Source organism: Anabrus simplex, chromosome 13 (assembly GCF_040414725.1).
Source record: "Anabrus simplex isolate iqAnaSimp1 chromosome 13, ASM4041472v1, whole genome shotgun sequence".
Classification (NCBI taxonomy): domain Eukaryota; kingdom Metazoa; phylum Arthropoda; class Insecta; order Orthoptera; family Tettigoniidae; genus Anabrus; species Anabrus simplex.
The window spans coordinates 28,101,252-28,173,340 of record NC_090277.1 but is presented as its reverse complement, the minus strand read 5'-3'; the positions used below and the strand labels follow the sequence as shown (position 1 = coordinate 28,173,340).

The following is a 72,089-nucleotide window of genomic DNA, read 5'->3' as shown; positions in this document are numbered from 1 at the left end:
GGTATCACATCAATATCCAAGTACCATTTGAAAATATAAATAACAGAATTAAATGCACTGACACATGAAATATATAGAAATACATCATTATAGAGTCATTTCACTTCCAGCCCTGAGGTGTGCTCAAACAGGAAATACAGGATTTGAGGACTGACAAATAATGATACAAACAAAACAAGAAGACAAAAGTGACCAGCAATATAGAATAAAATATTAACTTGAAGTATCACATTCACAATTTTAACATTAAGCACAGGAAAAATTCCACAACAAGTGTAGAAGACAGTGAAATAGAAGCCTATCTGTAACTGCAGTTCCATTCAGTAGGTATGTTTATAAGCATATTTAGGTGAATTTTGTGATAAGTTGTGAACAATGTCTTGAATATCGTACATCCGTACGCATCTTCAGCACAACAGTTAGTGCACAATACATGACAATTTGCAGGGCAAGTAAAATTTTAACCTTTGATATCAATGTGAACATTTTTTGAAAATATCAGAAAGACAATTTCACACATCACCGACATATCACATGGCAATTTTGACACTTAAAATGATAAGTTTGATTAATGCACGATAATCCTGCACAAAATTCACACAGGTGGGAAATAATAATATTCATAGGACCACTTCTATAGGTCATTTGTGTTTTAAAAACACTTCACACAGGGTTCTTACAGCCAAATCATATGAATGAGACGAAGGTGACAACTGTAACTGTGTTCAATGAATTTGTGATTTACTTACACTTACAATGACAAGTTTGATTAATGCACGATAATCCTGCACAAAATTCACACGGGTGGGAAATAATAATATTCATAGGACCACTTCTATAGGTCATTTATGTTTTAAAAACACTTCACACAGGGTTGTTACAGCCAAATCACATGACTGAGACGAAGGTGACAACTGTAACTGAGTTCAATGTACATGTGATTTACTTACAGGGAAAGTCATGTTACTCGGGTTTGGATACCAAGATGAACTCGAGGTCTCAAGGGTGTGATCATATCACCAGCCACATAAAAGTATAAAGCTGCTGGCTTCTTTTGTGTTTTGAATACATCTGTAGCCATGAAGGAATTGTAAGAACAGTATCAAAGAGAAGAAAATATCACTTCAATGTATTACTTCACTTTAATGGTTCATTATAATTAAATTACTTCCCTGAAAAAGTAATCACTACCACAACCGCCACTCATTTAACCACTAAAAGAGGTTGTGGAACTGCAAGGGAAGTGTATTTCTCTGAAATTGAACGTTCCAAAATATGAATTCCTACTATAAACAATCTTCGGGAGCATCCCACGGTGAAATACATATACAGCAGAGTCTCGTTAATCCAAACTAATTGGGACCGGAGTCTGTTCGAAATTTTCGGATTAACTGGAAAATATTTTCTAATAATAATCTTATTATTTTTACATCCCGCTAACTACTTTTACGGTTTTCGGAGACGCCTAGGTGCCAGGATTTTCTCCCGCAGGAGTTCTTTTAAGTGCCAGTAAATCTACTTACACGAGGCTGACGTATTTCAGCACCTTCAAATACCACCGGACTGAGCTAGGATCGGACATGCCAAGTTTGGGTCAGAAGGTCAGCGCCTCAACCATCTGAGGAAAATAGTGTCTACAATACAGTAGAATACATACTGTAATTTGGAATGTCCATTCTTTAGCGTTTACTGATGTGATGTTTATGAGACGCTGGTTTAACACTGCATCTTCGAGTAGGTTTCAATCACTACGGTAAAAGAATTAACACACTTTGTAAAGATAAACGACCAGTGATTGATGGTTTATGATGATTAATTATGTTTCCATTAAGTTATTCTTGTAAAATATAACTAACTAGCTGATGTACCCGTGCTTCGCTACGGAATTTTAAATTTTATACAGAATTCTAGGTGAGGTAGTGTAAACCTTGTGAGCAAGATTGTATTAAGTTGCATAGCTGTTAATGTTGCCCTAGATGCACGACGGTCAAGTCATCAACGTCTTTTCTCATATCAAGACTGGGTTAGGGAATTTTCATTGTAATGGTAGGCCAGCTTGCCTACCGTCAGTCAGAATCAGGTTGAGGAGTTTTCATTATAATGGCAGACACTCATTCTCCGCCTGCCTTTACAGATTCTCAGAAAGACTCTCTTAGTGGTTTTCCCAACTGAAATGAACATGGGTCATTACAATGACGTCGGTAGGAATGGCACGATTAAAAGCAATGCCTTCATATGAAATACTTGATCAAATGAAAAACCACACATGTTTTCACTTTTAACGAACAGTAATATGCTGCCGAACTAACAGTCCAAAGCTACAGAGCTGGAATGACCAAGACGCAGATATCCGTGATCCGTGAACAATTGTCGTCCTTTTTTTCGGCGGGAGGAGGGGGCCGGTGTGTGTTCAAATAGTGGATAATCCCAGGGCAAAAACTATGCCCGTTTACTTATCTGCTTCCTGGGAGTACCCGATGAGTCGGAATATCTCAATTCACTACAATGGCGGGGGAAAGAACTATCTGACGTGGAGGCAATTTTTCCTCCAAGCCAGAGAAGAAACCACATCTTCGCTGCTAATTTGGAATAAAATTAATGTATATTTAATGAAAGTGAAGAGGAAGAAGCTTTTCCTAAGAAAAGTCTCTTTTGAAGGTTGAATTTTGAGTTATTTAGAGAATTCCGGTACTATAATTTGGAATAGGGCTAAATTGTAATTCCAGACCAGTTCATACTACTACTAACTGAGCCTCTGACTTAAGTGCGCACACTGTTCATTCAAAACAGCGCGTCAGAGTAGGTATCGAATTGCTGGCATAGTATGATGAACCAGTGTGTTACGTACCAGCAGTATCAGAAAATGTATGAACCAGAGGATTGCCATGCTAAAGAAGAAAGTTTTCTAACTCCTCAGCTATTTCCCGCCAATATTCAGTTAGGCTGTTATACTCGGTACGCAACAGTAATCCCATCTATCGGAGTTGAATGTCAGCATAAGAGACAAAGAACATTACAACAAACAACGGTCAGTGTAATGTTATTGTTGATCTATGTTACGCGCTTTCGATATTGTAGGCCGTCACATTATTGTCTTCTGGTTCTGAAATACCACTCTTATCATAGTCGGTACGGTAAAACTGAATAATAAATGATCGGAAATTATATTCTCTATAACTTTTGTTATGTAGTAATTTTCCATAGGATCAAGAACATAGGTATTTAAAAATTAAATTTTAGGTGCCTTCCCCTAAACTACCATATCACCCAGGGTGAATAACATTGTTTATAGCTTAAACTGTAGTTTCTTATTCCCCGACTATATACACCGATTTTCATTAAATTCTGTTTACCCATTTTGTCGGGGCTCGGCGTTGATATGGACCTGGCAACAAAAATTCAAATTCATGAATATCTCTGTTATCATAGCCGGTACGGTAAAAATGCATAAGACGTAAATGATCAGAAATTTAATTCTACATAACTTTAGTTATGTAGTATTTATCGATATGACCACTAATAATATAAATATTTGAGAATTGAATTTTAGGCCTTCCCCTAAACTACCATTTCATTCAGCGTGAATAAAATAATTTATAGCCTAGATTGTAGCGGCTTACCTCCCGACTCTACATACCGATTTTTATTAAATTCTCTTCAGCCGTTTTCTCGTGATGCATGTACATACATACATACATACATACATACATACATACATACATACATACATACATACATACAGACAGACAGACAGACAGACAGACAGAAATTACGGAAAAGTAAAAACTGCATTTTCTTGTTACTGTGGACATGATCGATAGAGAAATGCCATTCTTTTAAAATTCTGAGCAATGTACAGACAAAACTCTTATTTTATATATATATAGATAAAATGCAAGTGAATCTTCATTCTATAATGTGTTCCTTCATTTCAACAAGGGTGTTAAAAAATGAATATTTCAGTTTGGATTAACCAGACTTTCGGATTAACGGGACTCTAGTGCATTATAAAAAACGTAGAACTTCTAGTATCAGACCAAGACAGATAGTCTACTTAGAAGATACGGAACCACTGAAGCTTATAATACGTTGAGTTTTTTTTTAATTTACGCTGAAGTTAAGCAGATTCTATGACTTCCCTATTATACTTGGTGCACCACCAAGTTACACAGATGAAGCAAAGAACTCTGAGAAACTTCTGCAGTAAAATATTACCATGGCCACAACCAACATTGTGAAGCCAAGAAAATTCAATCTCCCTTTCCAAATTCCCTGCTAGAGTTATAATCAAATCTGCCATCTTTCGATCTGCATCAAGTATTTTCTCAACGAGAGTCACGCCCCAAGCAACAGCAGAAATAAGACTTACCGAGGGATATGTCAAGCGTTTTCGATTGGGGTCCTTCTCTCGAGAGTCAATGACTTTGCACCCGCTCATGCAGCGGTCAGTGCCAAGTAATCCCGGTAGCTCTTGATTTCTTCTCAGGGTATTCCATTTTCCGCTCATAAAATCTGTGATTTTATATATAATTATTTTACGTGGTTTCGAATGAGAATTTGTCCGCTGGAATACGCATCACAGGAGTTTCTGCACGCACAAGTACGAACCAGTGACCAATAACTTCAAAGGGATCTCTTTTCGCTTGTAAAACTAATCGATTGCTTATTTCATATGAAACTTATTAACTAACTTACAACTAGACGTTACCCGAACAGAATTAAAACACAGTCACTTACTAAAAAAAAATATAAGATTATTTATTGACTAAAATAATGTTCGATATTAAATGAAGTGAAATCTGGGTAGTATTAATTGATTAATATTTTATCATTGAAAGACTAGAGTCAGCGCTGGCTCAAATTAAATAAAATAATTAAAGCTTAAAATGTTTACATTTTCTCATAACTAATGTTCAAATTCATATTAATACATATCTCAATATTCGTAGCCATGTTCCGAAAAGTATTTCATTTTCACTAATTATATTCGAGATCACTGAGCAATCATGGAATCAAATAAAAATACACATTGCGAATACTGTCCCGTTAATTATTAAAATTATCCTCACAACATATAAGTCGCCATGCAGAGATAAAATGAATAATTCGTTAACTTGAAAACGTAATAAAATTACATGGGAAAGACTTAGATTGTAAGCGCAAATCTGCTCATATTTTCACGTAATTATTTCCCAAATATACTCTTGTGTGAGTATTAAATTGTAAAAGTGTTCACCAACTTTCCATTCATAAATTATAATCATTCATAGAGCTGAACTCCGATTATTTGGTCACATATTTCGAGTACGCACAAGTAACAAACTCACGGGCTAAGACAATACCCCCCTAAAGCCTACGACATATGGCTCCTAACTAACCATTATTATATTCTTCATATTTAAAATACACGAATAGAAATCATTATTGCATGAAAAGAAATAAACATCTAACTAAATTTTTCAAGTAGTTTCAAATCCACACACTCCTCTATTAATGGCTCAATGTGCTCTAGCATTCTGCTCTATCTCAATATTTCATATGTATACGAGCTACTCAACTTGTATGGATAGTATAGAATGAAATTATTGCGTATTATCCTGTAACGTCACCGCACCACGAAATATTAGATGTATACTAAGTCATGAGTCTAGTGAACTGTACATTAGAGCACTCTCTTATTCATAGTACCTGTTATTTACCAATGTCAGACATAAATATAACTGTCACGATACACTATTCTACCATAATGTATGTCTATCTTACCTTAAAATGGTCATCTGCGCGATGTTCTCTCCTTGTCATATTCTTTCAAATATGGCACAGAAACTCACCTTATGATTCTAATATAACGTTATCTCGTCGAATGGCAATTCTTACACTTCCCGTAGAACATAAACAAACCTCTATACTTTTACTATTCATCAATATACTTCAATAAATAATCACATTTCAACACTATTCCAAAGACAATTTAACATAACACCGGCTTTCATATAGCCGTATGCATATAGCCATTACTCCCAAAACTATATGCTAAATATACCAGAATTGCCTTGTAAAAAATATGTAGTCAATAACCTTAATCTTAACACCAGTAGTACGAGTTCAATGCCCTCTTTCTATGAAGAAAGGAATACTTAATTTGACAATAATCAATGTATCGCGCAGGTACTTCGTGACGTAATCTATATTCAGGTAAGCGAGATTAATCGAAATTTCACTAGTAAATTAGACTCATTGCTACTAGGTCTTCACAAGTAACACTTCCATCTTTTATCCAAACTAGTTTCCACTGTAAGTATGCAAGTGCGGTAACCAGTATATGTCATATTAGCATTCTAATTCTACACTTCCATCTTATCTTAAAACCTTAGATATCTCACACTTCACTTTATATTATACACGCGTTCTTAATTACTCCAAAAATATCACCAAATATTCAGCACATGCCAAGTTAGATTGAGGGTGCAGATTACAAGAAACTACTCTACTAAATAAATGTATGGACTTAGCTCGTCAGTTGCTACATTTGGTCTGGTTGTTGCTCCATCCTTCGGTTGCAGCTAGACCCTCAGATCGGATCTGGATCTCTGGTTGGATTGCACGTTCATGGTCATCAGCTGGTCACATGGCTCGCCGGTCCACTCCTTGTCGTCCGGTCTTTTGGCTGGCCGGTCCTCATCCACGTCATCATGTCCACTGGTTGGCCGGTCCAATCATCTACAGTTGGTCCTCTGGCTCGACGGTGCATATCCCCAGTTCAGTCCATCTTGTTAATTTAGCAGACAGTCATCATTTTGAATCTGTAGACCACGAAAAGAATTCCATTTGCGCAGTAATTAGTCATGTTATATTCCATATTTCAATTATTTATAGATATCGTCGAAGTTTTTCTTTGCTCTGAAAATTTCTCCGTAAAATAGTTATTAGGTTTACTGCTACGGTAGTTATTATCCTCTCGTACGAAGTTATCAATTTTGTAGAATGGTGAATTTCTATTCCTTCGATCGTAGAGTGGCTCCTCACTAATCCAAGTCAATCATATATCACCCAAAATTATTTATTTATATATATTTTTTTCGGCTCTTTTCTTAGCATACACCGGTGAATAATTTATTCGTACGCTATCGCCGATTATAAATAATCAATATTCTCCACAGTAGCCGAGAATATTCTTCAAATGTGTAGCTCCGCTCGTTTCTGCGTCTTGTTTCTACGAATGTTGTTTCTTGAGTATATCCTTAAACAATCCTTCCGCTGCTATATTTTTTAAAAACAATTCAAAATGAGCCTCTACTGTTCTGCTGTGTCTTCGAAAATTAATTCCTTCCGTGACGTACATAGCCTCCTATACGCTGCATTAATATGAAGTTCACTGCCTTAGTAGATCGCATGGGCCATACCTTCCTACGCCGCCATTTTGTAGTTGGTCTTCGAGATGCGAACGGGCACATTTAATCCCCCGACACGAAGAAAATATATTGGTCACGATATATTTTCTCATTGTTAACTTTAAACTCAAATGTGACTTTGCATCTCGTATATTCTTTGCCATTTCAATATTATCTATTCGATTATCGAACATCAGCAGATGGATATCGATTCTATCTTAGTTGCATTAGTTTGTTTACATGACCCGTAACCATGTATTTTACAGCTGATTTTCTTCATTTCATCAGTCCTAATAAAGATATTTAATCCTTCCTCATGGCGTATTTCACGATGGTAGGTCGTTTATTGGCTTTAGACTTTCTTGTTTCTTAAGTTCTTATTACATATGCTGATTTTCTTGAAAGTACAACTTGATATTGCCTGCATTATGTATGTTACGATATTTGCCATTTAAACTTGCTATTTCATAAGCATTATTCCCAAGTACGCGCTCGATTCTGTAGGGACCATTGTATAACGGCAGAAATTTAGCACATATTTTTGCTGGTGCATTTGATATTGGTGCAGTTTTGACTAGAACTAGATCTCCTTGCTTGAAAGGTGCATGGTACTTCTTATTCCGTACTCTTCTTAATCGTTTTTGGGATTGATCCTTAAGTCTCTGTTGGATCTTTAGATTTATTTCTTGGGGATCTGGCTTTTTCTCTAGCTGCATGGTAAAAATGCTGTCCCATGTTCTCTGTGGGTGAACATTTTTATGGGCTACGCTAGGAATCTGGGCAATTGATTGATTAACGGTGTTCTTTAAACTTTCAGATATGATGTCTAGCATATCTATCCATTTCCAATGTTGTTGACTACAATATATTCTCCCGAATTTAGCGATCTCCTTCATATACCTCTCTACGGGATTAGCTGCTGGATGACGAACTGAGCATAACGTATGCTTGATGCCCTCATTTCTCATTCGATCGCGGAACATAACTGAGGTAAATTGTGTTCCCCTATCCGTAAGGATCCTCTCAGGTTTTCCCATTTCAGGAAATGTCTTATTAATGAGGCCATGTAAAACTTGTTTAGTATTGGCTCTCTGAATGGCTTGCAATGAAATATATTTAGAGAATATGTCGATAACCACTAGTATATATTTCTTTCCCTTTCTAGCAGTGGGCAACTTTCCAAAAATATCTATTGCATAAATTTCCTGAGCTCTAGATGGTATAATTGGGATTGGTTTATGTCCGCATACGTAATTGTTATGCTTTACTCTCTGACACACATCGCATGTTTTTGATATGTTTCTTACTGATCTTCGTAATCCATTCCACGTGAATTTTTCCATTATCGTTCCAATGATCTTGTCTATGCCAGCATGTCCGGTCATCTTGTGAGAATGCCAGATTAATTCTCTTTGTAGCTCTTCTGGTATTACAATTCTTTTGCTGTTACTGATCTTGTCCACTACTTTCAATAGTATCCCATCTACGATTTCATAGTTCCTTGTGACTTCTGGCGCTGATTCCCTGTTCTCCAAGTTATCAATGATGATCTTCAATTTCTGGTCAGATTCCTGAAATTCTCTCAAATTTTCCAACTTTCTTAACAGTTGTTCGTCTTGAGTATCCAATTCGATTGCTAGCACATCTTCTTCACATTCATGTGGATTTCTACCTAGCGCATCAGCCAAGATGTTTTGCTTTCCACTGCAATGTTCGATCTTTAGGTCAAACTGTTGAGTGAATAACATCCAACGCGTTATCCTTTCGCTGATCATGACGGCTTTTAAACCAAAAGTCAACGCCTTGTGGTCTGTCGGTATCGTTACTGGGTACCCATAAATTATACGTCTCCATTGTTGTAATGCGTGCACAATCGCTAGTAGTTCAAGCTCAGTAGTGGTATAGTGTTGCTCATGTTTTCTAAGTTTCCTACTGGTAAATGCCAAATAAGTTCGTTTTTTGGTCTCGATATCTTCTTGATATAGGCAGGCTCCTACACCAACGTGCGATGCATCAGCTTGAATTATGAATCTCTGTTGATAATCAGGATATCCCAGTTTGATACTTTTCTTCATCAGCTCTTTCATGTTGATGAAAGCTTGTTCTGCCTCATCATTCCACTTCCATTTATTGTTAACCTTTAGCAGGTTCTGTAATGGTGCAGCCGTCTCTGTGTAACCTTCACAATGGTCTGAGAAGAATCCAGTCATCCCAAGAAATTGCCTTATATGCTTTACCTTAGTCGGCCTCGGGAAATCGCATATAGCCTTTATCTTTACGGGATTTGGTCTTATCGCTTCTCCATCGATCACGTGGCCTACAAAAAGTACTTGGCTTTGGCAAAATTTAGATTTCGATAGATTTATTTTGAAGCCAGTTCTTTGTAAATTACTTAATAGCTTTTCCAATTTGATACAGTGTTCTTCGAAAGTAGAGCTCGCAAAGACCAGATCATCAACATAACAATTTACGAAGTCCTTTACTTCACTCGTTAGGCTTCTGTCTAGTGCCCTTATCAATACTACCGAACTGACATTTAAGCCGAAGGGTAGGCGACAATAGGCATATGTTTGGTTATTAAACATAAAACCCGTTAACAACCGTGACTTCTCTTCAAGGACAATATGGTGAAATGAAGCTGTGCAGTCCATACTCGTAAAGTATTTCTGACCTCTAAATCTCTTTACAATGTCCTTAATCTTTGGAGCCTGACTATACTCTGGAATTAGTCTGGAGTTTAGGACACGAGCATCTAAGCACAAGCGCAGTTTTCCGTTGTTTTTCTTTACAATTACTATGGGATTCAGGAATGGAGTGGTAGTCTTCACGATCAATCCATCAACTAACATTTCCTCGATGATTTGTTTAACTTCAGTGAAATACTTCTCTGGCACATCATATATTTTTCCCTTGTATGGCGTCCAGTCAGTAACTATCAGTTTGTACTTGTAGTTAGGAATCTGTCCAGGTTTATCACTGAAAACTTCAATATATTTATTTATGATGTTGTACAATATTCGTTTTTCTTCTGCTGAGATTGCAGCTTGAGTAATAGCCTCCCAAATTTCAGATTTTTCGCAGCTTTCCTCTTCAATTGCAACGATTTCTTCAATTCTCATGATCAATTCCGGCTCTATTTCTGTGCTAACATCTTTTTCTTCTAGTTCATGGCTCTCTCCATCCAATAGATCCACTTCTTTTCCCTCGATCTTCAACCACTCGTTCTCTTCAAGTGTGTTACTAATTTGGATTCTTTCTACAGTTCTATTTCCATCATCTTCTACTACCGGGAATCGAATTTCACCCTTTTCCATATCAATTGTCATCCTAGAACTTATCATGAAGTCTATTCCAAAGATGACGTTGTATTTTATTTTCTTCACAACCATGAATGGGTGCTCGAATTCATATTTTCCGATCTTTATACTTAAATAGGCTTGTATCTTGCACTCCACTGACTTGTCTGGAATTATACCTCGGATTTTTACACCAGATACAGGTATGATCGGTATTTCTATTTTCTGGCTTAGCTCTTGGAATAAGGTATGTGACATTACACTTATGCTAGCTCCAGAGTCCACTAAACAGTACAACCAGGTGTCGAACACTCTCACAACTATTACTGGTAACTTGAATTTAGGTTGGGTTTCGTGACCGGTATCCTCTCTAATTAAATCCTCGGGTTGAATGTCCCAGTGATCTATTTGTGCTACTACCCAACTGCGAATTTTGACAACATTCTCAAACGGTTTAATATTTACAATTTCGTGTCTAGTTAGTTCGTCATCGGCGTTTTTTTCGCTCAGATGACTGGGAATTGTCTATGTTCCCATGGCTCTCATGCTCTTTCCAGCCTTCTTCCTGTCTCCTTCGTTTATAATTCTGAAGTTCGAGACTTTCTGCGCCTTCGAGGTCGCCGTTTATATCCTTATTTTTGATGGCTTCCTCCCATCGGCTTCTATTTTGTCTCTGTTCCCTTAGCTCTTGGAGATATCGCCTGTTCTCTTCATTTTGACTATATTGGGCAGGTCTTCTCCTCTCATCGTATCGCCTCCTGTTCCTCTGATATGGTCGACTTCTATTGTTCCCATATCGAGTATTATTCCTATACTGGAAACTGTTTCTATTTCCAACTTGCCCGCATCTTCCGTGCTGTTGTCCACTGTACTGGCAATAACATTTCCTCGGTTCTTTGTTTTGGGCTCTGATACAATCTTCTGCCCTAATCTCATCACCCTTATCTAGTCCGTGATTGGTGATTTCAGGACTAATTGTATTAACTGCTTCTATTTGTCTAAGATTTCTGGGGTTCCTCTCTATTAAGCACGATGACGTTAGGTCGAACTGTCTTAATCATCTCTCCATGTCAATAGCAGTTTGTATGTCAGAGGCTGCTAGTAATCTTTGTATTTCAAGTGGTAATTGCCTCTGAATAGTTTTAATCGCCTCCAGTTCGCTAGGTGGAGAATCTAAGTCCTGAAAACGATGAAACTGGAAAGAGAAGAAATCGCTGTAGCGAGTTTGGCCTGCAGTCGAAAATTTCCTCGAGTACAGCTCTAATCTTAGCTGTTGCTGGATCTCAGGATCCCAGAACTTCCTCAGGAAAGCTACCTTAAACTCATCATAGTTGTGGAATGTGTACTTAAAAGCCTGGAACCAAATGTTTGGATTCCCGTCCAGATGTTTTTCAATAATTCGCAATTTCTTTTCCTCCTGAATCTTTCCTTCCTTGAAATATTCCTCTATGTCCCTAAGGAATTGCTTCGGTGAGGTCTTAGCCGAACCGTCGAAATGTTTCGGGCGGTCGTCGTAATTTTTAATAATATTAATTATCGTGCTTCCCTCACTCTGGTTACTACCGTTTAATATTTCTATATCTCTTCTAGTTGGGTCGCTTATCCCTGAAGGTGTGTTCTCTCTCTCATTAATCTGTACTTCTATTGCTCTTTGCCTATCGCTAGAGCTTGAGGCCATAGATTTCACCGTCTGTGATTCCACCTTCATATCCTGTATTTCTCTTCTAATCTGTTTCATCTCCTCTTCTGTCTTCTCGATTTTTCGTTCCGATTCCAGCTTGTTATCTTCTATCTTCTGTTTCAATTCATCTATTTTCTGTGCTACTTTGCTCGCAGCTTGGTCATATTTCTCATCTAAGTCTTGTTGCCTTAGATTTAATCCTTGCATGCCCGTCGTTATATCATTTATTTTCTCTTCTTCCAATTTTCGGATCGTTTCCTGGCTCTCTGTTACCATTTCATTTATTTTATTTATTTCCTCATGCATCTCTCTGTTTCTATTTTCCATGGTTTCTGTTAACCTCGTCTGCATGTTTCGATTTTCATTCTTAACTTCATATACTTCCGACCGTGTTTTCGCTGTTTCTTCAGTCGCTTCTTCTTGTTTCTTGCGTAGCTCATCGATCATCCCTTTGTGTTCATCTTCTATTTTTCTAACGAATTCTTCTAAAGATTCCTTCTGTTTTAACTGATCCTCTCTTCTTTCCTCTCTCATCTCAATGATGCATCTCTGGAATCTTGATTCCCGTTCTTGTTCTTTCTCTTCTTGTTTCTGTTGCTATTCTTCTTGTTTCTTGTGCAATTCTTGCATCAACTCATAATGTTCTTTCTTTCTTTCTTTGCGTTGTTCTTGTTGCCATTCTTCTTGTTTCTTTTCTTGTTCCTTTTGAAATTCTCTAAACAATTCTTGTTGTTTTCGTTCCTTTTCCGTCCGTCTTCTTCCCTTCTCTTCTTCCAGCTTCCTCTCTTTCTCTTCACGCTCCTGTTTCTCCTTCCGTCTTTCTTCTTCCAGCTTCCTCTCTTTTTCTTCTTGCTTTTTCTCTTTTTCTTCACGTTCCTTCTTTTCTTTCTGTTTTTCTTCTTCCAGCTTCCTCTCTTTTTCTTCTTGTTGTTTCAAATATTCGAGAAACCATAATGGAGCTCCTTCTTGTTTCTCTTGTGCTCTTCTCATTTCCTCTTCCTGTTCTCTTCTTGTCTGTACTCTACCCTGTGTTACCATTTTTATGTCGAGTCCAATATATTCGTTATAATCTCCCAAAATTTCTAATAATTTCTCTATTTTGTTAAAAATTTCACTAATTTGCCTATCAATCCTCTAAGTTCATAGAGTATCAAATATATCACACACACCACAATAACTTAGTCTACAAGGTTTAAAATAGTTCCAAGTTTGCACTATATGCACTAGTGTCAAGTTTTCTATTCACTGAATAATAATATAGATGGACCTTCCTGGAGATCGGCACCATCCCACCAGATAGACCATCAACAACCAGACCATGAGTTCAGATCTATGATTTCGATCTCATTTCGGAACATGTTACGAAATAAAGAAATTAAAATTCCGCTATGCGGCATCCAATATTTATATGTATGGCCATCAGCCTTTACCATAGTTCAAATAAACTAAGTTTCATTTCATATTAACTTAAAATCACCTAATCCATCCTTACTGTTGTTAAAAAAAGCAATCATCTAATAAACAACAATAATTACATATCAATATTCTTCACAGGTGCTACAATGTGGTAATAATTAAATAAATTACTCAATACATTAGTGACTCTTTTTCTATGCCCGATACCTACATTTCAAGCTTCAACACTGGACTGCCGATTAAGTAGTGTGAGTTATCGGACAATTTCTTACTCTCCCGCGATGTCTTTCTCTTCATTGCTTCACGATTGGGCAGCTATTTTAACTCTCCCGCGGTGTCTTTCTCTTAAATCGTCCCACATTCGTGCGACATTTTCAACTTCTATTGGCGACTAATTCCAGTACCTTTCTCATTAATTGCTCCACGATTGGTGCGCCATTTATTAATTGCACCCGCTCATGCAGCGGTCAGTGCCAAGTAATCCCGGTAGCTCTTGATTTCTTCTCAGGGTATTCCATTTTCCGCTCATAAAATCTGTGATTTTATATATAATTATTTTACGTGGTTTCGAATGAGAATTTGTCCGCTGGAATACGCATCACAGGAGTTTCTGCACGCACAAGTACGAACCAGTGACCAATAACTTCAAAGGGATCTCTTTTCGCTTGTAAAACTAATCGATTGCTTATTTCATATGAAACTTATTAACTAACTTACAACTAGACGTTACCCGAACAGAAATTAAAATACAGTCACTTACTAAAAAAATATATAAGATTATTTATTGACTAAAATAATGTTCGATATTAAATGAAGTGAAATCTGGGTAGTATTAATTGATTAATATTTTATCATTGAAAGACTAGAGTCAGCGCTGGCTCAAATAAAATAAAATAATTAAAGCTTAAAATGTTTACATTTTCTCATAACTAATGTTCAAATTCATATTAATACATATCTCATATTCGTAGCCATGTTCCGAAAAGTATTTCATTTTCACTAATTATATTCGAGATCACTGAGCAATCATGGAATCAAATAAAAATACACATTGCGAATACTGTCCCGTTAATTATTAAAATTATCCTCACAACATATAAGTCGTCATGCAGAGATAAAATGAATAATTCGTTAACTTGAAAACGTAATAAAATTGCATGGGAAAGACTTAGATTGTAAGCGCAAATCTGCTCATATTTTCACGTAATTATTTCCCAAATATACTCTTGTGTGAGTATTAAATTGTAAAAGTGTTCACCAACTTTCCATTCATAAATTATAATCATTCATAGATCTGAACTCGGATTATTTGGTCACATATTTCGAGTACGCACAAGTAACAAACTCACGGGCTAAGACAATACCCCCCTAAAGCCTACGACATATGGCTCCTAACTAACCATTATTATATTCTTCATATTTAAAATACACGAATAGAAATCATTATTGCATGAAAAGAAATAAACATCTAACTAAATTTTTCAAGTAGTTTCAAATCCACACACTCCTCTATTAATGGCTCAATGTGCTCTAGCATTCTGCTCTATCTCAATATTTCATATGTATACGAGCTACTCAACTTGTATGGATAGTATAGAATGAAATTATTGCGTATTATCCTGTAACGTCACCGCACCACGAAATATTAGATGTATACTAAGTCATGAGTCTAGTGAACTGTACATTAGAGCACTCTCTTATTCATAGTACCTGTTATTTACCAATGTCAGACATAAATATAACTGTCACGATACACTATTCTACCATAATGTATGTCTATCTTACCTTAAAATGGTCATCTGCGCGATGTTCTCTCCTTGTCATATTCTTTCAAATATGGCACAGAAACTCACCTTATGATTCTAATATAACGTTATCTCGTCGAATGGCAATTCTTACACTTCCCGTAGAACATAAACAAACCTCTATACTTTTACTATTCATCAATATACTTCAATAAATAATCACATTTCAACACTATTCCAAAGGCACTTTAACATAACACCGGCTTTCATATAGCCGTATGCATATAGCCATTACTCCCAAAACTATATGCTAAATATACCAGAATTGCCTTGTAAAAAATACGTAGTCAATAACCTTAATCTTAACACCAGTAGTACGAATTCAATGCCCTCTTTCTATGAAGAAAGGAATACTTAATTTGACAATAATCAATGTATCGCGCAGGTACTTCGTGACGTAATCTATATTCAGGTAAGCGAGATTAATCGAAATTTCACTAGTAAATTAGACTCATTGCTACTAGGTCTTCACAAGTAACACTTCCATCTTTTATCCAAACTAGTTTCCACTGTAAGTATGCAAGTGCGGTAACCAGTATATGTCATATTAGCATTCTAATTCTACACTTCCATTTTATCTTAAAACCTTAGATATCTCACACTTCACTTTATATTATACACGCGTTCTTAATTACTCCAAAAATATCACCAAATATTCAGCACATGCCAAGTTAGATTGAGGGTGCAGATTACAAGAAACTACTCTACTAAATAAATGTATGGACTTAGCTCGTCAGTTGCTACATTTGGTCTGGTTGTTGCTCCATCCTTCGGTTGCAGCTAGACCCTCAGATCGGATCTGGATCTCTGGTTGGATTGCACGTTCATGGTCATCAGCTGGTCACATGGCTCGCCGGTCCACTCCTTGTCGTCCGGTCTTTTGGCTGGCCGGTCCTCATCCACGTCATCATGTCCACTGGTTGGCCGGTCCAATCATCTACAGTTGGTCCTCTGGCTCGACGGTGCATATCCCCAGTTCAGTCCATCTTGTTAATTTAGCAGACAGTCATCATTTTGAATCTGTAGACCACGAAAAGAATTCCATTTGCGCAGTAATTAGTCATGTTATATTCCATATTTCAATTATTTATAGATATCGTCGAAGTTTTCCTTTGCTCTGAAAATTTCTCCGTAAAATAGTTATTAGGTTTACTGCTACGGTAGTTATTATCCTCTCGTACGAAGTTATCAATATTGTAGAATGGTGAATTCCTATTCCTTCGATCGTAGAGTGGCTCCTCACTAATCCAAGTCAATCATATATCACCAAAAATTATTTATTTATATATTTTTTTCGGCTCTTTTCTTAGCATACACCGGTGAATAATTTATTCGTATGCTATCGCCGATTATAAATAATCAATATTCTCCACAGTAGCCAAGAATATTCTTCAAATGTGTAGCTCCGCTCGTTTCTGCGTCTTGTTTCTACGAATGTTGTTTCTTGAGTATATCTTTAAACAATCCTTCCGCTGCTATATTTTTTTAAAACAATTCAAAATGAGCCTCTACTGTTCTGCTGTGTCTTCGAAAATGAATTCCTTCCGTGACGTACATAGCCTCCTATACGCTGCATTAATATGAAGTTCATTGCCTTAGTAAATCGCATGGGCCATACCTTCCTACGCCGCCATTTTGTAGTTGGTCTTCGAGATGCGAACGGGCACAACTTCATGCAGAAAAAGATCTGTGTCAGCAACACAAAACAGACCTGCAACTCTCACAGGGACCAAGGTCCCAGAGCCTCTTTGCAATATAGCCACTAACATAGGCTGTAGAGCGCATAACGCTGTCACATGGATATCTGGCCTCATCAGAATCAACAGTGACAGGCATTATGTCATCCACTGGCTTGGAAGTAGGTATATTGTTATCTTCAGGCACATTAGGTTCATGACCACCACAAAGGAACTGTTGTAAATTGGACAGAAGCTCTGCATCATCGTTCATGCAATTGGAACCTCGCAGGATGTCTCCAAATGCCAAACCATTGATGATGTAGGTCTTCAGTGCATCTACAAACTGCCACATTGTGGGATGATCATTGCAACCACAATGTGATCGAATTAACCCAAACACATTTTCAAGAGCATCCTGATTAAGATACCTCAGCTGCAAATTGCGAACCTCAGCAGCCAGGTTCCCACAGGTGCGGTTGAAATACTTGATATTTGTCCATAAAAGCTTCATAGCCTTAATGGATGTAATCCAAGCATGCTGGAAGGGCATTTTCTTCTCTTTTGGAGACTGATCTACAACCCAGGAAGGTACTATGAAAATCAAAGAGTCCAAGCATTTTACGGCCTCTTCCCACATCTTCCAATGTGGACTGTTAACTTCCAATCGCACTTTGAGTGGAGCTCCGTCTGTAAAAAAGTACGAGTTCAACCAAGTCAGTGATATGTGACAATTATTAGTAACATTCAGTTACCTAGGTATACTTGCTCTTTCCTATTATAAGAAATATGCTACAATTGTACTCACTCATAGGATACGGCAAACATCCATTGAAGGAGTCCATTAAGTCTTCAAACAGTTTGCAGTATTGCGCAGTCGCAAGGCCAGCCGATGGCAAAAAGCCTGATATAAATAATGTGAATGAATGAAACTGGACATTAAATATTGATCGTTAGGAGTAATTTTCTACAGCCCTTACATTTAAAATTCCATGAGAAATAGATGCTCACCATTTCGAACTCCATTTTTCAAGACACAAACAACAGTGTTACTGAGAACTTGGGCAGCAATGCTGACATTCATCTTCGCACGGGAATCGGGTGCTATGTGTGTATCGGTCAGTTTCTTGAGTGCATGTCATCCTCATATGCTGCCTCAATGTGCTTCCAGCTTGCTACACCTTCAAACTGCAAGCTCGTAGTCGTGACAACAATTTTCGCATCATATTTCAAGAGACTGTTCCGAGCACACTTAAGGAGATGGGGAGGATCAAAAATGGTGACAATGCTCTTACCTCGGAAGGAGAAAACCGGATCATCAGTTGATAACAAGTTCTTTCCCGTGAGCTCATTCAGTGCTGCTCTGTTGCTGGGACCAAGATCACACACCGTAGCCATGACATTGGCTCCAGCATCAAAACAAGCACCGAGCACCTCCAGGATGAGCTTGCTTAGGTACACACATGACATCCCACTGTTCCTGAAGTAAAAAGCAACGGGCTGCTTCCACTTCCGTACCAGTCCACGAAGCATGAACACCAGAACATACTTCGTCGTAAGGTTAGTCCTACCCAGGTGTCCACGATCCTCCAAACCATCAATGCAATCAAATTTCGAATTGTAACGCAGGCCCTCTCTCAGTGACATCTCGTCAAAGATGAGATAGCATAGTCTGTCACGATCCGACATTTCCTTCAGTGAATGCTTGAGTGTGGTGAAGATGGCATCATTGATCCCAGCAATGTAGGGCATAGAATTAATCAAGGATTGCAGTGTCCTTTTACAAGGGAGCACAAAAAGTTTACTCAGGACTGGGTAACATCTTGGGCTCCTCTTATAAACAGACAGTGCTAAGATCTTCTCTTCTATAGTCCAGCGCCTTCCCCGTGGTCTCTTCTTCGAGCAACGTAATTGTGATCTGAAATAGTAGCTGTAGAAGTTGACATTTGCTTCTGTAAACACTGCTTGCTTTTACAAAAGGAAATATCTCTCAGCTCCTTTTTCTTAGCCCAATACTTCTTTTGCAACCGAAAGAAGGCCTTGTCTCTCATCTGACCGTAATTCAAAAGTTTTTCCTTTAAAGGAGTTAACTCTGCCTTAGTACGCATCTTCAGATGAGACAAGGTCAACCTCTTCCTTTTCTCTTCCCTGAGCCAGTTGATAATGAGGTACTTCCTGCATCAGTATCATTAATAACTGAATCAGCAACAGAAGAGGCTACAAATGAAGGCTCGGAAGATTCCTCAAGTGGTAGGCATCCTAGACTTGTATCGGAGACATCTGGGATTGGTGGACAAAAGTAAAGGCGAGATACACAGCGTGGTGTAGGAGTTGAGGTGCTGGGCAAAGAAGCATGGATCTCAAGATTGCTTAAGGACAGAAATGGAGTTGGGTTACAAGGTTCTACAGGAATCGGAGAGACAGGAGGAGTAGGCTGGACAGGTGGAGATACATGGGGAACATGACTGAGGGGATGAGAAGGTGCACGAAGTGAAGGTACAGAATTCCTATTAAGCCTCACCAGTAACTCGTTCTGATAGCATGTGTTAGTGAAGTGGGCACTGCAGACGTATAACTGCGTACAGTCCTTCGGCATCAGCCCCGACAACCGTTCGTTAAATCTGCAACAAATGATACAAGTGCAATTAGAAACGCTGAATCTATATCATTTAATAGAATGAGTAAAATGTTTACAGTAAACGTTAGTGATTAGACACAGAATAGTTATGTATAAGATAATTCAAAATCGGCAATTTGTACGTGATGTTATGCCGTAAAATATGATCTCACAGGTTTTTGAAATATATATAAATATAACCTATTACCTTCCTTGGGATTTCGGGAGGAGATGAAATTTTACGTCAGAATTCCGTGAGATATTCCCACACCCGGAAACTAAACAGTTTTTCTTTTATCCATTGTTCTCCTGGTTTTGTTTGTTGGATTTCTATTTCTAACAACGCAGGAACATGGATAGAATAGAACGCCAAATAACAACACAATCAAAGCCGAGATCAAAGCAATAGCAGCATGGGAACTATCGCTTAAAATCGATACAAGTTCGAACAAGGTTAATCGATTGGGTAAAGTCAATTTCGATGCAATCCAGCAATCTTATTTTCACAATGCTCGACGTTATATGACTAATTAATTTGTTAGAAGGGCCCACTGAATGAGTTGAGACTTGAAATACTTCACCTCGAAACAAGCTGCCTTTAATTATTAACATCGCTCATTTCATGTTTACCTGTGTGCCATCTACTGAACCTGTACATAACTATCTACACGTTACGAATTACCTCCAGCGCCATCAAAAAAAGGGACTGAAACTACCTGAAGCTAGCTACAGATTGGAACCAAAAGCCCTATTAGACTTTCACCCCCCTGGTCCAGATGGCAGATATGTTGATTTCCCAACATTTGGAATTTGGAAATGTATTGAAGATCTCCTTTTAATCAATGAAATCATACATAACAGAAAAAGAACAAAAGGCGATAATTGTACATCTCTAGAAATAGATAAAAAAGGTAATTACAGACAGTCAGGAAATATGTGAATCATTAAATTTATATTTTACAAATATTGCTAAAACCCTGGCTTCAGCAATCCCTCCCCAGAGCATTGAAACACTTGAGGTTCCTAGTTACTTGAACTCATTTTACCTATATCCAACTGATGAAACAGAAGTAAGATCTATAATATGAAATCTAAAAAACAAGAGTAGCTGTGGGCAGGATGGTATAACTGAATATTTTCTAAAAGAATTCCAGGATTCTTTAAGTGGGATGCTAACAGATATCATTAACGAATCCTTGGCTTCTGGTACATTACCTAGTGAGCTAAAAATCGCTAAAGTAATTCCTGTCTTCAAGGGTGGGGACGGGAGGAATCCTAGTAACTATAGGCCTATCTGTATTCTTTCCATAATCTCCAAAATATTAGAAACTATTGTTAAAAAGGGACTTCTCACTTTTTTAAACAAAAAAAATTTCTTTTACAATGCACAATATGGCTTTCGTGAGAACTCTAACACTGACATAGCAACCGTAGATCTCATAAATATGCTGCTAGAGTCAATAGATTTTAATAGTTTTGATGGTGGGTTGTTTATAGATCTAAAGAAGGCCTTTGATACAGTGGACCATGAAAGACTGTTAGCTAAATTAGACAGAGCAGGAGATCGTGGTGTTGCTTTGGAGTGGTTTGATAAATATCTGTCTGATAGAAAGCAGTATGTAGTGCTGAATAACTGTAGGAGCTCAGCAATTTGGGTAACCCATGGCGTTCCACAGGGGTCAGTATTAGGGCCGATTCTCTTCTTAGTCTACATCAGTGACATTGCAACTTACCGCTTGAAAGGACGTATCACACTGTATGCCGACGACACAAACTTGTTCTATACTGGTTGCAATATAGACTCCATTGTTAAAGATATGCAGGAAGACCTCAATACTCTGTGCTTTTGGTTTCAAGCAAATAAATGAACTATTAATGTACAAAAGACTAATTATATGATAATGACAAAACAAGTTCAGAATGAAATCCCACACAGTAAAATATATATGCAGAATACTGAACTAAAACTGGTTAGTACTGTCAAATATCTTTGGGTTGGTGATTGATAGGAACTTGAACTGGACAGACCTTGTTGAATACATTACTAAAAAGATCACACCTGTTGCAGGAATTTTAATGAAACTTAGTTATCTTATCCCACATCTTCTAAAACAGATCTATAATTCATAGTCACCTACAATATTTGAATGTAATCTGGATGCGCTGTAAGAAGTCTGACTTGAATGAGCTAATGGTAGTACAAAACAGAGCTGTTAGAAATATACTTAATCTTCCCTACTTCACGTCAATATTTTTTATTTTATTTATTTAGTCTGATCCAGGACACCCTAGATTTGCCATAAGACACAGAATAATACACAATAACAATTTTGAGGGAAGATAAAAAGATTAATGTTTAAAAAAAATGATAGGTTACAATTAACCATGTTAAATGGCATGAACTCCATATAAATGGTGCTAAAATACCACCCCTAAGCATGAGTGCAGAATTCAATACAGCTGTACTCATGTATAAAATAAAACATAAATTTATACAACACAACACTACATATACTCTGAATTCTGACAACCATCCATATAATACTAGGCATGCAAATGACTTTGCCTTACACAATGTTCGCTCTTATAAATATGGCATAAACAGCTTGAAGTTCTCTGCGATCCAGTTATTTAATAACATCCCTGTGGAGATAAAAACGGCACCAACTTTGGCAAAATTCAAACAAAGAGTCAAGCATTATTTTTGGGAAAGGTACAGTGCTGTTTAAATCAAAATATCAGTTGTCATTTAAGACATTCTCCCAAACAATCTTGCAAACTGTCCGGAACAATTCTTGTACCTCTGCAACTTTTATGTTATGCAAATATAAATACTCTGTAATGTGTTCTTCTACCTCTGCAACTCTGTGTTATGTATATATACTGTGAATACTCTGTAATCAATTCCTGTACGTCTGCAAATTTTATGTTATGTAATTGTAAATAATCTGAAATCTATTCTTGTACATCTGCAACTCTTATGTTATGTAAATGTAAATACTCCGTAATCCATTCTTGTACCTTTGCAACTTTCATGTAATGTAAATGTAAATACAGTCAGAAATAATTCTCTGTAATCCTCATATTGATGATGTACATATTTCATATATTCAATTTATTAAGTTAATTTCTTTTTTATTTTATGAACTATTTATGGGTGTCACTCACCTTTTTTAAATATTTTTAAATATTAAATTTTCATGTGGTAAAATGATTTAGTATTTAATGGTATTACACATGAATTGCTGTATCCTATTCCACTGGATCCACTCTCTGTTGGGGTTCCTTTTAACCTTTGGTTCTGCTTAGATTCCATCGCTTCCAAGTAATGTGTCTTGTAATTTGATCGAGGCCTACCCTACTTTGTGGCAGTACTGGCAATCGAAGCGAGTTTTTGCGGTCTTGTGCAGTCAGCTGTTTTGTCATCCTTGTGTTCGATTTTCGGTACGTTACATGTTCTAACGGCGTGAAGCATACTGGACTTGGCTTCATACTGGAATGGACTTAGATGTTTAGTGGATAATACTTGACTTAAAAGAGCGGAGGAGAAGAAATGTAACTTTTGTGGAACCTGGTCTTTTTGTGTTTGTTAAGTATGGTAATAACCTACAATTGTGGAGCGCTTAGGCAATTTGTATTTTACCACTTGTAGCGGCTTAGTATTATATGCTGGTGAGAGCTATGGAGTGCTGCATTTCAGACTTTCCGTAATTTATGTTCCGGAACAGCAAGCGCGTGTTGCTAGAGTGATGTATCTTTAGACCAAGTGTTAGAGTCAGTGAACACAGTATTTTAAAGGTACAGTATCTGGGTGATATAACAAGTGCCAATAACGAGATTATGCAAGTTGTGTGGATACACAGAGGCAGTGAAGGGTACTTATCTACATATATGCCCATTGTTCCCCGGACTGACTGCTAATGGTCGCTTGGTCCTCTCTTTTGGTTTCTCAGAGCTTTTCTCGTCTATTTTTGTGTAAATATGGAATCTATCAGCGATATTTCGTGAGTGTCTTTTATGTATATTTTGGTGTGTTGATTAGGTGCCCATGAACGAATATTCTTCAGAATACAGTTAATTATTTTAGAATCAGTGGAGTTATTGATGAACCTAAGTGCCGGCCCTACCTATTTAGCCATATTCAGGTAAGGTAAGGCCTGAAGATGTACCAGTACGCAGCCTTATGTACACACCATGGGAAAGAAAGAAGTACCATGCTCTATCAAAATTCGAGGGATCCATTCTGGTGAACACCGGAGCAACTACTACGGACATTTCGGAACATTATTTCATTTCTATTATATTAGCATTTTATTCAGATAGACCTCATTTGATGCGATTAATTTTTTCATATTTAGTTTAATTTTCAACATATTCATGTAGTTAATTATTAATATTATATTATAAATGGTGACCAGCATGGGGCTATTAAATATTTTATTTTATTCGTATTTCATTATTTTAATTTTATGTTATTAATGATTTAAATTGTTTTTCACATGTATATATTTACATATATTACAGTGTACATTGTATATAAGTTCACACTCTAAAAGCAACTTCTTACCACATCCATTACAACAATATAGGCGCTCTTCAATAATCTGAAAACTGCGTTGTCGAATATTTCATTTGGTTGAAATATTACCACACTGAACGCATTAATGCGGGGGTGTCCATCCAGCGATGTCATTTTTTCACGCTAATACGATATACACAACCAAGTGCATATTCAACTCAGACTTTTGAACAAAACTGTTACACACATCATTCTCAACAATTTCGGCGAGCCTCAATATATCTTATCGAGATGTTTTCGAAGACTCCACTTGACAAAATACTAATTATCGCATTGATGGCCGCAGACGCGATCCAGTATGGGTAAGCATATGTTGACGAAAAACTTCTCTATCAGAAAACTTCTACCATCAGGCATCACAAGAATGTGAACGTTCTAAGTGGGTGAAAGATATTATTACCGGAGATCTGACTTCCAATAAAGCTCATTACCGCATTATTTACAGGAGGAAAGACGCTCCTTCGTATACGTACACCTGTGTCGCGGAATATATGATTTGCGCGGAAATGCAGCACCACACTGAAAACATCGGTATGGGCGCTCACTGGTATGCTTAATCAGGTGTTGCCGAAGATTATACTTGCCAGCAAACTTTTTACCACATATATCACAAGAATATGGATGCTCACCAGAATGTACAAGAATGTGTTGCTTGAGATTCGATATCTGAGTAAACCTTTTACCACACAGCTTACAAACATACGGACGCTCACCAGTATGTGTCAGCATATGACGTCGAAGACGTGACTTGTAAGTAAACTTCTTATTACATTGATCACAGGAATGAAGAATGGGACGCTCATCGATATGCGTAAGCAGGTGTTGGCGAAGATTGGACTTCTCACAAAACTCCTTATGACATTCTTTGCCGGAATATGGACGCTGATCAGCGTGTGAAAGCAAGTGATGCCGAAGATGTGCCTTGTGAGTAAACTTCTTACCGCATTGATCACATGAATGTTTATAGGGACGCTCACCGGTATGTGTAAGCAGGTGTTGGTACAGATGGGACTTCTGAAAAAACTTCATACCACATTGATCACAGGAAAATGGACGCTCACCAGTATGTGTAAGCTGGTGCCGCTGGAGAGACGACTTGCGACTAAACATCTTATCACATTGATTACAGGAATACCGACACTCACCAGTATCTCTAAGCTGGTGTTGCCCGAATTGCGACTTGTGGTTGAAAGCATTACGAACGTGGGCACACAACTGTGCACGCTCACAAGTATGTGTAGTAAGGTGTTGCTGAAGATCCGCCTTCCGTGAAAACTTTGAACCACATTCATTACAACAGAATGCCCATTGTCTAATGGGATGGATAAAGCTTCCTTCAGAGTCGGAGAACACGTGTAGGTTGCATTCATTATGAGTGGGCAAACTGCACCCTACGTCACTTCCTTTTTTCAATATGTTGCAGGAACTGTTACATGAACCCTCTGGACCTCCGGTCAATAATGCAACGTTCTCGAATCTAGAAAACAAAAAAACAAAAGTTAATACATTTTGCGAGTAAGATTAGAAAAACCAAATACAATTGCAAATGCAATATATGTACCAAAATTGCTTCCTATCACATTACATAGGACTCCAAATCAAAATAATTTCAGATAAAGGCCCTAACAGATAAGCCCACATAATTTCCAATTGCCAAATAGAAAGTTTGCACTTAACTACAGCACATCCAAACAACTCAAGGGGATCCAATATGGAAGCAATGATTGTGAGAATGCTTCTCTTAGTGATTTCTTCTTTGAATTCTTCAAGTTTCTTTGTACCTGAAACTCATTACATTTTGCTTGCCAAATTTAACCTAATGTTTTAATAGCATAGTGCGGTTACATGGTGACAAGATTCCTCTATCATCTACAGGGACATTGACAAGGGTTTGTAGAGAATTTGACGTCCAATTTCCGATATACAAATGTGTACTACAAAGATAGGAAGTTTTCTGCCTGAAACTACTCAGTAAATTCAAATGAGCCTGTACCTGTCAACTGGTTGTCAACACAAAAAAGATATAAATAGGGTGAGATTCTGCGCGTTCGTCAGCAAGATAACTAAAATCTAGGAGCATGAAATGTGACAGAACTTGCAAGAGTAGTAAGATGGCAGTCCTTGATCTCTTCATCAGAGGATTCATGCCTCGCAATATTCAGAAGACCAGTGTCCGGGATGTATAAACACAAATTTGTATATCTTAGCAATATCAGCTGAAGGAGTACAAGATAAGTTCTGAAACTTAAAACAATAGACAGCAAGTCAGGCTGAATTTCAGGGTCAACCATTTACAAAGAGTTCAAAGCTATCCCATTTCAAGGTTTACAACATCTCTCAAACTGAACTCTTGGCTCCGTTTTCATACTAGAATCTTTGAGCACACAACAAAGGGGCATATAAAAGCTTAATGAGGTAGAAGTCTCAAGGGGTGCAATTTCCATGTGTCCCATTTCACCGTATTCACACATGAAAATTACATATAGGTGTTTCAAATCTGGAAATGCATCAAACTTATTTTCAATGTGTTTGAGCGTTTTAACAGCATTATGCTTAGACTGGGCTATAGGTGACACTTCAGGACGAATAAGAAATTTGCCAACAAACACGCCGGAATCATCCATTTGATAATTACTCAAGAAAATGTTCTTTGCATGCCCTTTCTTCAGGAGTAAGAAAGGATTCATGGAGTTTTTCAAGCTTCCAAAACCTTTGCAATTTTGTGTACAGAGAATCAAGATTTATAAACCTGGCACACCGAACCTTGGCGTTATTCCTAACACAAAACTCAGGGATGGTGCCTCACATTCCCCAAGCAAATTAGGTCATCTACCAAGGTGGGATAACCTTTTCTATGCGAGGTATTAGAAGACAAAATTTCATAGTAGACTTAAGCTATTTGTATGATATTAATAGCAGAATGCTGCTTAAACATACTAACACTTAAGATGACATCACGAGCTATATACCAACTGGAGCATCCAATTTGCTGTGCAGGAAGTTGGCTTGCGGTTGTATTCACGACTCCACAGTTCAACTTCAATGTATAATCTGACACAATAGAGAATGAAACAAGGTTGCATATTGATCTTCCAGTATTGCCTATACCAAATATAGGTAGCGAACAAATCTTAGTACAAATGCCAAGCTATGTGACAAGACTACAAGACGCTAAGGATAAATGACTCCCCCAGTCCAAAAAATCTTTAACTAGTACAATCCCGCCTGAACACACTGCTACACAAGCTGTGCTTAAGTAAATATTTTAGTGGTTGACACCATTGCAGGAATTCTAACATTTATATCATTATTGTGAATTGTTTGGTCATTACAAACGAATAAGGTGTGGGGCCCATTGCACCAGGGACAATTGTATCGCATACACTGTTTAGATAAATGAGAAGCAAAAGCATAGACACAAAAGGTTATTTTCCCTCACAAACTTGCGGCAATAATGTGCGTTTATTTGTTTGTTTGAAATTTGTACAATCAGAATTGCAATGATTATCAAGTTTGCAACACTTACAATTAACGGAGGTGCTCTTCTTGGTCTTGTGAAGTAAAATCTAAAGTGAATTATGAAGGAAAATTAGCACGAATCCAAAACAATCAGTGAATCCAATTCACAATGTCTTATTTTCAGAGATAATGCATGTTGTTCAAATGGGTCCTAAATCCGTGTCACTGCCCCTTGCAATAGTACTTATTTATTTATTCGTATCAGAAGCAATACATCATATAAATTGTTAGTTAAAAGAGAAATTAAATAGGCTAACTGGTTAAAAAACATACTAGAGGTACATTCAAAATAACAATTATACCCTATCGGACTACAATTTGGCAAGATCTCGACCATTTGGTGTGGCCTTCACTAAATCTTGCATGGTGCAAACACAAGAGGGCAGGAGTTGCAACTAAGGAGGTGCGCCATGGTAGGTTCTTCTCCGCAGGCACAGAGGGTTTACTCTTCAGATAGACCCCACTTCTTCATATTGTTCTTAGATCGACCGACCCAAGACCGTAGCCTGTTCAGACTCTTCCATGTAGACCATGACTCTTCAATAACCGGCTGGAAGAGTTTCTTTTTTTTGCTAGGGGCTTTACGTCGCGCCGACACAGATAGGTCTTATGGCGACGATGGGATAGGAAAGGCCTAGGAGGTGGAAGGAAGCGGCCGTGGCCTTAATTAAGGTACAGCCCCAGCATTTGCCTGGTGTGAAAATGGGAAACCACGGAAAACCATTTTCAGGGCTACCGATAGTGGGATTCGAACCTACTATCTCCCGGATGCAAGCTCACAGCCGCGCGCCTCTACGCTCACGGCCAACTCGCCCGGTGGAAGAGTTTCAGAAGGATCCATCCATCCAATGAGATGAAGGTTTCTGGATCTCCAGCAAGTTAGTCTTGATGATTGAAGTGACTCCGAAAGGCACCCAGTAGAATGAAGAAAACTTCTCCTCGATTTCAATCATTGTTGAGCAGGTTGATAATCATGTAATGGATGTGTTTGCAAAATGTCTACTTTAGATTTTTCACGTTTGGCAGCTACTTCACGTCTAATATCTGGGGGAGCAATGCCAGCCAAGCAATATACCTTATCACAAGGTGTAGATCTTAGGCAACCAGTTATAAGCCGGCAAGTTTCATTTAAAGCAATATCCACCTGTTTGGCATGACATGATCTATACCAAACAGGGCATGCATATTCTGCTGCGGAGTAGCTCAGTGCTAAAGCAGTAGTTCTCATTGTTTGAGCTTGCATTCCCCAGCTGGTACCGCATAACTTGCGAAGAATGGAATTTCGCGTAGATACTTTGCGTTTCGTGTTAAGACAATGTTGTTCATATGTGAGTGCACGATCCAGAGTCACCCCTAGATATTTAGGTGTTGAGCAATGATCCAAGAGAGCACCTTCCCAGAAAATCTTCAGTTTTCTTCTTGCCTGCATATTCTTTACGTGAAAAGCGCAAACTTGCGTCTTTGAGGTGTTAGGCTTTAGATGGTTTTCTCTGTAGTATGGACTCAGTTCATCTAAGGCTTCCATTAGTCTCCGTTCAACACTCTCAAACTGATCACCCTGAGTGACAATAGCTCGATCATCTGCATAAATGAAGCTTTTTATTCCTTTTGGCAAGGGTTGATCATTCGTGTAAATATTAAATAATATTGGAGACAAAACACTACCTTGGGGTAGGCCATTCCTGAGGTTCTTCCAACGACTATGTCGCCCTTGGAAATCTACAAAGAATCTTCGATTTTCAAGACATCGAAGAAATTCAGTCAGCTTCTTGTCTTTTGTCATCTTATAAAGTTTGCTCAACAGAATTTGGTGACTGTGTCATAGGCCGCAGTTAGGTCGATGAAGACTGCTCCAGTTATTTTCCGATTTTCAAAACCATCTTCAATATATCGGGTCAAATGGAGGATTTGTGATGTGCAGTTCTTCCCTTTTCTAAAACCAGCTTGTTCTGGGATCAAAAGTGGTTCAACTATTTTCGTAAGCCTTACCAGAATCATTCGTTCTAAGATCTTGAATAAATTACAGAGCAAGGAAATTGGTCTGTAATGTTTAGGATCATGTGAATCTTTTCCTGGTTTGAGGAATGCTATAACTCTAGATTTCCTCCAAATTTTGGGTTTCTGCATCTTCGAATGCAATTGTTAAATAGATTTAGTACCCATTCCCTAGTAACAGGTCCAAAATTCTTGATTTGTTGAATACAGATTCCATCTACACCACGAACCTTTCCGTTTTTACTGATATTTATAGCCTCATTCAGTTCTGCCATGGTAAAGGGATTAGAAAGCATACTGGTCTCTGGTATTAATTTCGTCTTAGGAGCATCCACTTTTGTTTTAGAACTGGAGTTTACATACTTGCCATTTTGGACGAGTTGGTGAGCAATTTGGTTTGCAGATACATTGCAAACAGATGATGCTTTATTAGGATCATTACTGAGACGCCTGAGTAACCTCCAGGCCTTCTGACTACTCCTATCCATGTTAACCTCTTCCATCAATTTTAACCATTGTTCTCGTTTAGTCTCTGAAATGGCAGAGAGACGTTGTTGTGCACTGGCAATAGTTTCATCACTAAAAGGATCCCTTTCATACAAATTGAAGTAGTTTTTCAGTAGGGCAGATGTTTCCTGGCAAAGACCTTGTATGTAATTAGACCTGCATCCTCTTGGAATGGCTTCTTTAGAACACAATCTAATGGCATCAATAAATTGGTCATATTCCTCTGGTACGGGACTGATCATACTCATCTTTCTATCTAAAGAGCAAGTGAAACATTCCCATTTTGCCTTTTTGAAATTATATCTTCTCTTAAAGTAAACACTCTGTGGTCTGACTGCAGCTAATATCTGGCACATTATGGCACGATGTTGTGTGTTAGGAATAGGAAGGAGCTCGATAGCTGCAGTCGCTTAAGTGCGGCCAGTATCCGGTATTCGGGAGATAGTAGGTTCGAACCCCACTGTCGGCAGCCCTGAAAATGGTTTTCCGTGGTTTCCTATCTACACACCAGGCAAATGCTGTGGCTGTACCTTAATTAAGGCCACGGCCGCTTCCTTCCCACTCCTAGCCCTTTCCTATCCCATTGTCGCCATAAGACCTATCTGTGTCGGTGCGACGTAAAGCAACTAGCAAAAAAAGGGAATAGGAAGGCAGGCAGATTTAACACACTGAAGGGCAATCCGCTCACTTACAAAAATAAGGTCTGGATTATATCCACGTTTCCACCTTCCACTGTTGAAGGATGAAGGAAGTTTGTTATCATGAATGAGGGTCAGTTGGTATAATTCTGCCCAATACATAACAGCTTCTCCATTCTCATCATCATGTGGATAACCCCATATAATGCTGTGGCTGTTGAAATCACCCACGAAGATGGGCACTTTCTGCAAATTCAGATTATCAGGTTCTCTGAATGAAAAGCTTACATTTGGGGGTTTATAAATGGAAAAAATGATAGAGTTACTCAATTCTATTGCAATAATTTCTATGTCATTTTCATCTGTGATGGAGGCTGCAATAATCCTGATATCTGGTTTAGTGAAGATGGCACTTCCATATTGGCCATGAGGACGTTCAACTGCCAACCTCAATCCATGGATTTTCGGACGTCGTTGATTAACATCCCTATGAGTTTCTTGTATACATAAAACATCACAGTTATGTTTTAGGCATATTTCATGAAAAAGTTCTTCTTTACAAGAAGACAGTCCTTCAGTGTTAAGAGAAATAATTGTTAAATTGGGCTCTGATAAGAGCCTTTCCCTACTAGAAAGAATCATTTCAGATAGTACTTTAATGATGCTTCAGGAATGCTGACGTTCAGTTCAGTAACGGAAGTTCAATTCCGACTACCTATGCAGGGGCACCACGAGCAGGAATCAGCTTCACCCCCTGCAATAGTACTAATTACTGGTAAAGCAGAACCATGGCCATCCTCCTATGCCGGTACTGATCACAGGTACCTTACTCATGGCAATTCTTGCATGGTGGTATTAATTACAGTTAATATAGGAAAATAGCCTGTCACACATAATGGCACCACTCACAGGTAACACAGACCCATGGTGTTAACCATTTTAGGGAACTATTCACAAGCAATGCAGACCGATGGTGTTCCACACAAAGTGGAACTAAACATTGTCACCGACTAGATCAATGATGATGACGATATTTCTTGCTTAAAGGGGCCTACCCGCAAGGTACCAGACCCTACTGGTATGAGGTGCAACAAAATGAAATGATAGTTAAAACTTCAACATGTATTTATTGACAAGAATATAAAGTGAATTACGATGACAAATTAGCATGAATTCGGAACAATCCGTGGATCTCATTGACAGTGCTTTAATGACTTCACTATGCAGGGTAAGACTAGAAAGAACTTTAGGATAGAACATACAACTTAGCTTGGAGTCTCAACGCTCGATGCTGAATCAACCTGTTTGCATTCAGGAGTCGGGGTGCTTTCCTCCTCGACAGAGCAAGTTTGCTACATGACTTTTAGGTCCTATAGCCAAGAAAATCCACTCAAGAGATGGTAATCTCGAATCTGCAGCTCAGAAGATAGTTTTAAACTGGATTCGTATCTTCATACCAAGCTGCTTAACATAACGTTACTGTAGTGTGAAACTCCTTCTCCTCAAAGACTTCGTAACACTTGACCTCCTCCTTATGGAGTACTGACTACTCATTTCTGTTACAAAGTTTAGCAAACCGCAGATATATTTCTCGGACCTCTTAAGAGCAATCAAAATTATATCTTTATCGAATAGACCTAAATGAATTGCTGCTAAAATTTATACTTCATTCATTCAGATTAAAATAAATGTCTTCCTCACCACCACCATTAAGAATTAAACCCTGAATCTCTGATTTCTGAGAGAGAGATTTGAACCCCAGAAACTACAAATTCCATACCAGATAAATGTGTTAACACTCGTATTCAGTTAGCAAATTGGTATTCATATAATCTATTGACAGAGAATCAGTTCAATACGAGATTTGACTATTGAGTAGTAACAATGATATCCTACAACCTGTTTTCCAGCCATTGTCCGGGTCAGGGAAGGAATGAATGAAGGCCCCACCTTGCGGCGAGGATAGGAATAGTGCCGGCTGCCGAGGCCTGTCGCACTCCTGTAGGGGAATGATTAATGACTGACATATGACATCAAATGATATTTGAGAGTGTTGCTGGAATGAAAGATGACAGGGAAAACCGGAGTACCCAGAGAAAAACCTGTCCCACCTCCACTTTGTGCAGCACAAATCTCACATGGAGTGACTGGGATTTGAACCACGGAACCCAGCGGTGAGAGGCCGACATCCTGCCGCCTGAGCCTCAGGGGCTACTACTGAGTAGTATCACTATTATAATTAAACTTATTTAATGGTCCACCTTTTCAATCCCATATTATGCAATGTGTATAGACTATATAGTATAGAAAAGGTGGACCATTAAAACATAAGTTTAATTATTATTGTGACCTCAATTCAATATGGATCAAAACCATAAAGTTTATATCCTATGATATTGAGTAGTATGACAAGGCAACTATGAGCTGCGACATAACAACTTCAACAGAACCAACAAAGAGCACCATCAGTAAGAAATATAGCACCAGCAGGACAAGCTTCTTCCATGGTGTATGGAAATTATACACCACCACCACCACCACCACCACCACCACCACCACCACCACCACCACCACCACCACCACCACCACCACCACCATGAGGACAACAAACTGCAATAGAGAAGAACGCAGGGATGCAGGCTAGGAGCCTGGAAGACAGTGATTCCCCAACACCAAATCATTGCATGTAGCTTGCTGTTGCTCCAGAAGAATAAATCCCACTTGTATTGACTGGCCGAACACACACACCACTCTCAATCGGGCGGCACATCACCTTTCAACATCAGAGTGATATTCTAGCACAGTTCCATTTACCAGCTGCGAACTACTCGTTGGCATTTTTGCCATTAAATATCAGGAGCTAAGCAGAAGCAGCAAAAAATGCCACACCGCTCACAAAAAGTACAACAACGCCATGGCCCAGCAACAAACACTGGCCTTCTTGCCCCATTCTAAATAATGAAGATGAGAAATCTGAACCCGGATATCAACCACTTACTTACAATGTACAATATTATCACCAAGCTTCTGCCGAATGCCACGTGAGATTATCTCCTAGAAATTCAATACAGCAATGTAGGCCACACCGTCAAAACTTCTAAAAATTATTACACAGTCCTAGTCAACAAAATAAGACTGGCGCATTTTGGACATATGCCGCAGCAGAGAACCAGGCGCTACTAATCGCCTTTGAGTCCAGCCTCCACATGGTCAGCGGTGGCACAAGGAGTTGATAGCATCCACACAGACGATGATATTGCTGAAAAATTCCCGGAAACAGGGACTTCAAGTAATCCGGGCCATTCAGAACCTGAATTCTAACCGACACACCTCGTTGATGCGTATCCTCTCCCGGAATATGTCATAAATGAACCAGCTTGAGCGATGGATCGCTGATCTACGTGAAATGACGTCATGAGGAGGCCTCATGGTCATCTGGACAACAGCGCAGACACTGCAATCACTGCCAATTCTATGTATATCCTACTATCACTTTCTTCAAAATATATGTGCGATTTGTAGTGGTCAACACACCTCAAGTCCTTGCAAAAAAGGGGATCACTAAAATACAACACTTGCAGTGAAGATCATCCACCTTCTCAGTAAAGTGCAACGGTAAACATCAACCTTCCCCCACTCAGCCAGAAGAAGCGTTACCTATCACACCAACTGACATACCTACCCCACCCTCACCTTCCACTCTTCCCCCTCCTTATACTGAGAACATTCTGCAAATCATCAGTATGGGGCTCCAGAATATTCTCCCATTCCAACGTCCTAATGTTCTGTATCAGAAACAGCTAGGAGCACGATTGATCTTCCAAACTCACTCTGACGGCAAGTTCTCTGGGACGTGAAAGCACTGTGCATTATTTGTCCTTGATCCTAGTCCACTCTTGTAGTAAATCAAAGTTTATTATGATAATGTGTGTTCTTTAAGGGTCAAGTGACCACTGCCCCAATGGAGGTGTACCAATTAGTATTCATAAGTCCAACCCTCCAGAAAAACATTATCATTCTTAAATGAATATCTATTTGAAAACTTAAAAATATAAATTACAATTGGAAGGAAATTAATAGCTTTAGCAACAATTTATATACCTCTTGGCTACTCAGAAACTTGTAGAATATACCAATCGTAAATACAGTAAATACATCACAATCACTGATTAAAATTGCACCACCACCACCACCGCCGCCGCCGCCGCCGCCGCCACCATGACCACCACCACCACCACCACCACCACAAGCTGTTTACGATCAACTATTACATGATATCCAGGGTGTTGACTTACACTTCCCTTTCCCCAAACTGCCCTACATCAAATACGAGTCCTGAATGTCTGATCCTCAGCCCAAACCTAGCAACGAACTGTAACATTGCCATGTTACCTTCAATGGGAAATGACCATGTCCCTGTCCTACTAACCATAATAAATGTACTAACAAACTCACAGCAACATAACCAACATCCCCCAACAGTCATACGGTACACATGAGCCTATTGGGTAGCATACAGACAAACAACATTAGACATGATATGCAATGCTGAGCTACCTACCCCACAGCACGAACTACACGATAAAGTTAAGAAATTAGAATCCCCAATAACTATTGTCAACCAATTCCTTATTCCTCACCACACTTCCCATCCCCACAAACCACCCCTGCCACCCTAAGCTCTCCAAATATTAAAATATTCCCATCAACATTACAAGGCATACCTTCCATCCTGTGACCCTAATACACTGACTGACAGTGACAATGCAACACCAAGGAGGGGTGGTTCGAAAGGGATGAAAGTTGGGGAAAAAACAGAGTCGGCACAGACGAATAATTGATGTTTATTTCAAACCGATATGCAGGTTACACAATGCGCACGGCATCGACTCAGTAGGATGTAGGACCACCGCGAGCGGCGATGCACGCAGAAACACGTCGAGGTACAGAGTCAATAAGAGTGCGGATGGTGTCCTGAGGGATGGTTCTCCATTCTCTGTCTACCATTTGCCACAGTTGGTCGTCCGTACGAGGCTGGGGCAGAGTTTGCAAACGGCGTCCAATGAGATCCCACACGTGTTCGATTGGTGAGAGATCCGGAGAGTACGCTGGCCACGGAAGCATCTGTACACCTCGTAGAGCCTGTTGGGAGATGCGAGCAGTGTGTGGGCGGGCATTATCCTGCTGAAACAGAGCATTGGGCAGCTCCTGAATTTACGGGAGTGCCATCGGGCGCAGCACATGCTGCACGTAGTGGTGGGCACTTAACGTGCCTTGAATACGCACTAGAGGTGACGTGGAATCATACGCCATAGCGCCCCAAACCATGATGCCGCGTTGTCTAGCGGTAGGGCGCTCCACAGTTACTACCGGATTTTACCTTTCTCCACGCCGACGCCACACTCGTCTGCGGTGACTATCACTGACAGAACAGAAGCGTGACTCATCGGAGAACACGACGTTCCGCCATTCCCTCATCCAAGTCGCTCTAGCCCGGCACCATGCCAGGCGTGCACGTCTATGCTGTGGAGTCAATGGTAGTCTTCTGAGCGGACGCCGGGAGTGCAGGCCTCCTTCAACCAATCGACGGGAAATTGTTCTGGTCGATATTGGAACAGCCAGGGTGTCTTGCACATGCTGAAGAATGGCGGTTGACGTGGCGTGCGGGGCTGCCACCGCTTGGCGGCGGATGCGCTGATCCTCGCGTGCTGATGTCACTCGGGCTGCGCCTGGACCCCTCGCACGTGCCACATGTCCCTGCGCCAACCATCTTCGCCACAGGCGCTGCACCGTGGACACATCCCTATGGGTATCGGCTGCAATTTGACGAAGCGACCAACCTGCCCTTCTCAGCCCGATCACCATACCCCTCGTAAAGTCGTCTGTCTGCTGGAAATGCCTCCGTTGACGGCGGCCTGGCATTCTTAGCTATACACGTGTCCTGTGGCACACGACAACACGTTCTACAATGACTGTCGGCTGAGAAATCACGGTGATATAGATGTTGATTCCCATAGGGAATCTGGAATATTTGTCCTGAATGAGCAAATTTATAATACCAATATAAATGGTCCGTTATTGGACATTATAAATTTTCCAGCTAGCTCATTCTTGGTTGCCAGCGTTTCGCCCTCATGTGCTAGGGTGGGCTCATCAGTTGGTACCTAGCACACTTACCAATACGCTGGCCAGTGCATACCGTGGAGGCCACTGCGTAGGCTAACTGGAGCCACCGGCAGTGCCAATGCACTAAGAGACTTTGTCTCATCACTAAAATTTGATGCCTGCTTGGCCATCAGATGATATAGATGTTGATTCCCATAGGGAATCTGGAATATTTGTCCTGAATGAGCAAATTTATAATACCAATATAAATGGTCCGTTATTGGACATTATAAATTTTCCAGCTAGCTCATTCTTGGTTGCCAGCGTTTCGCCCTCATGTGCTAGGGTGGGCTCATCAGTTGGTACCTAGCACACTTACCAATACGCTGGCCAGTGCATACCGTGGAGGCCACTGCGTAGGCTAACTGGAGCCACCGGCAGTGCCAATGCACTAAGAGACTTTGTCTCATCACTAAAATTTGATGCCTGCTTGGCCATCAGATGATATAGATGTTGATTCCCATAGGGAATCTGGAATATTTGTCCTGAATGAGCAAATTTATAATACCAATATAAATGGTCCGTTATTGGACATTATAAATTTTCCAGCTAGCTCATTCTTGGTTGCCAGCGTTTCGCCCTCATGTGCTAGGGTGGGCTCATCAGTTGGTACCTAGCACACTTACCAATACGCTGGCCAGTGCATACCGTGGAGGCCACTGCGTAGGCTAACTGGAGCCACCGGCAGTGCCAATGCACTAAGAGACTTTGTCTCATCACTAAAATTTGATGCCTGCTTGGCCATCAGATGATATAGATGTTGATTCCCATAGGGAATCTGGAATATTTGTCCTGAATGAGCAAATTTATAATACCAATATAAATGGTCCGTTATTGGACATTATAAATTTTCCAGCTAGCTCATTCTTGGTTGCCAGCGTTTCGCCCTCATGTGCTAGGGTGGGCTCATCAGTTGGTACCTAGCACACTTACCAATACGCTGGCCAGTGCATACCGTGGAGGCCACTGCGTAGGCTAACTGGAGCCACCGGCAGTGCCAATGCACTAAGAGACTTTGTCTCATCACTAAAATTTGATGCCTGCTTGGCCATCAGATGATATAGATGTTGATTCCCATAGGGAATCTGGAATATTTGTCCTGAATGAGCAAATTTATAATACCAATATAAATGGTCCGTTATTGGACATTATAAATTTTCCAGCTAGCTCATTCTTGGTTGCCAGCGTTTCGCCCTCATGTGCTAGGGTGGGCTCATCAGTTGGTACCTAGCACACTTACCAATACGCTGGCCAGTGCATACCGTGGAGGCCACTGCGTAGGCTAACTGGAGCCACCGGCAGTGCCAATGCACTAAGAGACTTTGTCTCATCACTAAAATTTGATGCCTGCTTGGCCATCAGATGATATAGATGTTGATTCCCATAGGGAATCTGGAATATTTGTCCTGAATGAGCAAATTTATAATACCAATATAAATGGTCCGTTATTGGACATTATAAATTTTCCAGCTAGCTCATTCTTGGTTGCCAGCGTTTCGCCCTCATGTGCTAGGGTGGGCTCATCAGTTGGTACCTAGCACACTTACCAATACGCTGGCCAGTGCATACCGTGGAGGCCACTGCGTAGGCTAACTGGAGCCACCGGCAGTGCCAATGCACTAAGAGACTTTGTCTCATCACTAAAATTTGATGCCTGCTTGGCCATCAGATGATATAGATGTTGATTCCCATAGGGAATCTGGAATATTTGTCCTGAATGAGCAAATTTATAATACCAATATAAATGGTCCGTTATTGGACATTATAAATTTTCCAGCTAGCTCATTCTTGGTTGCCAGCGTTTCGCCCTCATGTGCTAGGGTGGGCTCATCAGTTGGTACCTAGCACACTTACCAATACGCTGGCCAGTGCATACCGTGGAGGCCACTGCGTAGGCTAACTGGAGCCACCGGCAGTGCCAATGCACTAAGAGACTTTGTCTCATCACTAAAATTTGATGCCTGCTTGGCCATCAGATGATATAGATGTTGATTCCCATAGGGAATCTGGAATATTTGTCCTGAATGAGCAAATTTATAATACCAATATAAATGGTCCGTTATTGGACATTATAAATTTTCCAGCTAGCTCATTCTTGGTTGCCAGCGTTTCGCCCTCATGTGCTAGGGTGGGCTCATCAGTTGGTACCTAGCACACTTACCAATACGCTGGCCAGTGCATACCGTGGAGGCCACTGCGTAGGCTAACTGGAGCCACCGGCAGTGCCAATGCACTAAGAGACTTTGTCTCATCACTAAAATTTGATGCCTGCTTGGCCATCAGATGATATAGATGTTGATTCCCATAGGGAATTTTAGTGATGAGACAAAGTCTCTTAGTGCATTGGCACTGCCGGTGGCTCCAGTTAGCCTACGCAGTGGCCTCCACGGTATGCACTGGCCAGCGTATTGGTAAGTGTGCTAGGTACCAACTGATGAGCCCACCCTAGCACATGAGGGCGAAACGCTGGCAACCAAGAATGAGCTAGCTGGAAAATTTATAATGTCCAATAACGGACCATTTATATTGGTATTATAAATTTGCTCATTCAGGACAAATATTCCAGATTCCCTATGGGAATCAACATCTATATCATCTGATGGCCAAGCAGGCATCAAATTTTAGTGATGAGACAAAGTCTCTTAGTGCATTGGCACTGCCGGTGGCTCCAGTTAGCCTACGCAGTGGCCTCCACGGTATGCACTGGCCAGCGTATTGGTAAGTGTGCTAGGTACCAACTGATGAGCCCACCCTAGCACATGAGGGCGAAACGCTGGCAACCAAGAATGAGCTAGCTGGAAAATTTATAATGTCCAATAACGGACCATTTATATTGGTATTATAAATTTGCTCATTCAGGACAAATATTCCAGATTCCCTATGGGAATCAACATCTATATCATCTGATGGCCAAGCAGGCATCAAATTTTAGTGATGAGACAAAGTCTCTTAGTGCATTGGCACTGCCGGTGGCTCCAGTTAGCCTACGCAGTGGCCTCCACGGTATGCACTGGCCAGCGTATTGGTAAGTGTGCTAGGTACCAACTGATGAGCCCACCCTAGCACATGAGGGCGAAACGCTGGCAACCAAGAATGAGCTAGCTGGAAAATTTATAATGTCCAATAACGGACCATTTATATTGGTATTATAAATTTGCTCATTCAGGACAAATATTCCAGATTCCCTATGGGAATCAACATCTATATCATCTGATGGCCAAGCAGGCATCAAATTTTAGTGATGAGACAAAGTCTCTTAGTGCATTGGCACTGCCGGTGGCTCCAGTTAGCCTACGCAGTGGCCTCCACGGTATGCACTGGCCAGCGTATTGGTAAGTGTGCTAGGTACCAACTGATGAGCCCACCCTAGCACATGAGGGCGAAACGCTGGCAACCAAGAATGAGCTAGCTGGAAAATTTATAATGTCCAATAACGGACCATTTATATTGGTATTATAAATTTGCTCATTCAGGACAAATATTCCAGATTCCCTATGGGAATCAACATCTATATCATCTGATGGCCAAGCAGGCATCAAATTTTAGTGATGAGACAAAGTCTCTTAGTGCATTGGCACTGCCGGTGGCTCCAGTTAGCCTACGCAGTGGCCTCCACGGTATGCACTGGCCAGCGTATTGGTAAGTGTGCTAGGTACCAACTGATGAGCCCACCCTAGCACATGAGGGCGAAACGCTGGCAACCAAGAATGAGCTAGCTGGAAAATTTATAATGTCCAATAACGGACCATTTATATTGGTATTATAAATTTGCTCATTCAGGACAAATATTCCAGATTCCCTATGGGAATCAACATCTATATCATCTGATGGCCAAGCAGGCATCAAATTTTAGTGATGAGACAAAGTCTCTTAGTGCATTGGCACTGCCGGTGGCTCCAGTTAGCCTACGCAGTGGCCTCCACGGTATGCACTGGCCAGCGTATTGGTAAGTGTGCTAGGTACCAACTGATGAGCCCACCCTAGCACATGAGGGCGAAACGCTGGCAACCAAGAATGAGCTAGCTGGAAAATTTATAATGTCCAATAACGGACCATTTATATTGGTATTATAAATTTGCTCATTCAGGACAAATATTCCAGATTCCCTATGGGAATCAACATCTATATCATCTGATGGCCAAGCAGGCATCAAATTTTAGTGATGAGACAAAGTCTCTTAGTGCATTGGCACTGCCGGTGGCTCCAGTTAGCCTACGCAGTGGCCTCCACGGTATGCACTGGCCAGCGTATTGGTAAGTGTGCTAGGTACCAACTGATGAGCCCACCCTAGCACATGAGGGCGAAACGCTGGCAACCAAGAATGAGCTAGCTGGAAAATTTATAATGTCCAATAACGGACCATTTATATTGGTATTATAAATTTGCTCATTCAGGACAAATATTCCAGATTCCCTATGGGAATCAACATCTATATCATCTGATGGCCAAGCAGGCATCAAATTTTAGTGATGAGACAAAGTCTCTTAGTGCATTGGCACTGCCGGTGGCTCCAGTTAGCCTACGCAGTGGCCTCCACGGTATGCACTGGCCAGCGTATTGGTAAGTGTGCTAGGTACCAACTGATGAGCCCACCCTAGCACATGAGGGCGAAACGCTGGCAACCAAGAATGAGCTAGCTGGAAAATTTATAATGTCCAATAACGGACCATTTATATTGGTATTATAAATTTGCTCATTCAGGACAAATATTCCAGATTCCCTATGGGAATCAACATCTATATCATCTGATGGCCAAGCAGGCATCAAATTTTAGTGATGAGACAAAGTCTCTTAGTGCATTGGCACTGCCGGTGGCTCCAGTTAGCCTACGCAGTGGCCTCCACGGTATGCACTGGCCAGCGTATTGGTAAGTGTGCTAGGTACCAACTGATGAGCCCACCCTAGCACATGAGGGCGAAACGCTGGCAACCAAGAATGAGCTAGCTGGAAAATTTATAATGTCCAATAACGGACCATTTATATTGGTATTATAAATTTGCTCATTCAGGACAAATATTCCAGATTCCCTATGGGAATCAACATCTATATCATCTGATGGCCAAGCAGGCATCAAATTTTAGTGATGAGACAAAGTCTCTTAGTGCATTGGCACTGCCGGTGGCTCCAGTTAGCCTACGCAGTGGCCTCCACGGTATGCACTGGCCAGCGTATTGGTAAGTGTGCTAGGTACCAACTGATGAGCCCACCCTAGCACATGAGGGCGAAACGCTGGCAACCAAGAATGAGCTAGCTGGAAAATTTATAATGTCCAATAACGGACCATTTATATTGGTATTATTGAGAAATCACGGTACGAAGTGGGCCATTCGCCAATGCCGTGTCCCATTTATCGTTCGCTACGTGCGCAGCACAGCAGCGCATTTCACATCATGAGCATACCTCAGTGACGTCAGTCTACCCTGCAATTGGCATAAAGTTCTGACCACTCCTTCTTGGTGTTGCATTTGCTCTGTCAGTCAGTGTATTTGGAAATACGGTTAGAGATGCTTGATCATTCATCAAAGCTATTAAAAGAAAAGCATGTGCAAATACTTGCACTGAATTATCCAACAAAATTGACGCTCGCAAATACCAGATCAAGTTAAAACTGACAAACAAAAACAATCCTAACCCTATTATGTTATAATACAAAACAAATCTGCACTCTGTGATAATGAAACAAAGACTGACATTTTTTCAGATCATTATAAAGTAATTTTCTCGCCATCTTCCGATCCCAATATCTACCATCTTAACCTCGATGAAATATCGGAATATTCGGGTATCACACAAAATACTCTTTGCCCTACCTTTTAATCCCCTCCAGCTACTGACTCTCAGCATCCCCTAAATGTTCCTATTACAGTCTAAGATATATGACACACTCAGGACTACAAAGAACACTGCCCCTGGACTAGATCAAATTTCTTACCGACACATAAAAGAAGCTCCATATCCCTTCCTACAACTCTAAAATAAAGTATACGCCATAATTCTTCATACTGGATTCTTCCCCTACCTCCCCCCCCCCAAATTGGGTACATGCCAAAAATCTTGTTATTTTGAAAACCACGGAAACTACCATCCCAATTAAATTCACATCGTCCCATAAGTCTACTAAGAGTGTGTTCTAAAAGAGTGTTCTAAAATCTTGGAAATCATCTTACCTCACTGTATATACACCTACCTCGACACCCTCCATCTCATACACCAGTAACAACCAGTTTCTATCCTAGGCACCCCATACACGACCATGTCTTTCATATCTCTGTATCCATCACCGAATATTTACCTACAAAAGTAATGTGCAGCCTTTAACAGTCTTGATGTTGAGAACGTCTTTCAACGGACTGATATATAAACTCCATCACCTTCCAGTTCCTATGACAATCGGGAATCACCCATTTCCTGGCCAAAATCAGTATCCATAACACATTTACCTGCACCTTTCCAATTAAAGCAGGAGTACCTCAAGGTGTCCCACTGTCACCACTTTTGTATGTCCTGAGGCTGTAGAATCCAATAACTGGTTCTTGCAATCCCATCTCCAAACCAATTTAAATGAACTCGAACAATGGCTCAATCTCTGAAAAATCAAAATTAATTTACGCAAAAAATTTATAATTTTGTCCTAATCATAATTGTAGATGTTGTCCCACTAACAAACTCCTTCTAACCTTAAATAATCAACACCTAGCTGTAACGACCACACTTACATACCTAGGCATAACGATTCAAAATCATTTTCAATGGAATGTACATCCGGACCAAATTTATAAAAAGGCATCCCACAGGATTCACCTCCTCCCCTGGCTGTTAGGTCCGACCTGGGGATTAAAAGCCATACAAATCACATAACCTACCAAGCACCACTTCCCAATTCCAAGACAGAAAATAGATACATTTAAACTAAAAATGGAATTACGGACAAATACAGATCACACATCTCTGGGTGAGGTTTTTGGCTTTTTCACATGGAGAGGAATTGGTTAATGATTTTATGTCATTGATTGTATAGTTAAATTTAAAACATATATAAATGTATCTAAGTAAAAAATAAAACAAGAAAAATATTTTTATTTCTGACAACTCGTTTTACAAAAGCAGAAGAAATGTTTTTAATTTACTTCCATAAAATGTGTGAATTAAGCACACAACCATAATTAAAACAAATAACTGTAAATGTAATTGGCCAAAGAGTCCATTTGTTAGACTGATGGCTCACTCCCGTAGTGGGGAGAATGAAGTAACTATTAAAATAAAACCATTGGTTCATCTCTCTTTGCCTCTCTCTGTCATTAGGAAAATATCTACCATGAAACAACCTACCCCAGGTTATATTTGCAAAGATTGTGAAGAACCTTCCTCTGGGGATACAATAAGAGTGTCATAAGATCTTGTGTAGTGCAATTCTTTGGTGCAAACACTGTACAAGTCTGTGCAAGACCCCTTCCAACGGCAAACATGAAGAAACCTGTAGTGTAGTTTCAACCAGAAAGAAGTTTAAAGAGCTCAAACGTATTCTACCAGATAATAATTTATTTATAAATAGTAAACTTAAAGGATTTCAAACTCTACTTAATTGTCTAGATTTACAACAAGTTCTGTTCCTATGCTCACACTTCAAGAGGAAGAAAAAAAAGATCTCAATGGTATTTACCATCACAATTAAAATTTTATTTCATTGCCTAAGCCTACTAAATGTTCTATCGCAGTGCAAACATCTACAGAAGGAGAGCAGCAGGATGAGGTACAAAATGAAGAAGGCGATGAAAAAGAAGACGACCGAGAAGGCCTCAACGCCTTTTTACCAACAAACCAGGTAAAATAGTTTTCTACATATCAACTGTCTGCACGTAGTCCGAAATGTTAACAACAAGCCTCTGTTACCGTATGTAGATGTAAGATCCCAACCTACTCGTAGAACACTTGTAAAAGATAAGAGCCGAACAAGATTGTCATTACAAAAAGTATCAAGCAGAGAATCTAGAAATAGGGCATAACTAAAGATGTAAAACATAACATTTCTATTCATTTTTTGCCGAACTGAGTTTTGAGTTTTGTACAGGCTATATCAAAACAGATGTTCATGAACACAAGCTTAACTGAGTTTTAAGAAAATAGTTGGATAAAATGTAAAAAGAAAATAAATTGTAATGCCTACCTCATTAATCTACACTATTCAGTCACTGCTCATTAGCCTGCACTCATTAGTAACTGTTAGGAATCCATTGCTCAATTGCCCCGTGATCATTTTGAATTGCTTATTAGACCCTGCTTATTGAGTCATGCTTAACTGACCCTTGCTCATTAGCAACTGCTCATTGCTGATGACCACACAGTTTTCAACAGTCTTACCCCTCACCTAGGCAGTTTACCAAACTTGAAAGATGGATGGGTATTTGTACCATATTTAGAGTTATATGACATCGTCTCAGCCTAAGTTAGTCTATATGAACTTGATATGCTACTTCTGACTGTCATTCCTAGATCAGCCTTTCAGGCTGATGGCCATGCAGTATTTCAAGACTCAAAAAGCTCTGCCACCTGAGGTACTCAGCCTAGGTTAGTCTACACAGACGTGAAATTCTGCTACGTTTCAACATCACCTCTGTCCAGTGATCATTAGATCAGCTCTTTAGACTGATGACAGTGAAGTTTTCAAGACGCAAAAAGCTAGCACTCAGCTCCTTGAGCTGCTCAGTCTACGTTATTCTACACAGACTTGATAGCTATCCTTAAACATATTTTTTAAGTTCTGAACCAAAGCCTTTAATCCCTAAGTGATGTAAACATTATGGTAGTCCGGTCCCACAGTGTACGGGCAACGCGTGCGACTGTCACCCGGCAGCCCCGGGTTCGTTTCCCAGCCGGGTCAGGGTTTTTTAATTTTAATGATTAATATTCCTTGCCTGGGATTTGTGTATTTGTGACGTCCTTAATCTTCCTTTCCTCACATAACACATTCCACAATACTGCCATTCCAATTATATCCAGGTTCATACAATATGATACCAGTAGGGGCAAAAGATCCACATGGGTCGACGTCCCAAACAAATAACATTTACAATAAAAAATAATAATTAAAAACATTATGGTGTGTAATTAGAAGTCTCTAAAGTGCAAATTTATAAGTCCAATAAGTTAGAATCAACAAGTGAGTGACTCCGTGGTCGCTCAGCTCTGAGACATTGAGATCGACCTCCATTACGTCCATATATGCTCAAAGCGCACAGGGTTGAATTTGGGTTTCATGGCAATAAGTGTTCCTCAGACTGAGGTTTCCTAAATACTGTGTATGATTGAGGTACCACTTCTATGTCATAGATTGACAAATATAGCCAGGATTCACTAACGCACACAATTGGTGGGTCTAAAGCAGCAAGCGTGGCCAGAACTGCCTGTTTACGCTTCACATATTTCAGGCTGTCAGCATTAAATCAAAACACAGTAACGGTCCTGTTTTGCGCAGTCTAATATTCTGAATTGCTAACATCACTATTTACACTGCTTGATGTCATGTTAAAAAATGATTTTGAGATTGAGGGGAATTACATTTCCATGACCATGTCTGTATCTTCGGCACATGTTCTCTGGATTGGTGAGTAAAAAATGTACACATCACAAATAGCTGATTCACATGATTTTTAGAATTACACGTTACACAGGCATTTGAATGAGCATTCTGAGTTTCGACCTGGGTTCAATTCCACATCTCCACTAACAGCAACCGAACACATCACAAGGTGGGGAAATGATACAGCTGTTTGGCAACTTGGTCCCTCCAGCAACCCTTCAACCCCCCAGACGTCTGATACCCATTCCTGTGGTGAACGGTAGACCTTCACTTCTACACCATGCCCAAAAATTAATCTCACATTTAGACACAACTAATAAGCACTTATTCATTTCTATACAATTATCTGTTTGTCAAGGAGTACTTTGATACTATTTTTGCAGATGTTATTACACTCAATACCAATAAAAACATGACACAAACTCGGAGAACTCATATCAATACTGTACCAGAAAATGATTATGGGGCCAGAGCATGGGAAGGATCTCAGGTAGTGTTCGGTTACTTTATGGAGCAGGTATAGAGATGGATAGTTTTGCAGGGCGAATAATAGATGGTAAAATATTTTTGACAATATTTATTAAAAATATTCATGAAAATCACCCTGCAGTTGAATCATCAAAATTAAATTTTCACTCAATATTTTCAAAAATAAAATATCGGTGCTGTTGTATTCTGAGACATCCACTTTAAAAAATGTCCGAAATAAATATCACTTTTTAGAGATCGTAAATACTCTACAGTCCATCTAAGATCTCATAAATGGATTTAAATACCAAAATAACACTTTGCACATAAAATTTCACTTAACCAAATTTCTAGGCTGCGTAAAAATTAAGTCCATCACTTGTGATGCAAACCTACAGTTTTTCTAATATTTTTAAACATAATTAACACTCTTCAAATAAAAGTTTTCAATGTCTTGCTGTATACTTCTACAGTTCATCTAAGTTGATTTTATAAAAAATAAAGTAGTGCACTTGCAGACCCTAGAGTTCATCTACGTGAAATTACTTCAAGTAATAAAAGCTTTTAAAGAGGAATTTACAGTTCAAAAGCAAGACATGAAGCCTTCCTGAATTATCATGAATAGCAAGCTGAAATTCACACGAAGCACTTTTCTGTTGTTGGAGCACTATGATTAACTGAGTGCTTTGTTAAAAGTTAGTTAGTGTCTAAGTGTAATTAGTCACTCCAAATATAAGAAAACCACCTGGAATCTGCTTATAAGGGTTGGTGAAGAACTGTCCTGCGGCTTGGTGACTGGAACTTTCTGCAGCGTGCGGTCACGGCTTGAACTTAGCACCTGCAGCGTGACAAGTCCGTTCAATGAAGATACCACGTTGTTAACCCTCGTCGACGTCCCTCGATGGGTATCATGATTGAAGAAACCACGTTAACCCCACGCTGGAAATGACGTTCGATGCAGCAGAATCTCACAACACTTTGCCAAGATTTCCGATGTTCTTTTAGAGATAATGTTGGAACACGGAAAGTTCCATTGGCACTATAGAGCTCTCAATTATCATTAAGGTTAGTATTATACACTGACACAAGCCTCGATGCACAGTTCGTATTCTCACGTTTGTTTTACGGTGTTAAATACGTGACTTAGAACATCACAGTCTATGCTACAGTATGGTTCGTAAGTCAGATTAATGAAGTAATGACCTACGGAAAACACAGTTTTTCACACACACAGTTTATAGAATAGGGATTTAACACTGTCACAGTTCATAACAGTCACTGATTATGTCTTAGGTTCGACCGTAGAATAATCATTACAGTCCATACAACACTTGAAAAATTTTCATTAATAACAGTCTCTACAACAGTCTCTGGAATAATACTGTTCATAGATTAAGATTTTATAAATGAATTTGCATAATACGAGTCCGTACGACTTAACATTGCCATAAATAGTTCTTAATATTCAGTTAGTTTCTCATGGTAGTGATCGAAATTTCGAGAAAATGCACGTAAATATAGTCACATTTATCCCTGTTATTGGTTGAATGTTTAGTGGAATAGTATCACACACAGTTCACAATTTTACTGGTATAGGAGAAATGTGTCTCAGAATCATTAAAATGGTCAAAAATCAGAAGTTTATTTTATCACATGCCATGTCTTAGAATACTGTCACAGTCAATGACAAAGTTCAAAATTACGAGAAAATGACAAAGTCCACAACACCGTCAAGTGGTAAATGAAATACTTCAATCTCCAATTACACTTCAATTCACAATTTCTATTGTAACTTCACTTGGTTAACATACTCGTAAATATTATATAATGACGATTTAGTCGGAGAAAATTTTATAACATTTCATTCGTCACGACGCGGTAGAAACTTTACTTGCGACGTCTTCGCACAACTTCAAAGTGCACGAGTGTGACTTCTACGTCTTCGCGGATCGCGACGGAGCATACTGTCGTTCTGTCATAATAGTAGAACACACTGGCTAGGCGCTCGGTTCGTTGACCTATTTTTATCCGGCTGCGAGCAGCACTCTGAGTCAGGTGATGAAGGGGTGATAACACTTCCCAAACTTCAACTTGTTATATCTTGGAAACCACAGGACGGATTAATCTCAGATTTGCAGGGTTGTACTTTTAAAACATGTGTTACAATTTAGTGTTCGTCTCATATTTGTTGATCCCGTTGTTGAGAAGCTTAAAAATGGTTTCGAGAGAATTCTAAGGGGAGGTAAGCTACAGGAAGTGCTGACGTCACTTGACCTTGCTCCACTCATGCGGTCTCCCTCACGCAGTGCAGTGAGAACGAGAACCTTCTCTCGCACAGCTGTTTGTGCATTGTAACTTAGCCATTCGCTCATGAATAAAGATTTATAACTCGTATGTGCCAGGGCCTATGCCTTCCTGGTACAATACGGAGCTGCTTGCCACGATACTGGACTATTTTCAGGTTATTTAGTTGTGATGACCTGAAGATTCAAATATTCGAGAATAACATTCTTGCCAAACCAAACATTTGACTCCTTCACTTTCCTCCAACAGAGCCAGACAAGAGGCAGTGTTGTCAACATTAACATTCCAGAATATCTCACCACCTGCCAGAACACTGAAGACGCCAAGGCCAACCACTCGCTCTCAATCAACCCCCAATTTTGTTTTTGTTTACTCACTTAAGTTAACCCTACCAGGATGCATTTCTCAAATAGGTAGCTTACCTGTTACTCACGACCATATTCCAGTTTTATTGATTTGATGCAGTAGTTCTTGAAATATTGTGATGAGTGAGTGAGTAGTGTTTTGCTTTTCTACTATACATTGCCCATGGTCACCAGATTGTGCAGAAATCAGCTGTGAGCTCACATCCAGGAGATAGTGGGTTCGAACCTCACCGTTCGCAGCCCTGAAGATGGTTTTCCGTGTTTTCCCATTTTCACACCACGCAAATGCTGGGGCTGTACCTTAATTAAAGCCACAGCCGCTTTCGTTCCATTCCTAGGCCTTTCCTCTCCCATCGTCCCATAAGACCTACCTGTGTCGTGCGACGTAAAGCAAATGGCAAAAAGAAAAGAAATCAGCTACTAATTAGAGGGTCTGATGTAAGAACAAGGATTGTGAATGACCAACAGGAAGCCTAGTTAAATGTCTGAGAGCAATAAAGACTTGACATTTAGACAATTAAATATCTCCAAATTGCATGGAGCAGTGTTTATAATGAGGTGATAGAGGTGAAGAAGAATAAACAAAATACAGATGACAGAATATAACACACCAGCCTCTGTGGGTCATTGCTGGATTTTCAGCCACTGGATCCCAAGATCAAATTTTCAAAGGTCAGAATAAATTCTGAGTACTGAAAGCAAACTGAGTACATCAGAACATGGTCATCCAACCGTAAATAATCAGGCCTTGAAATATACGAAAGATTCCAAGGATGTGTCTGATGTTATTCTTCCATCTGAAACAACACCAAGATAGAAATATACTATGCCATCATATGAGCCATTATATTTAATGGTTTTGAAATTTAACAAGCCACTGTAGGTGACAGTAGATATATCGATATCACAGAAAGAAGGTATCTGCGAAGTGTCACTAATGAATGAAACTGTGGTTTTGAAAGAAGAATGCAAAGATTTACAGAGGTATGAAAAGAGACAGAATCAAGTTCCTAATTCACTGCAGGGTGATTCTCTGGACTGGTCACGTTGCAGGAATGGTGAAGAGCAAGGTCAAGGTCAACCAGACACCCCAGGAACACCTATTACAATATGGAGAAATAAACTGGGATGGTAATATTAATAATCATTGTACTGGATCAGATACAGAGTGGTGAAAACTAGGTGGCCTGATGATCACTAGATACTACAGGCTGATTAATTTTAATTTTGTCGAATTTTCTCATTAGCCACGATCAAACCAACAAGTTCAGACCATGAGTGAAATAGAGGAGACAGAATTTGAGAATGATCTGTATAGACCAGAGCTCGCCTTGAACCCAAGATACTGGGATATCGAGGACTTCACTCCACCTCTTGTTTGAGCTGCTGAACATATAAATATCAAATTCCATATTGTTGATGTTTAGGGGTGTAAAATCTAATTAAGCTAAAGAGTACTTACCTGTCTTCTTCTTTGAAACAAGCAACCAACTGACCAACTGTGTGTTCATCAACACATATTTCATCCTTAATATTGGTGGAGGGCTGTAAGGAACAAATATGCAAAACAAAGTAAGATGTGGAAAGTAAACAGGTAACTAAAGTAAAAGTTCATAAATAGACATGACATACCTGACAAAATAAACTGCATAGTTGCACAATAAAAATATAAAAATATAAATTTATTATCTGAATGTGAAAAGGAAACAAACAAACAAGTGTCAAGTCAAAATTATATGAAGAACAGGAACAAGAAAAGGAACTAATGAAAGGATGAAGAAGACAGAACTGGAAGAGGGAGCAAAAGAAGAAGAAAACTTGAAGGACAACAATAATCTCTGCAATTTTTTTCTCTTCCAACAACTTCCTCTCATCGTGTTCATCCTATTATGTGTTGTTAAAAGACTGGTCACTTGTTTGTTTCCTGTGTTCCCACAGATGACTCTGATTGTTAGACAGACATACATTGGATCTTAACCTATCATGTTCATGTTCGTACAACAAATAGTCAGTTGTTGGAATTTTCATGGACTCTAGACAATCTGAAGGCTGTATCAATATAGATTTAAAACATTTACATTCAGATTTTAAAGGACAATGCTGGCCGTGTTTCCTATGGATAGCAAGTACACCACATTCCCAAAAGCAACAGAACTGATTCTCGGACAAGTCAGAGAATATTACCAGAATCTGACGGCTAGTTGCTGGTCCAGTCAGGCTATATGAGTGCAAAGAAGGTCTTAATTGATAGAGAGGTAGAGTACTTAGTCTAAAAAGGGAAGAAAAATGGCAGAGAAATTCTGTTGGGCTCATCACACATTGACTTATAAACTGCAGGCCATCAGGCTGAGCAGCGGTCACTTGGCAGAGTAATGCTCATTAGAGCTGAAGAGCCGCACGTTTTGGTTTGGTCTTAAAATGACTCAGTCCAGGGAGTATAAAACTACCAAATATGTTTCCTAGACATGAGCAGAGAGGCCTACCATTTTTAAAAATCATCATTCAACTAATGTTGTCTACACTTGACATTGTATGCAATGTTACATTAATGTTATCTCTCGGGTTTCTTGAAAGACAGAAACCTTACAATTTGCTTCCTCACAAGCGAACTTTCCACTGTTCTAACAAAGGTAAAAGGATTCAATTTAGTTAAATGTCATTGAGTACTTCATCAATAGAGCGATATTCAAATGAATTCATCAATTTAAACCTTACTAATGAAAGTTGAAACTCATAACTAATGTCGTATATTTTGAAACTAAGAACCAGCAAAAGAGAAGAAACTCCCATTGCAAATGCTGCAAAAAGAAATCAATGATCCAAATCGCATGGGTAACACGGCCCTGGAAAATCTCCAGGCTCAATTCTTCTCAGATGATTCTCTTCAGGATCGGCTGAATCAATGGATATGCCACAGAGCATATGTAGAATTATATTGACTTTAATGTAAAATTTTATACCATAAAGGCTACCTCATTTGTTCACAACAACAAAGCTTTAAACAACAACCCATACTAACTTCATGAGAATAAACATACTTGAAACAGGCGATTCTCCAGATATATCAATAAAATATTTTAAATGGACTGGTCATATGAAGATTAAGTTGGCCACAGGTGGATGAAAAAAAAATTATTTTTAATTAGCTCTAGAAAATGATGGTGAACTGAAGTATGTGGAGATAAGACCATTGGAACTTTAATAGTGACAACATTGCTGCAGAGAAGACACGCAACGGAATTTAATAATGTCACTGAGAACACACGTTAGTTGCATACCTGCCTCACCTCAGGGCATACATTCACACATCACACGCATGCAAACTGGCACATTGAACACAGCCTCAGGTAAGCTGGCAATATCGGACAGTGTTGTCACGATATTTTTGAAACATGAACAATGGAATTGGGTAATGACTGAATGTGCCAGAGGTCGGACAACATGACAGTGTCTTTAAGGTCCACAAGAAGCTTGCAGCGAGACTGCATAGCCTTACAGGGCAGTGGCACAGTGGGCAAAAGCCTTCAAACAGGGACGCCAATAAGTGGCAGACATGCGTCAGTCAGGTCATCTCTTACCATGTTGACACTGGTTGATGTCATATGATATGGTACTGGCCCGAAACACTGCGTTAGCGAATACGACTGTGCTTCACATTAGAAGGAACACCTAAGCTGAGCATGAGGAACATTTCATCAAAATGGGTTCTGCATGATTCAACAAAAATGCAGACATGATTACGGTATGATGCTAATTGTAGCCATTAGGAGTACTGTAAGTACAAAGAAGAGGCATTCTTATGCCATATCATTACGCTGGATGAGACATGGGCTAAATTGTATGAGCAACAGCTGAAATCCTGATCGAAATAATGGCATCATTACGGGAAACCACAAAGATTGAGAGTTCATGAGAAACCCAACCATGTGAAAGTTATTGTTATACTCATGTATGACTGTAATGGTTTTATCCTAACACACTGTGTTCCTCCACAGCAAACCGTCAAAGCGAATTAGCCATCATTTTCCACAGCAATGCTTGGCTGCATACAGTGCAAATGTGGCTGATTTGTTTGGTCGATGGGGCTGGGAATTGCTGTACCATATACTATAATTCATAGAGTTAAGCTGTTGTGACTTTGAATTGATTCGCAAGATGAAGGAACCACTTTGGGGCCTTTGCTCCAGAACTGTTTCAGAGATTGGTCAGTGAGTAAACTGCTCCATTCGAGCTATCAACGTAACAGGTGCTGCAAGAGATATCCTATGACGTCCACATCGTCGGTAACAAGATATACACAATGCTGATGACTACTGTGAAGGACATTAAATCTTGGTAGAACATTCATATCTTTTGTATGAGTTGTAATTGAATATTTGCTACTATTAAAGATCCAACCCTTGTATATATCCAGTAAGTTTCTATTTACAATTTGATTCATAGTGCTCCGGCACAGATAGGTCTTATGGCAATGACAGGATAGGAAATGGCCAGGAGTGGGAAGGAACCAGCCTTGGCATTAACTCATTGGCACCGACTTACGGAACTGTTCCTTACGCCGGGTATTTGAACCGAGCACCGATATACAGAACTGTAGTACCAATGTAGTTGGTCAGTTATAGGACTGTATTTCCAGCTAACTCATACCTGGTTGCCAGCGTTTTGCCCCAATGTGTTAAGTTGGGCTCATCAGTTGGTAAATAGCATATCCACCAATATGCATGGCTAGTGTATACACTGGAGGCCACTGCATAGGCTACTTGGAGCCACTGGCAGTGCCAATGCACTATGAGAGACATTGTCTAATTTCCAAAATTGATGCCTGCCTGGCCATCAGATGATATAGATGTTGATTCCCATACAGAACCTGAAACATTTGTCCTGAATGAGGAAATTTATAATACCAACGTAGTTGGTGCGTTATTGGACATTATATCCTATGCAGTGGCTTACACGTTATGCACTAGCCATACGTATTGGTGGGTGTACTATTTACCAACTGATGAGCCCAACTTAACACACTGGGGTGAAACGCTGGCAACCCAGAATGAATTAGCTGGAAAATTTATAATGTCCGATAACGGACCAACTACATTGGTATTATAAATTTACTCATTCGGGACATATATTTCAGGTTTTCTATGGGAATCAACATACAGTATATATCATCTGAAGGCCAGGCAGGCATCAATTTTGGAAATGAGACAAAGTCTCTCATAGTGCATTGGCACTGCCGGTGGCTCCAAGTAAACTATGCAATGGCCTCCACAGTATGAGGATGAGCTTGACAGTGCTAGCGAGAACACGTACGTGCCTCTCACTTAGCCGTCCCTCTCCTCTCACCGAGACCTTCGAGAGACTACACTACCTGCCCCAACCGGTTACCACTTCTCGGTACCTAGGTTTAGATAGGGAACTCTGGTCCATGGACCCGCTTAACAACGAATCATCCCGCGCCCACTAGCTCGATAAAGAATGTCCCCTCATCTACACACACGGAACCAGGCTCGCAATTCATGAAAGAGCAATAATTCGCTTCGGAAAGAGCAATTTGTCGGCGAGCCTGGGATCACTACAGACACAATCGCCAAGTAACCAGAACGTCCAGAGGCGACCGAGAGGGAAGAGCCCTTAATATCACAGTGCTCTGACCAACCAGCAGTCGCCAATTCTACGGCGGAGAGTGAGACACCCTCACCTCTCTACTCGACTGTGGCGACGCTGTTTTCACAGCACTGCAACCTCAATACCACATATCCGTGGACAGGGTTTGAGGGCAGGCTCAAAGCAATGGTCGCTGGCAGGCGCACCGAGCCAGCCTTTCTTAAGGCTGACCCAAGTTGCCCTGCCACGCGCGGCCCCAACAGGTCACAAATGACTCTCGCTCTGGACAATGACTCCGTAGAGCAGGAAATTAATGTGACAGACGGTGTTTCACACACGAAACACTACATATTACACAAGCTAGACACAAACACTAACTCACACATGGCCGCTAAAGCGAACCGGAGTCTAGGCTCGCACCTTATGGTCCAGCCCATGCCGGCCAGCGCCGAACGCTGCATAGTTGAACCGGCAGCTGGCGTAGTGAAGACTGGGGTCAAAGTGCCGCCCGGCCCGGTGGCGCAACAGCCCAAACCCTAAACGGAGAGCACCTCTCCGTCCAACGCAACCCACCCACTCCTAACCAAACTGGTGGTTGACCAGCCGGACACCGGGAAAGTGGGACTGAGTCCCACCAACCCGAGCAAAAAGGCGGCCCCCCAGGGAAGGAAGAGGGCTCGGCGGATGGCGCCATCTAAAGTCCAACACCCCCCCCCCCTGTGCAAGCTGGCAATTTGGACGCCGACTCGGACGAGGCCAGGCTGGTGATGGCCATATCAAGTTCATCCCAAGAGGCCGACTCTGAAAGCCCGGCCAACTCTGAAAGCCTGGAGCGAGAAGAGCTGCATGAGCGCGGGGAGACCGAAACCGTGGACCCAGCCACCCAGCCGGGAGACCAGGGGGACGACTATCGGGAGGCTGAAGGGAGGAAGAGGGGGAAGGGGAAGGGCAAAGAACCCCAGCCCCTGAGCCGCTACCCTCAGAAAGGCGGGGGTCGAAACCCGAGTACCCAGGCCGATAGCTCCACGGACACTACAATCTGACAAGATTATGCCACCACCAAACACAAACATGAGGCAGACACATCAGAAACTACCTCAACCAACACAATCAACAAAACCAGCCACCCGTAAGGGGTTGCAACCCCCACCCCTTACGGTCTACACCAACAACATTAAGCAGATTGAAATCGAGCTTCTCAAAATCTGACACACGAGCAGAGAAATTACTATTCCTCTAAGCCGGGAATAAATGCGCACGAAGCAGTCCGGCTACATATGTCTAGCTTCGAAAGCTATGAAATTGCCATACAAGTGCTGAACGGGCTTAATATAAAATTTGTAAAGATATTGCCCAATGCTACAGTTAAGCGATTCGTAGTGAGAACACCCAACAACATGTAAGAGCCGGGTGATATCTGGCTTGCCATGCAAGCCCAGGGTATCAACGCTCTCACAGTGTATCGGATGCGAACAGGGAACAGGCCAGCCAGAGTTGCCGTGGCGGACACCCCAGCAGCAGACAACCTGCGGAGAACGCAGATGCTAAAGAACATGCTGGTGACGGTTGAGCCGTATCGCCCCCCCCAGCCACTGGTCCCTAATGCGGAGTGTATCAGAGGCATGGGCATTCAGGAGCGGCCTGCCTGCTGGATCCCAGATGCTGCAGATGCGCCGCCTCCCACTTGTCTCACGACTGCCCCCATGCCAACGACCCCGCGTACTCTAAGTGCGCTAACTGCGGAGGCAAACACAAAAAGGGCCAACTGGTAACAAGCGTGGTGACTCTAAAGCCCAAGCAGGCCTTTCAGGCACACGCGCTTCACGCAAGCAGAAAACAGGCCCCTCAGGCAAAAAGGACCCTTCAGGTCCTGCAGGCCCTTCAGGCACAAAGGGCCGTAAACAAGGCCAATCAGGCAAACTAGACCCATCAGGTGGAGGCAAAATTAACTTGCAACCTCCAAGGACAGAGGGTACACACAACCCCGGCACCTAAGCCCAAGCACCCCCTACCATCGTTCAAGGAAAGACCACCAAAAACAACAGAAAGAAGTGCAGGCCCCACCCCCTAAAACTAACTCATGGCAGGTTAAGCTCACGCACACTGCCCCCGAGCTATCCCAGGGCCCACCCCAGGCCAGCTCCACCCCCAGCAGGGAACCTGCCGCTAACAAACCAGCATCCGAGGTACCGCCCCCAATGCCCGCCCCAACACACATATCACCAAACCAGGTGCAACAGCGCGAGGGGGACATGCCAGGGAGAACGTTCAAGGAAAGGATAGAAGAAATCCTGAAAACCATCTTCCCGAACTTGAACCTCACTGCAATCATAACCTCTGCAGTTATGATAGCCAACTTGCTGCCTTTCTCCTGGCTGAGTGACCTGACGAATGTGATCTACGAACTCCTAACCCAAGATGGCTGAACAACCCAACGAGGATGAAAATAAAAATAATAACATGTAGGGGCTTCGAGTATTAATTTGGAATTGCCAGGGCGTCAGGTCCAGGAAATACGAACTCGAATCCTTCCTAGTCGCGAACACTATTCATGTAGCAATCCTAACATAAACGTTCCTCCCACTGGGGAAGAAGTTCAACGTTAGAGGCTACAAAATACACAGAAGCGATAAGGTCAATGGAGTTGGAGAGGTGGCAGTTCTGGTAAGAAAGGACATCAAACATATGGAGGTGGACATGCCAGAGCTGGTCGAACTGGAGGCATGCGGAATTGCCATGCCAGTCCGAGGAACACTCGTAAATGTCATAGCGGCATACTCCAGACCGAAAAGCCTAAACACACAAGACACAGAAGCAGTACTAAGGCTAAGTCGAAACACGAGCCTAGGAGGGGACCTAAATTCGAAACACGCCAGCTGGGGCTGCCTGAGACCTAACTCAGAAGGCACAAGGCTGTACAACCACATGCTTCTTCTTTTCCTACCGCTTTTCGCACACGTGTGGGGTCGCATCCCAGGACTATGTGGTAACAGCCCCCAGTGAACCTACGTTCCTAGCACCAAACGATCAGGTCTCAGATATACTAGAGAGCCCTACTGCAACATATTCCTCAAGGGCATAGCATAACGGTAGTGAAGGACCTTGGGTCGAGGCACCAACCAGTGATATTTACACTAAATTCGAACCCAGAGGAATATCAAAACAACCCCAATTGCAGGCTCAACTATAAAGCAGCCAAATCGGGAAAATTCGAACACAAACTAGACACACTCCTACAGGGAAGCGAGGGCATGCTATTACACAGCACAGCCCAAATTGACGAAGCAGTCAAAACTCCCGTAGAAGCAATTCAGGCATCCGCAGCAGCGAGCATACCAGTAAGCAAACACAAAGAATACCCTCATTTCGAAATTCCAGCCCACATTAAGGAATTAATATGCAAGCGCAACAGCCACAGACGCAACTGGGCACGACACCATAGAGGCTACGACCGCATTATGAAAAATGAACTAAACACAGAAATACAAACAAAACTACAGGAATGCAGGTCGCGAGAATGGAACAATAAACTCTGTCTATTCGACACAAACACCAGGCCTGTGTGGAACTTAGTGAGACACTTCACTCGCAAAACACACAGCATCCCTATTATTAAGGGACCTAACGGTCCGGTATATGAGAACCGTGACAAAGCAGAAGTCATAGCGGACTCGATCGAGGCAGCATTCACTCCGAACGAAATACCATCTGACCCCGCCTTCACCACGCAAACCGAGGCAAAGGTAGCCGAATTCCTCGAAAACGCACCTAAGCCGGAGGTTAAGAGGACAAATATACACAAAATTAAGTGGATTATAGGTCATCTTAACCCCAACAAGGCGCCTGGCCCAGACGAGATACATTATAATTAAGAAATTAACACACAAAGCCCTAACACTACTTACCAGCATCTTCAATGCAATGTTCAGACTACAATACTACCCTGAACAACCGAAAAGGGCTAGGTTACTCGTATTTAGAAAACCAGGCAGACAAGTCAAACCCAAACAATTACAAGCCTATCAGCCTCCTGGACGCCCTCAGAAAAATATTCGAGAAAATAATACTGAAAATGTTAATAGGGAATATGAAGGAAAAATGAATAACTCGCAACGAGCAATTTGACTTCAGGGTTTCACACGATTCATAGAAAAAGCTACCACAGGTCTCAATAAACGAAGGGACACAGGTTCGGTTTTCCTTGATATACAGAATGCATTTGGCAAAGTCTGGCACGAAGGCCTACTAGTGAAACTAATAGACCTCGAATTCCAGCCAGGCTATATAAGGCTAATCAAATCCCATCTGGAGGGCCGAGAGTTCCAAGTTGACGTACACAACACGCTATCAAGCACGCGAAGGATTAGAGCGGGCGTACCGGGCTAGTTGGCCGTGCGCGTAGAGGCGCGCGGCTCTGAGCTTGCATCCGGGAGATAGTAGGTTCGAATCCCACTATCGGCAGCCCTGAAGATGGTTTTCCGTGGTTTCCCATTTTCACACCAGGCAAATGCTGGGGCTGTACCTTAATTAAGGCCACGGCCGCTTCCTTCCAACTCCTAGGCCTTTCCTATCCCATCGTCGCCATAAGACCTATCTGTGTCGGTGCGACGTAAAGCCCCTAGAAAAAAAAAAAGAGCGGGCGTAGCCCAAAGGTCCATTTTTGGCCCAATCCTCTTCGTCCTATATACAAATGACATGCCCACTACCACACACCTCTACGCTGATGCAACTGCTATCACAGTCCAACAACCACAACTAGCGTGCACACGGAAGAGGCTACTAGTATTGTATTTATCTCCAGGGACCAGGCGAGGAAAGATTGATAAAGGCACAACTTAAGAAGACGATGGCAATGCAGCCAGGTGGCCAAAAGACGAATCAAACCACCCCCCCACCCCCGACAGAGACATGGGAGCGGAAAAACAGCCTACGCACTATCTTATTTATTATGTTGTCTCACTGTTATTTAGGCAGAACACTGGACATGAGAACCGGCAATCAAGCCAGCACTCCAATGAGCACCTGTATATATACACATATACTACAAATAACCTTAGCATAGTTGCAGATCAGCAGTAACAAGTGTGTTCCAACAACACCGCATAGAGGGACATCGACAGGCGGAAGATGATAGCCCCTTGCACCAAGTAAGGCTTGGCTCTTAATACCCCTCTCCAAAAGGAGACTTGGCACCAAGGACTGCTGGCTGCTGGACAATGGGACGAACCTGTGGCCCAAAGCCCAGACGCTAGCGCACCCGAGCCGACCCGGCAGTGACAAGGAGGACTGATCCCCATAATAACAGACAATGGCAAGGAAATGGTTATGATTGCATGACACATATTCCTAACTAACACAACCTTTGGTCTTCTCACCAGCCCACATCCTTGCATGTGCAATCAAAAGATATCAGGTTTTACATGTAGGCTCATTCTTCTTTCTGCCTATGTGGTTTTTCCCTGACCCTTCAACACCACACCTCAACACCACCTAACGAATACAAACTCTTGCCGTGGTAGCGAGTCTAACTCAGAAACCGGCAGCTACTCCTTGTATCACTTCCCACTCTTCCCTGCTATCTCTTTTCTACTTAGAAACTAATAGCATGTCGGAGGCAATGTAGATTGAGACGATTGCCATGGAGGGGGAGCGGGCTACGGGGGCCCCCCGTAAAAAAAAACGAGCTCCACAATATGCACCAACCATGTGTATTGGTAGATGTGGTTTTTACCAACTGATGAGCCCAACTTAGCACACTGGCGCGAAACACTGGCAAACAGGAATAAGTTACCTGGAAAATCTATAATGTCCAATAACGGACCAACTACGTTGGTATTATAAACTTACTCTTTTGGGACAAATATTTCAGGTTTGCTATGGGAATCAACATCTATATCATACGGAACTTTGTAGTTGCAGTTACTAGCAAGTGATAAGTCTTGCACCACATGTAGATTACTCCCTGAAGTTCAGTGAAACTTCTAAATGGAATCCACGCTTCTTAGACCACAGAATACTGTATATAAAAACAAAATGCTATCTGTTTGTGCATGCTGATGATTATGTGGATACCTTAAAGTGGTTAGAAAAAAGATAATGAGAATGATTTTTCTTCACAAGAGAGTGCTATTTCTTACACTAATAATGATAGTGTTAGAAAAACGATTCTAGTGATGACAACTGCATGGACGATGTAAACGAAGACCGAGGTGGCATGACTGCTTTACAAGATGGATCTTCAACATGGAATTGGTCAATGTTTTCCAATACACCGAAACCAATTTCGTTCACTGGTGTTTCTTGTCTCAGTGCCGTTGTATTGAGGAGACTGAGTATTAGATGTGTGTTCAGAATTCCTTGGGGATGAGTTCTGGGAAATGATTGCGATAGGAACCAATGACTATGCTGCTTTCCAGGCGAATAATTTGATGAGAAAAATCTGAAATGTGACAGTAAATGGTATCCTTGCATTATTGATGAGATAAAAGCCTAATTTTGTTGATGATTCTCATGAGACAGGTAAGAAAATCTAAACTCAAGTTGTGCTGGTCTAACAGAAAGTTACAGAAAGTAACAGACATGGCAACTTTCAAAAGTGAAAAATTAGGAGTAATTTCGCAGCGAATCGCGACGTATTACGACACATCACTGATGGCAGAACATGTACAAATTCATTATAATTCAATACATTGACAATTCTATTTGCCCATATATATATTACATCATTTACAAGTGAATACTAAATACTGGACATACCTGAACTGTAGGAACATGTGATTTCTCATCCTTCAACATGGTGATCACATTACGACTAATTGTTTTTCAACACACCAGTAGCTGACTTAGCCCTCTTCAGAAACTCGGAACTAAATTTTTGCTCAAAGCACTTGCCTTGCTGAACTGATTTCAAAGTTAAACGTTTCTCCAAAGTTTGTTCAGACAGCAAGGATCTGAATTGTGTTTTTGTCTTTGTGACTCTGCTAAAAAATCTTTTCACATTCTGCATTGCTATGTGGAATTGATAAAATAGCAAGCATCACCTTAGAGAGTCTGTCATATTTAAGTACACCATTAGCTGATTTCATCTGACCTAGCAATGCCCATTGAACATCAATTCTTCCTTTTGCCAGGTCTGTTTCTTCGAGCTGAAAGTTACAGAACTGGGAGTGCAGAAAATCAGTTTCTTTATCCAAATGTTCCGTTTTACTGGTCAAAATGTTCGGACACTTGTTAATGAAAAATCTAAGGCTAGAAAATGATGCCTTACTTATAGCAGAAATACTTGCAACTTCTGCATTAATTAAAACTTCATCTTTGAATGGAAATTTGTGTACTATGTAGTCACACGATGAAGAGAAACACTTTCTAACAGACTTAAAGAATATGCACTTTTCCTCAGAATTCAAGGTGTTCATTAAAACAAACGCAGAGTTCCCTATCATCAGATCACAATCATCCTTTTGATTTTCTGGAGTATGATAATCTACATCAAGGAGAGAGGAGGATCTTTTAATAACGTGTGGTTTCACAAACCTTGCCATCACATTCTTCAATAGTTCCTCCAAAACTGACCTCAATAAGTGGATGTACGGCATATTTGATTGAAGAGCTACGTTTGGATTCTCAAAGACATCCATAAAACTTGAGAGAAAAAGGCAAAAAGATTTATGTAAATTTGATGAAAGGAACATGAAAAGTCGTTCTTCACGTGACAATGCATGGTTCTTAGTGTCATAAGTAGTTTCATTTTTTAGCGAAACTGATGACTAGGTTTACCTTTTAACTGAGGAGTGAGGCGAAATGTTATGACAATCCTTAACGTTTTCAGACAAACAAGACACTTAAACTGTGCTTAGAAATTTTGTAAGTCTTCAAAGTTCCCATCTGAGAATCTTTCCTCACAATTTCCCTCCTGAATAATGTAACCAAAGGGTCCCACTGAGGCAAAATCCTATCTAAATACCTTCTTAGTGATAACCATCGAGTAGGCACAAGCTTCAGAATTTTCCTGATCTCTGTGTTGTGTAAAGTCTGAAATTCTCTGAACTTTTCTTTCCTCTTTACACTCCATTCCAGATAATAAAATATATCTATTATACTTTCATCTACATTTATGGGCAAGCACGCCGCACCCTTCTCGGCAGCAAGATTAATTAGGTGACAAGAGCAGCCTACGATGATTATGTTACTAACATCCTGCCACACCATTCTTTAATCCTACCATTACTGGAGCATTATCAGCACCAAGAGCTATGCAGTTTTTTAATGGAATGCAAAATTCCAAAAAAGTTGAGAGCAAAAGATTGGCAATGTTAGCTCCAGTAGCATCCCCTTCTAAATTGGGCACAGAAAGTAGACAACTCTGAATTTCATTGAGTTCAGGCCTAAAAAATGTTACAACAATGGGATATATCTTCAAGTCGCTTTTATTGCTACCATCAGTAGCAACAGAAAATGCATTCACCTGCAAATGTGATGCAATTTTTGCCCTTTCTTCCATGCACCTTTCTGTAATGATAGCAGCTGTTTTATTTCTAGCACACCAATATCATTTAGCGATTTCCGAATCAGGAAACATTTTGCGAAACAAAGGTCCCGCATGATCGGCACAGTTTACAGGCAGGTTATGTTCTACTATAAATGACGTAAATAGCACCTCGGTATTCGTCACAGGATATACATCTTGGTTTTTACACGAAAAGTTCAGTTTCTGGTTTCTTTCTACACACTGGACACTCTCCTTATGTTTTTTCGTTTACATATGCTTGAGTATATCGCATTTCCCGCCATGTGCAACTGCAAAATCACACCTACATATAGTACAGAATGTGAACGTTGGTCCCTTTCTGGATTCACTCAAACACAGAAACTCTTCCCTATAAGCACTTTTAAACACTGCATCATATTTCTTTTTTGACATTTTGGCCAAAACAAATATTAGGACAAAACACAAGCACTTCTGCAGGTCTTGCCCCGGTTAGAACGACTATGGTGTGCTACTTCTGAGGTTAGGTTACTCCAAAGAGAATATTACTCGCTTGACTCGCTTGGAAAGAGAATGACTGTATTATAGACTGGCCACTGTGCCTTGTACTGCCATCTGGTATCATTATTAGAATTACTATCGACCAGCCATATATCGATAGAACGGGGAAATCCGCGGGAGTTAAAAATAATCCAAAAATTACGGATATTGCTCTGAAAATCGGGAGATCGGACCCGGCGATCGAGAGATCGGGAGGAACGATGAAAATCGGGAGTCTCCCGCTCAAATCGGGAGACTTCACGCGTCTGAAGAAAAATATTTCCAGAGACAATGACATTTGAATTATTCTGTTAAATTTCACGATTTCTGCAGTTCTCTGATGACATGTTTACAGATCCAAATGACCGTCTAAGATATATCAGACCAGTTATTTCATATCTGCAAACAAAGATTCAGAATATCTACAATCTTGACAGAGATATTGATACCGATGACAGTGTTATGAAATTTCTAGGTAGGCTCCCATTTGCGCAATAAAATCCTTCCAAAAAAAGCCAGGTTAGTTATTAAAATTTATAAACTCTCTGAATGTGCTTCTGAATTCTGTTCCCAGTTCAATATTTATACCAGACAAGGCAAACAGGGTGTTATACCAGCAACAAAAGCAACAGTATTGTAACTAATGGAAGTAAACTTGAACCAAGGTCATATACTGTATCTTGATAACTGGTATGTTTCCCCTGAACATTTTTGCACCTTGTTGGAGAATGGAACTCATGCTGTGGGTACCGTATGTTCTAACAGAAAGAACGGGCCTCCAGAGTTTTGCACAGTAAAACTGACAAAAGCTAATAATATTCTCGCCATAAATGGAAAGACAGAAAGGATGTGCATTTACTTTCAACTGTTGATGAGGACTTGGACTTTGATGTGGAAATTCAAAGAAAACGAGGTGGAGGAGAGAAGGTAGTACAAAATCCCAAGAGTATTGGAAGATACAAACAGAAAATGAATGTAGTATATCAAGAACAATTCCTTGCATGTTTCCCCGTAACGCGATGGACTATCGAGGGTTATAAAAAGATAATGCTGTATCAACTGGATATGGCTATCTTCAATTCATACATTGTGTTCATGAAGGTTACTGGCAGGCAGCTGCATTATGCATAATATCTCACAGCATTTGCCAAGCAGTTGTTGCAGAGGGTTACTCTCTCGCCTAGAACAATAAAAGGGAGAACAACCACTTAAGACAGCCACCCTCGGCTTCAGGCAAATGTATGGGCACTTCTTCCAGTGCCTATTCCTCCAACAGAAAGGAGGAAACATCCTTCTAGAACCTGAAAAATATGCAAGGTCATAAAATAAGGTCCGAAGTGAGGTGGCTATGTGAAAAATGTGGTGTTCCACACCAACTGGAGAGCTGCTTCAAAAAATATCACACAATGATTTACTACTGAAGACTGAGAAACAGTTAGAACAGTTAGGTACTGACCAGTGATGTATATAGCTTTCAAATAATGCCAAATTTTAACCAATCCTCAACAAACAAAATTAAAGCACAATTTTTAAAGTAAATAGAGTTTTTTGTCCCTGTAGGTTAGACTATTAGTCAGGTATCAATGCGTTGATTAACGTATAGTTTCAGAATTTGCCTGGTTTAAAATTGGGAAACCACAGAAAACCACCTTTGGAAGAATGGCTGAAAGAGAAGTGCAAGGATGTTCAAGATCTTATGGTTCTAGGAAAGGTAGAAACAGCATGCAGGAAAATCAGGGAAGCTTTTGGAGAAAGGAAAACTAGGTAAGAAAGAGTAGTGAAGGGTGATATGTCAGTGCCGATGGATTGGATATGGAGGAACATAGTCAACAGCTTGCTGATAAACCTATGAAACTGTAGTCCAATGCTTGGGCACATTTCATATGTGCACCTTTCTCACTGTATCCAAGCAAATCCCCTCATCAAGAGCTCAGATAGAAAAACTTCTAGGGGAAAAAGACGAAGCAGAAATATGGCAGGAACATATCCAACACCAGTATCAAGGTAAAGAATTAGATGATAGGGTTGTGGAAAAGTAAGAGGCTGTTGATGTTCATGAAATAGGAGTCCCAATTTTGAGGTCAAAATTTGAGAAAGTTTTGACTGACCCAAGCATAAACAAGGAACCAGGAATTGATGACATACCGTCAGATTTACTGACTGCTTTAAGAGAAACCAGCATGGAGATGTTATTCCCTTTAGTGTGCAAGATGCAAGAAAAAGGAGAATTGGCATTCAACTTTTGGCAGAATCATGTTATATCTATTCCCATGAATGCTGGTGCTGACAGGTGTGAAAACTATCGCAGCATTAATTTAGTATGGAAAGACAATTTGAAACTGACTTGGAGGACATCAATTTGGCTACAGAAGAAATGTAAGAACACATGAAGCAATCCTGACTTTACGTCTTATCTTCGAGGACTGAATTAAGAAGGACAAGCACACATATATAGTGTTCGTAGAACAACAAAAGCCATTCATTATCAGATACCGAAGAAGAAGAATTACAATCTGCACCAAAATCAGTCTGATGCGATAAGAATTGAAGACTTTGAGAAAGCATCAGTATTCCATAAGGGAGTGAGACAGGACTGCAGGTTTCCCCTCTTCAGAATGTTCATATAGAAGAGAGAGGCAGTAGAGAAAATCAAAGAGGAATTTGAAGAGGGTATTGCAATTAAAGGAGAGGAAATACAAAACTCTGAAGTTTGCTGATGATATTATTAATCTCAGTCTGCAGAAGATCTGGAGAAATCCCTGAATGGTATAGACAGAGTCTTGGGGAAAGAGTACTAGATGAAAATATAAATAAATCCAAAACAAAAGTAACGGAGTGCAGTAGAACAATGTCGGCTGATGCAGGAAAAATCAGATTAGGAAATGAACTTCTGAAAGTAGTAGATGAATATTGTTACTTGGGTAGTAAATAAACTAACGACAGCAGAAGTAACAAGTACATAAATTGCAGACTGCAAGCTAGCACAAGCAAGGAAGGCCTTTCTTAAGAAAACCAATTTGCACCTTTCAAACATTTATAAACAGATTACTTAGATGTTTATGAACACATTTTTCTGAAGCGTGGTGTTGTATGGAAGAAAAACATGGACAATAACTAGCTCAGGAAAAAAAGAGGTTACAAACTTCTGAAATACAGTGCTAAAGATGAATGCTGAAGGTGAGTTGGGTAGATTCAATCAAGAACTAAGAGATACTGAATTAAATTAGTGAGAGATCAGTTGGGCTAAATTTGACTAGAAGAGACATATCTTAAGACACCCAGGAGTTGTTCAGTTCATTTTTGAGGGAAGTGTAGTCAGTAAGAACAGTAGGAGTAGACCAAGATATGAAAATGACAAGCAGATCAGAGCAGATGTAGGATGTAGTAGTTATTTAGAAGTGAAAGGGATACCACAGGATAGGGTCGCATCAAGGGCAGCAACAAACCAGTCTTTGAACTAATGACTCTAACAAGTGAGAAATTGTGTTCTGGTTAACAGAGACTGCAATTCCCTTCCAAGAGGACATGCTGAGAACCTGGTTATATTCATTAATCAAGATGAATAAGCCAGTCCAGTGCATTTATAAAATAGACTGTATTTAAGCTAAACATGCTCATACTGTATTACATCTTTCTCCATATCACCCAGACATGAATCCCATTAAACTGATATGGGCAAGTGTCAAGAATGGCATTTATGAACATAATGAGATGTTCAGAATGAAAGCATTACAATAATTTATGGTGAACAAAGTGCTTCTATTATAAATGAGGACTGGAAGTAAAATTTGTTAGCACTAAATAAATTTCAAAATCAATAATTTCAAGTGAAGGTTTATTGGACCATGGTAAACGAAAACATGGGAAGTGAAATGGATAGGAATCGTGTCAGTGACGGAAGCAATACTGAAACTGCAACAGAAAGTGATACTAAAATGACAGACACTGCCAGCAGAAGTAAAATGGAAAACGATACAGAAAATGATGAAACAGTGGGAGGATCATTCTCTAATAGATTTACTGTGCCTAGCAATAGTGACAGTGAATGATCCATAGTCTTCTATCCTTCTATCAAGTCATTAAAATACTTAGTTATGTGTAATGTGCATTTATGTGTGTAATTATTGGAAGAATTTGTGAAATTTTCTTAACAGGAATACTACAATTTATGATAAGATTGTATGTTTCATAAGGCATGCATTGTAAAATATCCTCACTTATACCCTCCCATGTATGCTCGATCCTAGTCTTGTCACATTCCACTACAGCGCTCTTCCTGTCCTGCACTTAAATGAGTGTTCTCCACAATTTGCATAAGCTATACATAAAGATGCTGACTTTGTCCTCAACACAACAAAAGCAATGTAAAAAAGAAACCTACACAACCTGAAATCTTTCTGATGTACAGCATAAAGGCGGACAGGTTTAAAAAAATGGTTTAGCTAGGGAGTAACATAGGACCATTCCGCTGATATCAAACGCTGTATAGAGACAGCAGAGTCCATCTTCATTAGCATGTGGCAACACCTATATTGAAACGATCTCAGAGTAAAGCTCAAAAAGAGAAAAACTAAGTGCTGTGTCCTCTCCACCCTACTAAATACTGTATGGCCCTATATATTTTATTACCCACAGAAAAGAGAATCCAAACTTTCAACATGTGGATATGTAATGGCAAATTGTCAAATTCCTGTGGGTTATTTTCATGTCACAACAACAGAGATAGGTCATATGCAGACCAAAGGATAGGGCTAGCAGTAGAAAGGAAGCAGCCATGGCCTTAATTAAGGAACAGCCCCAGCATATTACTCATATGCAAATGGGAGGCTACAAAAACCATCTTCAGGGCTGCTGACAGTGGGGTGCCCCACACAATGAGCTGTCGACCTCAGCTTATCAAGACAATTTAACTCAAGAAGCTGAAATATGTGTATCACATTATAACGACTCCTAAAAAGGACAGTCTGTTACAAGTAATATTCTGAGGAGAAAATTTAGGCAAAAGAGGAAAGAGGACTTACAGGAAGACGGGCATCTTGGATCAATATTTTGAAGAAAGCAGTTGGAGTGATCAAACCAGCCACCAGATGCCATGTAGTAGAGGGACTTTGAACAATAATAGCTGCTATATAATACCTAGCATAAAATTCTGTACTATATGAAGAAAATCATTTTGAAATATTGGAAATCTCACTATACATCTTTCTGAGGATCTTCAAAATGTCTGCCTTAAAATGAGGAGTTGCTCAGTGAATTCTATTCAGCAGTTTGTTACAATTTCCATAATCACAAAAATGTCATCAAAATATTAGGTTACTTCAAATGTGTTCACCTGTTTTTCTCTTGGCTCTGCCAACTCCAATTTCGGTTCTTCTTTCAAATGCATCTCTTCTGATATAATTTTGTAATTGTCCTGTGGAAAAGTTAATATATTAGGCCAATTTTTCAGACACATTGTGAAATGTAGTAATATGAGTGGAATTAACAATTCATCATTTCCTAGTAAAGGAGAGAGTTTCAGTTTCAAACCTTCATTGTCATTTGGCAGAAAATTTCTATGTTGAGTATCCATAAAAGCATGACAACTAAGAGAATCTGCCAGGAGTGGAAGAAGGTCCTGTTTGAATGCTCAGATATATTTTTGAAGAGTAGAACAATTATATAATATGAAACCTTCTAAAATAACACCAAATGTTCAGAAAAATATACAGACAAACATACGAATAATCTTCTCATTAAAAACAAACCAATTCTGGAATATTTAGAACTTTACAATTTATCACTGTTATCATTCACATCCTGTACCGACAAATACAACTCAACAGGAAATATGTATCCTCAATATTTCCTCCTGTATACGAAGTGCTCAGTCTGGAGGCGCGGAGGATCCTCAACAGCTCTACCATCAGCTGCCATAAATAGCTAGTTGTCACTGAGGAGGGAAACTAAGGAAATGAAGAGGAAGGTAGTTTTCCATCGCTACCATCTTCCAGCCAGACAGTGCTGTTACATACCAGCCTCTCATGTTCACTGAACTGTACACACAGACAACCTATATGAACATGAATATCACACCCTTTCCTATAGGATCTGTCTGTATTAGGAATGGTGTTACACATACTGCTCATATCTCAGTCACTTTCATATCATAAGTGTAAAGGATGAGACTGAGGCCCAAAATACAAATGACAAATTTATTCTGGGCCAATCCAGAAGACAACAGGCATTGAGCACACAGTATCTCACCAGAGGTGGATTAGGGCAGGCCACCTCATATGAAATTTGGAAAGGAAGTCATCAAGGACATAAGCTCTAGGTTATCTACAATATCATACAGGGCCTGTATGAGTGACATCAGTGCACCTTGTGAAGGAATGAGTACATATCGTCAGCTGACAGGGATATTGCAATTTGCTTTACATTGCACTGACACAGATAGGTCTTTTGGCAACGATGCGATAGGAAAGGCCTAGGAGTGGAAAGGAAGTGACCGTGGCATTAATTAAGGTACAGCCCCAGCATTTGCCTGGCGTGAAAAGAGGAAACCACGGAAAACCATCTTCAGGGCTCCCAAGAGTGTGTGTAACCCACTATTTTCTGAATACAAGATCACAAATATACGACCCTAACTGCATGCCCACTTGCTCAATACAGATATATTGTGCATTGTAACTGGACTTCATATGTATTGAGAAGGAAAAGGTCAGATTGTTGTCTCAAGGGTGCCAGCCCTATGTTCAGCATATGGCTGCACTAATCAGTGTAACTAATTCAAGGATACATTTTGTTTGTTTCCTTTTCAATATTAAACCCATTTTAATGTTTAAACAGAGGAAGTACTGTGAGACACAGTTATTATTCATTTGATCATGTTTCTGATTTCCTTTTTAAAGACCAAGAAATTAACTCAACAATGGGTTGTGACAAAAAAATAGACGAATGTGATCCCACCCAATACAGTCATTTATGCTGTGCACACTTGGATGATAAGTACATGTATTAAATGAACAGTGGCTATTACTGCCAAACATGGTTCTAAGCATTTTATTTTCCCTCACATTTGCAAACAAAGAATATAAGAGTGCTCACTGACAATAAAACATAACCAAGAAAACCCACCAGAGACAACCTTTTAAAATTAAAGTATATAAAGTGAAGACTATTAAATAGTTTTAAATTATTTTGTCTTACCCATTTGTTGCTCCTATTTATCATGCAATTTAAAATTGTAGTGATCTGGTTGACATTGTTTAAATTGTTTTAATTTTATCTTTTAAATCACCAAACCTACGATCAAAACTACAGCTTTTGTCCCATCCCTAAGAAATTAAAGCAGCAATTGGTGCATGCTACCAAGAAAATAAAACAGTTAAAATCATGGCAAAGCAAACAAAGAGGAAAGTCTTCCATCAGCAAGAAATCATCAACGGTCTTCACAGGAAACATAATGATTCACGTCTC

The 72,089-nt window shown here is 40.2% G+C and overlaps 1 protein-coding gene across 2 annotated transcripts; it reads right to left on the bottom strand.

The window, feature by feature from the left end:
* Positions 1-24,421: 24,421 nt before the first annotated feature.
* On the bottom strand, positions 24,422-70,038 carry LOC137502902 (gastrula zinc finger protein XlCGF57.1-like). Of its 2 annotated transcripts, XM_068230094.1 has the most exons (5): positions 69,961-70,038; positions 51,462-51,544; positions 44,006-44,112; positions 43,726-43,871; positions 24,422-25,938 (listed from the first exon to the last, which is right to left on the bottom strand). In XM_068230094.1, exons 1-4 carry the CDS (start codon positions 70,012-70,014, stop codon positions 43,843-43,845), a joined length of 273 nt encoding a protein of 90 aa, XP_068086195.1. In that variant the 5' UTR covers positions 70,015-70,038; the 3' UTR covers positions 24,422-25,938; positions 43,726-43,842. The 2 variants fall into 2 exon arrangements, with proteins under 2 accessions (XP_068086195.1, XP_068086194.1); XM_068230093.1 differs by lacking the exons at positions 43,726-43,871; positions 44,006-44,112.
* Positions 70,039-72,089: the final 2,051 nt, after the last annotated feature.

Coding starts and splice junctions, on each gene's coding strand:
- LOC137502902 (XM_068230093.1), bottom strand. CDS start 70,014: ATGCATTTGAAAGAAGAACCGAAATTGGAGTTGGCAGAGCCAAGAGAA. Junction 51,545..69,960: donor CAGAGCCAAGAGAAAAACAG/GTGAACACATTT, acceptor TGTTCCTTACAG/CCCTCCACCAATATTAAGGA. Junction 25,939..51,461: donor TGTTTCAAAGAAGAAGACAG/GTAAGTACTCTT, acceptor TTTGTTTTCTAG/ATTCGAGAACGTTGCATTAT.